Source organism: Lonchura striata, chromosome 3, assembly GCF_050655825.1.
Source record: "Lonchura striata isolate lonStrDom1 chromosome 3, ASM5065582v1, whole genome shotgun sequence".
NCBI classification, from domain to species: Eukaryota; Metazoa; Chordata; class Aves; order Passeriformes; family Estrildidae; genus Lonchura; species Lonchura striata.
In genome coordinates, this window is record NC_140705.1 from 110131207 (window position 1) to 110203295 (window position 72089).

Genomic DNA, 72089 nt, shown 5'->3' on the forward strand with positions numbered 1-72089 from the left:
ATATTCATATTTTGATGACAGCCTGTCATGTAGATCAGAACAAAAATGGTGTTTCGTCCCATATATGGTAAATGCTGAGATCTAAAGTGAAACATGATTCAGATCAGCAATTTTTATTTGGTTTAGGACTTTATCCCGCAAAGGGCAGTAGTATTACATTTTAAATGAAGAACAAAATAAAACATTACAAATCCAGGCTTCAAAAGGAAGCATTTCTTTTGCATACTCTTGATAGAAAAATAAAAATAATAAATAATAAATAATAAAAATAATGATGGTGTTTTCCCCATAGCTTGATATTTCCTGGTGAACCCATTAGATCTGATGTCAAAATTATATTACAGAAAATTCTCATTGTTTCCAGTAAGATGGTAAAGGGAGGAGAATACTGGATTCTTGCAAGAGCTCCTTGCAGTTTAAGAGCTTCTCATGCTGAGCAAAATAAGAAGGTGATTTCTAAAGAAGTCCACGATGTATTGTGTCAAATTATAAAAATACATTAAGGAAGTCAGCATTATGGTTACTGAGCAAAGACTGCAAAACTAAAAACATCTTCTTTTGGCATTGCAGTTGCCAGAATCTTAGGAAGACAGATCTTTACAGGCCCCATGCTCCAGAGACCCCTGTGTATGAGCATCCTCTGTTAACTCCAGCTTCTCCCCACTCCTGCTGCTTTTGGAGCCCTACCAAGAGGGTGCTGCTCTCTTTGATTTTGCACAACTCTGTCCTTCGTAACCCTCTTGGAAGCATAGAGAAAATCAATTGAATTATACCTGTTGTGGAGGGATTGGAGAATAATGGAAGCAGCTCCTATGGATGTGGCACACAGACTGCATCCATTCATCCCTGAGGCACGATGAATGGAGGTGCAAATTGATTTTGACTGCACTACCTTGAGAGCCAGGACTTCAGCAGGAACCTAACAAAATAAGACAAATGGCCTTCTGTATTGTGTAGAATTATATCCTTTGTTCTTTAAACAGCTTTTATGCTGAATAGCACCCAGGCATGTTACATGATTAGAGAACTCCTTGGGAATCATGGTAATTTCTGATGCTCTGAAAGGGAAACTGTAGTCTGATGCACACAGCTAAATTTGCCTGCTGGAGAGGTTTAGCAATGATTCCAACAAGGAATTTCCAGCCTTTTAAATTTGTTAACTGTGTGGCATAATGTTTCTGTCTTTGTGACTTATCTTTATTTCTTCTTCCTAAATCATAATTTAATTTTCATTTGACTGTACCAGGACACTTTTGCCATCACATACAAGAATAAAACTGACACAAGCATCATATCTAACCACACAGTTGTGCTGAAGGCTAGGAGGCAATTCATCTGTACAATGATGCTCTGAGTTCTCCTGCAATGATCAGTTCTTTCCTAACTTTGTGATTGACTATTGAGTGTATATTGTAAATATTAACCTACTTTGACTGAAGTTTTTGGTTGGTTTCCATCAATAATTTTATAGTCTGTAACCTATCACTTTTTTCTCAGAGTTTTATAAACATCATATAGGAACATAAATATATATTGATTGACTTTTATACTGAGTGCATACCCCATTTACAAGCATTCATTGTCCACATTTTACTGAAGTGATTAAAAAACATCTGGGTTAAAATATCCAGGTTCCCCAAACTATATCATACCAGAAAGGGGGGAGAAAACTCAATCCAGAAAAATATTAATGAGCTCCTAGTGTGCTATGGAGTTTATTGGGAAGTACATGTAATTTTTTATTAACTTGTTTCATTAAAGAATGACAAATCAAAACTTATTTTAAAAGTAAATATTTACACATTCATCAATTTATTCATTCATAAATTGTTGAGGTGCAATTTTTAGGTCCTTGAAATGATATTTAGAGTGTAACAGTAAGTGCTGAAATCTTTTATAACCACAAGTGAGCAAAGCTTAGTGAAAGAGTTCATCCACAGTGTGTGTATTCTTTATATATTTATAAAAAAATTTTGAGGCAATGGAAAGAAAGAGGAGCTAAGGCCCCAAGTCCTGTGAGCACTTCCAGCTCCTAGAAACACATGCACATTTTAGAAAAAAACAGCCTTTTTCCCCTCCAGCTAAAACTTAGTCTTGCTAATCTAGCACTGGACCTCGTAATTTGTTCATTCATAACTAGAAATTAATTGCTATCACAGTACAAATACTAATAAAATTATTCTACTGTAATAATCATGTTATAAACTCCAAGAGAAGGAAGCACTTGGAAATGAATAGCAGTGTATGACCTCACACTAATCAAAATTGCTGTTGAATTTGGTGAGTCTGTGGCATTGTTAATAATAAACGCAAGCGATGGATACCTCTGGGAGGTAATTACACTTGGCCACACTGAATTGATTTGCTTTGTGTTCACTTGAGCTGAACAGACATACAAGTAAGTTTATGGCACTCATCCTTGAATAAATGACCTTTTCAGAGATACAGAATTAATTTTCTGAAATGCTTCTGATATTGAAGGAACTTACCCTATTCACATTAGCTTAGGAAATGCAGCATTTCTTCCCTTGATTAGAAGGCCCAAGGAATGCATAAATAATAATATTTAATATATAATATATACTGAATCTTTGAAAATTTGAATTAATCTTGGAGAAAGCCTGTCCTCATAATTGTGATTCATGTGATACTTTTATTTGTTCTTATCTTTGATACTGAATTTCTCAGTAATTTAATGCTTCCCTCAAGGCTCCTCGATTTGTATCATCTCACAAAAATTTTCAAACACCGACTTGTTGTTATGATGTGTCTAAACATCCGTTTTATCACCCTCAGCCTCTGGCTGGGAAGGCAACACTTGCTTTAGTGGCAATCTGTTCAGTTCATTTTCTGCCCAAGTGCAGGCAGCATTTTCTTTTGGTTTAAAGAGAGGCCTTGCAAGAGTCAATCATTTGCCAATCATTTCAGGTAGCTTAAATGTATTCAGCCAGATCATTTCTATGCTCTGTGTTTAGTGAATGCCTTTAAAAGTTATCCTGCAAGTTCCAGGGCATTAGCTGCTCTAGAGGATGTCTGTCTATCCTCACTGTGCATGCAGTAGATACTTTGTGCTGTAACATTCCACTAATAACAAAATCAATATTTTAAGTCCCATCCTGTTATGGTCTTCAAATTCACTCTGTTTAGATGTATTTTTTTTAATCTTCTCTGGAGCTAAGAGCAAAGGAAGAAACCTTAGCAATTCTGCAAATGGATTTATATCTCAAAGGCTGTGACCTACAGGACAACATATCTTGCCTCTTAGGTTTAATGCTGAAGATATGTATACACAATCTTTGGGATGGAAGTGACAGAGGCAGCAAGGACAGACTGTCACAAACTCTGGTCCCATCTTCTCAGTGTGTAAGCAGACAGGGAAGGAGACAGTCCCTTTGGACTCTGTAACAATGCAGATTTCTGCTGCAATATGGTTTTCTTTCTGCACAGAAGAAATCAATAGACACTGAGGAAGGAGAGTGGAAAATATTTGGGTACCTTTAGTAGGCAGCAATTCATTCAGCTTGTTTCATCGTGGCAATCAAAAGAAAGAGTGTAAATGTTTCTAACTCTTTGTTTTTGGTGCCAGAGCTCTCAGATAGGGGATTACAGTGCAATTGCAAGGAGTATAGCATTGATTTATTGCCTTCCTGTTTTCTTCCTTCCTTCTCCTCACACCACAGTTATGGTCCATGTGGAGTGAGGAAACTCTATGGGCTGATGGAGTAATACTCTGGCACAGCAAGGACTGCTGTCATTTATCCACCATTATAAAAAAAATTGAGAAAAAAAAATAGTGATGCTGGAAAGCATTATGTTTCTCTGGGGAAAAGTAGACCAGGATGTGGGACACAAAGCTTGGAAAAGTGTGAGCAGCAGGCACATCTGCTATGCAACATAGCTGTTTTGGGAGAGTGTCACTATTCTGACAAAATCCATCCTATCCTGACCTGGCTGTGTGACTTGAGCTATACGGTAAGGCTCCTCTCTCCTCTCTTGACTCCAGAAAAGGTGTTAAAAGCTTTGCTAGCAAAAGGCAGTGCTGTCAGGTGCCCATCCATCACTTGCTTGTTCTTTTTCCCCAACCAGAACAAGTTTTCTCCAGACGTTGGCAGAAGTGTCAGTAATTTAAATAGGTTTTGCTGGTGAACCGTGCTCCTGTCAAAGCCTTGCTGCTCAGATCCTCTCCTCAGCCCACAGGGTGTCCCTTGGGAAGCCTGGGGTGCCCTTGGAGGTCACTGTGGTGTATCTCTCCTGACACGGAGTGGGCAAAAGGATGTGACCCTACCTTGAACACAGCTTGAATTACAAGCTGGTTTCCTTCTCTGCCACTGTTTGTTTGCAATGGGGAGTTGATAATTTCTTTTTCCCCTTTCTTCAAGCACTTTTGGAATTTTTGAGCATGGTTTTGAAAACCCTGATGATGATGAAAATACAACTTGTGTTTGTAGTTGCAAACATAATGCATTATTAAGACCAATGTAATATATTGATTATTCCATATGCTTCCAATCTTATGTCTTCCTTCAGTTAGTTCTTGATGCTCTAATCTATATAATTAATAATCAATTGTCACATATTGCAGCAACTATCCATTTTAAGGTTATCTGAAATTTTCTCAGGGAAGCAATTCAAACAATGTTGCAAAGAAATCGCAAAAATGTTAAATTCATGTTGAATTCAAAGTAACCTTGGTTACGTGATTTAACCCTTCTGGGGTGGGAGGCCTGAAAAATGTTTCAGCCAAAAACCTGAGTGAAGCCTGGATTACCCAAAAGTGCTGCTGTAGCTGCTCACCCTCACAATCCAAACAAGACCCTGGAACAATTGTTTTTATCAGTGTTAAGCTTCCAAATTGCGTGAACTAGATAATCATTGGGAGGAAAGTAATTTAGTAGCAATTTCTAGCAAGCCAGTAGTCCCTGCCTCAATGCCCATTTAATTTAGCACACTAGGGAGCCTGAGACTGTAGACAGTAAAATTCTCCTTTCATAATATATGAATTAATTTAACCAGCTAGTAAATTCAAGAGCAAATTATGTGTTGAAAGTGTCCATTATTTATTGCTTCATCTAAGACTGTTTCTCTGTTTCTCTCTTTAATTTCTGAAGTGCAGCAGAGAAGTGCTGAGACACTAAATGCTCTCTCAGACACCAGCCAATTTTAGTACGCTTTTAAATTACATTTGATTTTTATTCTCTGATTTAAACCTAATTTTGGGGTTGCTTATTTGTTTTGACTTGTTCATGTTTTTCAGCTGTGGCACATTTCTACTGCCAAGCTTTTCATTTTAAGCCAGCAGTTGGATACCAGCAGGAGGAATGCCTCATCCCAGCTGGATGACCACTGCCAATTGCATCCTCAATTATCCTTAAGGTTATTCTGGAAACCAGTGTGTGGTCCTGTTCTGTGTATTAGCGCATGTATCCACATAAACGTGTCCAAACACATGTAGTGGTGTATGCAGGAGTCCTCCTAAATATTTTCCTCTGGTCACCAGTTTGGTGTTCCTCCCCCCACTCTTCCCAGCTAATTTCATAACATGGGAAACATTTGTGGCTGTATTTTGAGGAAGGACAACCATCACTTGAGATTTCTTAGCTTCAAAGAAGGATGATATCCTCTCCTGGGGGTCCAGCAACTCATCAGAGGCCCAGAAGTCTTTCAGTGCCAGTGGTATGGTGACCTCTGGCACTGTCCATCCCAGACCATCCAGGGAAATAAACATTTTATATGAGAAAAACATAAGAAAATGACAGTAGGGACAGAACAAAAGAAAATAATGGAATATATGGAAGCTGTGGTATTTCTAGGACTTCGTTTATTAACATTCAATATCTCTCTCTGAGAGTATTACACCATAATTACAGAATAATTTAGGTTGGAAAATACCTCTAAGATCATTGTGTCCAACCATAAACCCACCACTTGTTCTCTTAAATTAATTGATAGTTATATTCATACAATGCACATAAAGAAAGGTGATCCCAAGTGTTCATAATATTTTTTCTGCATTCCAAATGATCTTGTTTATAAAAATGCTAAGAAAATATTTTTGTGTTTTTAGAAATGTTTCAGTCTGGGTTTACGTTCTCTTATTTAGGCTTTGTGCTGTAATAGCAGCCTTGCATATGCACTACAGGTCTATACAAATTTGATAAATATATCAATTTAGCATATAGGTTGCAGCCATGCATCATCTGTTGCTTGCAGCCTTACCTCAGCTGATGTTGCACAAGGCAGAGAGAGGCATTCAGGAAGGAAAGTGCCGTGGATGAGCTATCCTAAGTCTTGTCTGTGCATGGGGATACTTAGCAAGAGGTATCCCTGAATCCTTCCTTATACACAAATGTCTTGGTTCAGGTTAAGGCAAGGAAGCAAATGCTCAGTTTCAATTTGAGCCAAGTTCTGAGGAACCCTGCCTACAAAATAGATATCCTAATTTAGGTAGTATAGCTGCTGCAAATTAAATGTATACGCTACCTCAAATTGAATTAATTTTCAAGTTTAGACAAGCTTTAAGCACTTGGAGGCTGACTTTTAATTAGTGAAGCTCTGACAGCACTACCACAGAGCTGGTTTATCTTAATGACAGAAGATAAACTTCATTAAGTTTTCCAAGCAACATAAGAAAATGCAAATAAGGCAGAACCCCTTAAAGGGCTTGTGACTCCTTCTGTCATTTTGTTACTGTTGTGATTTTCAGTCATAATCCCATCAGCTTCCCCTCATTATTGTCTGTGTCAGCTGTATTCCCAGCTTGGCACTGTACTGAGATATTTGGTATGGCAGTGGCTCTCTGTGAGAATGGCTGGTTTGGGGAATGATGTACAGCCACAGCCCCAACAGTTCTGTATGGTTTTGCTCCATGTCCATGTGAGATGGCACAGGCAGAGTCTGGCTTTCCTGCTTCCTGAGACACAGACCGTGCTGTGCAACCATACCCCAAGAAGCAGAGTAGCTGCAGCTGGTGTGGCCCCATCCTTCAGAAAACATGTATTTCCCAAAGATAAGTTACCTTGGAGGGTCTGTGTTGTATTAACATGCCACTCTCCCTCGTCTAGGATTATGAGCAAAATTAGGTTGGTTTTGCTTGCAATTGGCCAATGTGCTCTCAGAGGCTTCTACTTTCTGTGTATATCACTAACCAGGAGCTGTTTTATTCCACAGCCCAAAAACTGGAGTAGCTGCAGTGACCCAAGGAAGGATGAGTTTGCAAAGCACAGATGCAGCAAAAAGCAGGGCATCACCCAGCCTGGAGATTAAATGCTGCAGGCAACTTCCTGCAGCTCAGAGACAGCTTTTATTTTCAATTCCATATCTAGATCTGGGTGGTGACTTAATTCTCTTCTGCTCATAGAAAGCAGGGTTTGCTTTCAAACAAAAGAAAACAAGAGAAAAAGGAAAAAAAAAAAAAAGATCCCATCAAGAAATACAGTGGCAAATCTGTTTTGATTTAGTAGGAAGGAGCAGATTCTTACTGACATTTCTCCACCTCCCCTGTACTCTCAGGACTGCTATAAAAGCTGACATCAAACTTCTGGACTTGGTCCAGGTCCAAATAAAACTAGAGCCAAAAGAAAAATCTATTCTGGGAAGTGAGAAGGAAGAATATGGAGAGAACATAAAGTCAGTTTGTTATTAGGAAAATAAAAGGGGGAGGAGAGTAGAAGGGAATAATATGTTTGTTTAACAATGATTTTACTACAAATGTGATGTACAGTGACAGTATGTTAAATTTCCTAGTCAACAGGGATCTATACAAAACAATTTGTGGTAAAAAGGAAACAGATGCAGCTCTATCTGCAGCTTCACACATCTGCTCTTGTAAGCCACTGCTCTGCCTATAATTCTCTAGGAGGGATGCAATAAAAATGATATAAAATTTTATTGTGTTAGTGGCACTAGTTATTACAGTGAGAAGCCAGAAAACTTACCCAGGGCTGAACTTTTTCCATCTTTCAGTGCAGCTTAAATGATGAGACTGCTGCTGGTACCACCAATACTAGTGTGAGACAGGTAAAGAACATTTTGGAGCATTGATCATGTGGGGTGGATGCGGGGGACAAAACCAGAGTTACAAAGCTAAGTAGTAGAGTAATAGGAAATTGGGGAGCATGGAAATGAAATGTTGAACTGGTGTTTAAAATAAAATTTTACAAGAAAAAAAATATGTCCCTGCTCCATTGTTTAATGCCATCAATAATAATTTGCCATACTTTTATTCTGCATTTCAATGGCTGTAGCTTGGGAAATGAATTGGAATGGAATGACATAAAATAAATAATGGTAGCTTTCAATCTGGATCAGAAAATATAGAAAAGAATTGAAATGAAATCAAACGGACCTCCCATAAAATCAAAACTTTGTCTCTTTTGGATTAAATCAAATAGATTTCCCTTTGTGGGCAGCTGGGCAGCCCAGCCCAGTATTCTGTGGTACTCTTGGACTGGATAAGACATCCATGGAGGGACATGTTTCTTGGGATGCTGAGCCTCAGCAGCTGTTTCTTTCCCATTTTTTTTCCTTGTGTTTGCCTAAAATTCAAAGACTCTGATCCAAGAGGGTGTTTATAAAGCCATTTCTTCAAGGTATGGCTGCACTGCACTTTCAGGATGCTCCAGGCCAGACAACTAAATCTCCTCACCATCTTTTGCAGCCCTGGCATTGCTACCTCAGCCTGAGGAGAGGCAGCCAGCCCCCATGGCTGCCCTGGTCCTGCCCTGGCAGGAGAGTTTTGTCTGAAGTTTCCTCCTGGCATTTCCCCATGGCTATTGGAGCTGGCAGTGGGACTGAAGCAGGGACAGCAGAGGGAGGGATAGGGGAGGAGAGAGAGGCCCTGGGAGGCCTCCAGAAAATGGCCACCACCTCCCCTCTTGATGCCTCAGGGTGCCTTGCCCTCTCCAGATCCTTTTCCATGCATTTGGGTCATATTGTCACATGCTACAGCAGCAGGGTTTTTGATTTTTGTGTGCTGTGGCTTTTTCTAGATTTCAATAACTAAGAGTCCCAGGTGATGGCACCAGGTTTACTGAGTTGTTTGGTGTGTCAGTTTGGAGTGACCGGTGTTATTCCCTCCCCCTGCTTTCCCTGGGTATTCATAGTGCTCAATAAAAACTTCTCACACAGTCTAAGCACAGGCTTCAAGCATATCTTTTGTGATAGATGAGTAATGCGATGATTGACTCTCACAATTATCATGTATATAAGTAAAGAAAAGTTTTATAGATTTATAGTTATGTTTCACCCCCTTGCATTGGTGTCCAGAGACAGCCAGGGTTGGGACAACTGGGAAGGTTGGTTTGTCACTGTGGTGACATCTGACTGAAGCAATACGTGGGATAAATAAATAGACTCCACAAGCTGGGGTAGTTCTGAAGTGGGTATGTACTGTCAGCACCCAGCACAAGTGAGATATCTCTCCAAAAACTTGTGCACCGAGCCTCGGTCTGACCCACACCTTTACTGAGAAAGGTGTTCCATATTCCATACATTACACAACTTTTCCATGCATATTCAACCCCTGGCCCCGCCTGTCCTCGCCTCTCATGCTAAATAGGTCCACACCCTTCTAGGCATGCATGGTTTACCGTGGTGGTCCTGTGGGGGTCTCTGGTGGTCTCTTGAGGCTGAAGATTGTGGTCTTCCTCATGACTGAACTTTTGAACTTTTCTCCTTTGCGCATGTGCTTTTGGTCCTTTGGTGCTTATCTGAGTACATCTGTCAGTTTTGATGGGCTTGGAGACAGTGGAGCTTCTTTATCTGGGTTCTTTGCATCCCTAGGCATTGTTCTTTATGCAAGAAATTTCAAAAATTTGCATTTTCTTATGCCCTTTGTACTATGGCAGAGGTTTTTAAGTAAAAGGTTAAAATTCAACACGTAACTCTACAAGCTAAAATATAAATGCTTAATTCATTTCGTTAACTTAAGTGAACTCCAAAAATCTCTATTTCATTACCTCCAATCAGGATTTGAGGAAGTGATGTCCACCACTGAACAGCAAAGAGGTCGATTGACAGAGCTTTGGGAGGGGTTAAAGGGTAAAAAGGCAAAACCTCCATTGTGTGGGTGAGCACATGGAAAATCTGTTCCTCCCAGCACCGTAACATTTTCTCTACTCAGTCTTCTGTTGTATTTTTGGTACGGTTTAATAAACCTTTCTACAAGTGAGTAATAATTTCTCACACTTTGGACATGCTATTTTTTTAGCAGGGTCTGTTACCTGCCAAACAGGAAGTTCAAAGGGCTGACGGAACAATCCCTCTCACCTCAGCAGCAGGGAGAGCAACACATTCATCTTTCTCTCATGTATCTTTCAAGAATTGGAAATAAATACTAGGCTATTAGGCTTCTGCAGAATACAATGTTATTTAGACACTGGAAGACTCTTGCGAAGTAAAACAATGGGCAGGCTTTTCTTTCCTGTAATTACAAAATATTGCCCTTCATCCCTTAAGTCTTGTTAAAGCCATGTGAATATGTATTTGGGACAGACAAATGGGCTTACTTTATGTTTAAGGTAATTTAGTTTCTTGGATTATGATAAACATAATCAGATGCTAGAAATCCTAAAAATTTAGAATTTATTTTACTGTGGAAGATTATAAAATAAATAATAATATTGACAATAAATTCACATAAAACATAACAAAAGTTAAATCTGGAACCAAAGTCCAAAGAAACTCTTCAAATTGTAATGTCCAAACACAACCCTTCAGGTCTTTAAGCTGAAGTGAAGTAATTTAAACTTTTTCACATAAAATTTAATTTCTGTTTGTGGAGCCACAGTGAAACACTTTATCCTACCTTATGTTACTGAATCTTGCAGTGACCTGTAGGAAATTTCTCTGCAGGCTGAGGGATTTTGTCAGAATTGCATGTTATCACTGTAATGATGCTAATATTTTGACTCTGTCTCACAACCAAATATTGCAATACCAGATTACTTATCCTGAAGCAAAATATTTTTATCTCACTTCCTAAATGAAATCCAAACATTTTTGAAAGAGCATAGCTTTTCATTCCAATAATTTCTTTTCCATCATAAATATATTTCAGTGGAACAGTCCTGTGCCATTACAACTTCCAGCTATAATTTCAAAAAGCATGATCTTTTAGAATCTCACTTGCTAGATAAGACCATACTTTTCTGTGTGGTTTTTTTTTTTTTTTTCCTGAATAAACAAAGCATAATTTAGAATTGTAATTAAGAAAACAATTTTTTCAACATTGGTCTTATACTGGCTGGTTAGAAAATGCTTGAGGAAATGTTTTGCCAGGTTATTATTGATTATTTTAGAATAAATGAACCAAGCTGGTAACTAGGCAAATAAAATGGGTCAATATTTAAGAACAGTTTTATGAGTTCTACACCACTGCATAGGAAAAGCCGATAGCAATGAGATTGTGGTGACAAATATGCTTAAACAAATGTGATGTTTCTGATGATGTTCGTGACCCATTCCCTTATCTCCTCAGCATACTGAACAATAAAAGAAAGAAAAACTAGCATGGCCCCTGAAGTAGCTGTCTTGACCTGAAGAAATTCAGAACTTAACCTGAGAATGACAGAGTAAGGAGGCAAATTCCTTACTTCTTAGGGTTTTGAGGCATAAACAAACAAAAAAGGGATATTGGAATCTTAAATTTGTAAACTTTGCACTTCAGCTCAACATTTCAGACATCTCGTGTGTCAGAAACATGGTAACCTGAAACTACACTTGGCCTATGCTGACAAAAGGATCTATTTGCTGATCACTGAGGATGATCCAACTGGAGCATTTGGATGCCCTCAGCACATCAGGGTGCATGGTCTATTCAGAAATCTGGAACAGACTTCTGGAAGGCTGCAGATCCAGATGAACCCAACAGGCATATATTTCTGGGAGCATAAACTTCTGCAACCCTACCTAAGTGAGAATAACTGAGTCCACAGATTATTATGAGGTGATGATTACATGTTTTTACTTTGTGCTAAAAATTAAGCTGGAAAATTAGGTTAATAATTCTGAATTTCTTTTTTCCCTTTCAGCTCCTTTTCATTCAGTCCTGGCTGAGCAAATGAGCAAATGAAAGGGGCATCTTGCAGAAATGCAGTTAGCAGAAAGCAATGTAATGAACCAGCTTGTTTTTCAAACCATGAAGTGCTATCATCCCTAGGAATAATTCTGAATAAACTCTCTGATACCCTCAAGCTCCGTCTGTTCTTTGTGGACTTGTGGGTAATTGCCATGGTGAAGAACATGCATATATTAAATTACAGGTATTATTTTAATTTTTTTTTTACTTTGTTAAATGCATTAAATTCCACGCTTGTTTCACTTAATGTCAGCATAAGGCTCCAGGCATCCTTGTAATGTAATTACCATTGGAGTCATACACACAGCTGCTGTTCTGTGGCAGGTGACAGCACAGCTTTGCATTAATGTGAGGCTATTATTAATAATGCTAATATTTTCACTTGTAGAGATAGTGCATATTGCAAAAAGGTTATTATTTTTGAATCATTTAGTCTGACTGTTTTCTGTATTCCATTGAATAATGCCACATTTCCAAACAGCCAGCCATAGGTGTGTCACCTGTAAAAACAAACACCTTGCATGACTGTATTAAGTTCAAACCTTGTTTTCCTTTGCTTTGGTTCTGAGCCACGGCTGCTCCACAAGATAGATTAATAACCATAGGATTAGCAGAAAATATATCATGTCTGTCTGCTGCAAAGAGTATGGCTGATCTTTAGAGGGTGAGAAAATAAACTCATTTATGCTTCAAGAGAAGCAAAATAGCCTCACAGACCAGCAGAAATTTCCTTCCTATTTCACAGAACCATTCTGTAATCAGCATCTTAAATTGTATTATCTATAACATAAGGTCACAATGCAGCAGCCTGGTGGCCTGTGTGAACTGCAAATCACTGCCCTGGTAAAAGAGCTTTGCAAAGAGACACCAGAGAAGTCACCCAAAATGAGACAAGCGTGGGAGAAAGCTATGCTTTTAAATACAAAGCAGCTTATATCACACACACAAGCCAGCTGGCTGAGAAGAAATAGTTTACAGCTCTAAATCAGTGGCAATTCCTAGGTGTTATTTCTCTTTTTATTATGCAACGCTATGAGGGAGAAAGCATTAATTCTCAGAATATTTATACATTAAATACACAAAAATCTCAGAATATTTATACATTAAATACACAAAATATACTGCAGACCAGAAGAGGAGTTTTCAAAAGCAGCAGACTGACCTAAGCTACCTCCCAGTCACAAGCCTTTTCAGGAGGTTTGGAAAGGTCTCAGCCAAAGGTTTTGGTTTTGTTTTGCTCCAAGTACAGGCAGGAGCAGGGACCTGCTGGGGCGTGCAGAAGGTGTCTCCTGGAAATTTATTGGAGTGAATATCAGAGGAGGCCAAGGTGGCTGCCAGGTTTTGGAAATAAGTTGTCCTGCCCTGCCAAGGGCTAAGTCTCTGGTCACTTTGTGTGACCTGGAGGCAGCCCCAGGCCTTCCCTCCCTGTGGCTGATCCATCTGTCTCTGGAATTGGTTCTCAGTCAGTGCAGTCATGGTTATTAGTGTGCACTACGATGGACATGTAGGCAAGCAGAGAGACTGGGAGGCATTTTGTGTAGCACATTGGAGAAGGAAACACAAGTAGCTGGTGCTGCTGGGGGCATATGGTTTAGAGACAGGACATTTTGTTCATCCAAACAATTTGCCAAATGTTTCTTATAAATCCCCTACCTAAAATAGTAAGATCTGTTGAGGTTCCCTGGGATTTATAACAGCCTAATAACCATAATAAATGATGTTGTTAGTATGGGGTGATCAATACAGTTTTCTTGAAGTTGAAGATAAAAATTAACAGCAGAGGAAAGGAAACCTTTCATATTTACACTGTGGGAGCTCTTGTATTAATTGGCACATAATCAGGTGCAGCTGCTAAGAATCAGGCAGCTCTTAAAACTGACACACAGAATACTGCCAATGCAGCCTGAAGAGCTAGAGAATATGTAAATATTCTGTTTGCTTCTAAGCTTACAGATTGCTGGTCCTGGGTTCTACTGACATCAGGATGAGACACTGTGGGATTCCCTCATGTCATAAACCATCTCTTCCCCTACTTGCAGGTCAGTGAAAAGTATCTGTCAAAATATACCTTTTTTTTTTGTGTGTGTGTCCTGTATCTTCATCACACCAGTCTTCACAGCACTCAGTTTTCTTGATGGGACACATGCACATTCTTTGTGGGATCTTCTTTTATTTCTTTTATTGTTGTCCTCGGGAGAAATTATGCACCTCAGGTTGCCAGAGCTACACAACAGCAGGCAAGTTCAAACAAGAATATAAACTCAGGAAAGCAAATTGTGTAGTAACAAAGGATTGAGCTCTTGATTACAACCTTGGAAGCTCTTACAGGCACAGCAAAAAATCCCAAAACATTTAGGAAACCTGCAGTGACTCTAATAACACCCTCTTGTTCTAGCTGTCACTTAGGGTTTTCTCTCTCAGCTATCTGTCAAGGGGCCAATTCAGCCAAATTCCCCCTCCATGGGGCTGGATTTCTGAGTAGGTTTTCATCCTGGTGTTTCCATTCACTTTAATCTGCAATGGTTTTCTTGTTGCTATTGAATGCAACCAAAGCTTGGAGGATGTCTGTTTATTTGCTCACTTAGGGTCTCCTGCTCCCCTGTGGCCTTTGTGTGGGTGTTTCATGGACACATAAGCCAATGAGATATCTTTAACATGAAACATGACAGCTCTGCTTTGTGAATAAGGTTGCTGAAGGGCTGAGCTTTTCCTGTTCTCTTTAGAAAGTGAGCTGAACTGAGTTTAGAAGCCTGTATGTGATGTTTTATTAATCCCATGAGTCTACTCGTGCAACAGTTATGTCCTTTGGCTTCATGGCACTTTTATAGTGACCATGCAAGTGGCCATGTTGCTACACACTAGGCATTTCAGGGTTTGTTCTGCCAAACAGGTTTGTATTGCATTGCTTTAAGAATGGTTTTTGGGACACATGAAACACCTTTTCTTGCCATCAGTAACAGCTTTTTTGTGTGCCTTTACAAAGCTAATCAGCAGCTGCATTTGTTTCTTCTCTCCAAAACACCCTTCTCCATCTTGGCCTAGGTGTTCCTTGCATTAATATTCATAAATTTGATATTAATTAAGCGTAAGAGATGTGGTTTCTTCTATCATCTGAGGTTCTTTCTTCTCTTCATGTCTGCAGCATGCTGATTTTATGATCTTCCCCCCAAAGAAGTGAAAGAACAAATGTGTAAATACAGACACTTGTGTAAAAGCTGGTGCCACGTGTTGTCTGGCAACTAATAGTTGTCAGATCTAAATTAGCCAACCTGCTCTGGAGACAGGTGATAAACAAATAGGGACCTCAGGAACAGGAAAAAGCACATCGGGGAGGAGATAAACAGAGTTCACAAGAGGGGGCAAGGGTTAAACACTTAGAGAGGTGTAGGCTGAAGTCCCTGCAGTAATCATTGTTTTTATTTATTGCTGCCTCTTTTGGCTATTTATTGCTATGCTGATGAAAGAGTTTCTTATTTATCTGGTTTTTGTTAATTCCCTTGTTTTCTTCCTGGACTGACCCTCTGGTTTGTTTTTTCTGTTAGAACTGCAAAAAAGTTTGGATGAGGGTTTTATAATTCTGTTCCAAATGTGTTATTTTCTTGAGTAGACCTTGTTCTGTTTTGTGCACTTGAAAGGCACAAGAACAATAAAGTGTATGCAGAGTGAAATCAAAAGTGGTGCAAAGAAGGTCTTGGAGAACATCACACTGATGTTACTTACCAGTTATGGTGGTTGTTATTTTGTAGTTTGGTTTTTGGTTTTGTTTTTTTTTTTTTTACAAGCTCATCGGATCAACTAGGTACTAGACAAATCCTTACAGCTTGAAAAATTTGCTTGGAAGCATCTTTTGCTTTTTCCAGAACTGGTGTGTACATTTTATTCCATTTTTCAATATACTGAGTGTGAAACGTTCTCTTTGAAATATGCAGTAGTTTCTTATGTGTCTACAAAGTGATTCTACAGAATTTATTTATTTATTCAATTTTCAAATAAAAAAACAAGAAAGTGGCTTTTGATTGAAATAAAAAATAAATATGAGGAAAATAATATAAAGCTAGAGAGAATGGGAATAGAGTGTAAGAGATTTATTGAAAACTTTGAAGAGAGGAGCATGTGTGGGAAACTGTCCTAAATTTGTGGTTAGTCTTTAAATTCTGCCTCAACTGTACATCAACTATTCAGTATTTTATGAATTGGTTTTGCCTAGATTATATTTTAAGATTGTAGATTTTATGTTTATTTATTGGTTTTAAAGAATGCTATGCTAAAGAAATAAGAAGTACCAAAAATAGGACACAAATCCACTCTGGGGTACTGAAAGCCCAACACTGGGTTATTTTGGATATACCCTATGTGAATCTCTCTTTATTTAGCGTGTAGTCAGCATTAAAAATAACATTTCACCATATGTGAAGAACAAGAAGCAATCAATACAAAGTCAGGCTACCTGCCAAGAAGGTTTTTTTTTTTTTTAATTTAGTTTTATTTGTTTGGGGTTTTTTTTCCCCAAATATTAAAAACATAAAAACATGAAAGAATAATACTATTAAGAACTTTATTCTGTGTTGTTTGACAAAGAAAAAAATTAATCCTTAAATATTACGTTTGTGCTATTCTATAATTCACAAGGGTGTAAATCCTGACAGCTTTGGAGCCTTTTGATACTTCCAAAGATATGCATTAAGAGCTGTCATGCCTTTCCTGAAGGTAAGAATAGATACCATGCTTTATTTTGGAGTAAAGGGAGAACCAGTAAGCTTTACTTTCCTTAAATCCATGGTTTGTAGGTATCCAAGTTTTCCTATATGAAAAAGTGCTCTAATCAATCAAAAGATTAGATCTGATGGCCCCCTGAAGCAAATAAACCTTTTTACCTCCTTGAACTGCAAGAGCAGTTTTGGAAGTATCTTAATATTGCTATGATGAAATATACTGCAATCAAAGTAGAACCATTTGGGCTAAGAGTGAAAAGGCTTTTTTCCATTAACTTAATATATTTTTAGTTGCTATAAGTTTGTGCAGTGGTTAAGATATAGACAATGCTATGAAGGGATGAGGAGCTTGGTGCATTTAAGATCATCATGATTCATCTCTCTCTCAAGAGAGTGCTCAGAAATAGAAAGCTCACTGAAGACAGTTAATTCTTGTCCTGCCAGAGGATCTTGGGACAGCAATATCGAATATTAAAGCAGCAAATATGAAATAAACCCAAAACTTCATTGGGAACAACTGAAATAGATGAGTTTGCTATTATGCTTTTCCTATCAGATATTAGAACAAGTTCCCTGTTGGAATGTGTATATCTGTTGGTCAGCCCCCAGCCTCCTTGGTATTTCTGGTGTCTTCAATTTCTGGAACTTCAGTAAGCTGTGCTTTATTTTTCTGGTGGAAAAATGTGTAAATTACAGTAATTTGCATAAACTGTACATAATACTTCACTCTGGCTATTTTGAAAATGTAAAAAAGCAAAGCTATTGTGTGTATCCATGGACAGTTTGGCTGGTTTATTCAGTCCCTTATACCTGCAAGGGAAAACTTGAATTATAATACTAGAGATGTGCTCTGGCTAATACTGTGGGACAGTTACATTTTTCCTTTAATTTTAAGCCTCCTTATCCTATTCTTGATATGGCTTTCCATCCAAAAGGGGTCTTGAAACACACCTTTCTGTGAGTCTTTCCATTTACTCTGTCCTCAACTTGCTGCTCACAAATTATATTTCTAATAAAGTTTTGACTCATCAAAAGAGAGAGATATAGATTGAATGTTTCTTATATCTGTCCATGAAAATCTCAGTATAAATCCACCTGGGACGCAAGGGGCAGGGGAGAAGAAAGTTTTGTCTTCGTTGCTGCAAGTTCTGGCTCTGATAGCAAGCAGACAAGGTTAGTGGTTGCTTACCATCCTAGAGGTTGTCCTTGCACAGGTCAGGCTGTGGCCACGCAGAGGCATGTGAGTGCATGAAGAGCTTGGGGAGAGCCTCAGGTGTCCCAGGGAAACCTGAAACTGGACTGTGGGCTCACCTCAGGTGAGAAGCAGAACTGGAACACTCATTCTAGGAATGAGGTGGTGAAGTAAGAAGAATGCTGCATGTCACATACTGAGAGAAAAACTTTGCATCTGCAGCTTCAGGATGGGAATGATGAAATGATGGTGATAAGGGTGCAGTTTGAGGGGAGGACCAAATAATATGAAGCAAGCTGAAATTAAACTGCTGGTCAGCTACCTATGCCATATGAAATAAGTATACATAGTTTTATGAGAGCTTCTGAAAGATGTGCTGCACTGAGAAATGTTCTTGATGGTATGAAGATGGCAATGCAATTTTATTCCCTTTGCTTCTGCCTTCCCCTTCTTGTCTCAGTTCCACCTCACTGAACACTTCCCTTTTGCGGATCATGTGAGAAGCACCATTTTCCTACCAGCATATAAGGTGCTCTCTCCTCTCTCATTTTCCACCTGCTTCCTTAAAGATTAGTTTCGTGTTATGATCCACCAAAGTAACCCACCTAACACCTTGCTGCAGAGATTGCAGGAGCAGTTTCACATCCCTGACAAAATCCCATCAAAGCCCCAAAATGATTTCTTTATGTGAGTGGCAAGGCAATTACTGAGCTGAGTGACATGGGTGAAGGAGTGCATTTATACAGAAACTATTGCTACAGCAGAAACTACTGGCAGGAAAGCAGTGACTGACATCCCTTGGCTTATTATTATGGGCCTTGTATAAATGGAATAGAAGCAATGACTGTAACTGCATTTCTAATCAACAAAGTGTTATGCCAGTAATTAAGTTTCAACTGACTCGCATCTCCTTTCTAGGCATTAATTGGAGGAAGATATGCAGATTGCTGGTTAATAGAATGTTTATAGTTCTGTGATAATTTTCTTCATTTTTATCTATTTGTTTGTTTGCTTGTATGGAAAATATTTGATCCTGTATGTGTCTGTTTAGCCATCAGACTGTTTATAATCATTGTTTATTGAGGTAGTTGACACCTTAAAGCTCTGCAACTTGCAGAGCCTAATAGCACCAAATGTAGAACTTTATTTTGCAAAATAGAGGAAGGCCTTTCAAAGAAGACTCCAGATTGTCCAAACCACATATGGATGTCAGAGATGGGAACAGTGTGAGCTGCATGCTGAACCTATTTTAAACTCCCACTCATGATTTCCAAATGCAGTACTCTGTCAGAGTGTAGGCATAGAGAATTTTGGGTGCTACAGCACTCATGTAAATAAAAGCTCCAGAAATCTGTTTTGTCAGAAGTGTTAATAATTTTGTTACAGTTTGTGGTGGTGCAACTAGAATTTGAACCTAATGTAAAGGTACAATTAGATTGTGACTAATTGTATAATATATTTACTGCCCAAAGAAACCAAAAAATTGACAAAAGCATTTACATTGTTTTGTACAGGGTGACAAAGGGCTTTGTGGGGAGGGGAAATACCCATGTATCACATAGTGGCAGACACATGCTTTATCCATTGACCCAAAAGCCAAATCCACATGCATGTTGCCATACCTTTCAGTAGGTGCTGTGTACAGGAGAGCAGCTCTGCACCAGCCCAGATTCAGTTTGTTCTGCACCCACTCATTTGCAGCTGTCTGGAATCTACCATTGCTGCAAATGAACAAATTAACTCTATTACTGAACTGGGAACAAACATCCATTCCCTCTGCCTGGGCTTTGTCAGTATATCAGCTTTCTATAGATGCAGTCCTGTCCTCAAGAATTCTCTAAAGTGTGCCCTATTCCCTCTGTTCTAGTAGAGCAAAGATAAAGTATTTGTCCAGAGAAATAGCTAGCCAGTCTTCTTATACAATGAACAGTGTTGTTTGGCTTAGCTAACCTACATTCTTGCACCTCCTGGGGAAAGAGAAAACTGCTTGGGAAAAATAATTTTTTATTTATACTGAAGGGAAATACTGTTTCCTGTAATAGCAGAGTTCAGGTTTTTACATTAAGTCTCTAGACAGTTCTTAATGCACAAGGTGACCATCATACACAGGAGTTAGCTGGTTGTGCCTTTGGGATTGCACAGGATGGCTGAGTGCTGCCCTCCAGCCTCTTTATCCATCAGGAAAAAATGAACTTGCTTAATTCTGATTTTCCCTCGTTGCATCTTTATACAAATGACTCTCCATAAACTTGCAGCTTGTTTTTAATTAGTTTCTGGAAATACTGCTTTGAAAAAACCATCAAAGAGCTCTGGAGATCAAGTAAAAAGCCTCATAGGTGTTTGTTGTTTCCTACTCCCCATTCTTTTGACATTTTAGCAAATAGATTAATTTTATATTTGAACAGCTGCTGCAATTTGCAGCATTGGGTAAAGTCTGGATATACCACATTAAGCAATAGATTGGGACTGTTGTCAGAGAAGGGCCTCTTCCTGGAAGACCATCTGCTTGCCAGTAGTTCACAGCTGAATTTACAACCAATATAAGTGCTTGTGACACTTCCTTTTGGAGGCACTCAGTGTGGACAGGATGGAGAAGTCTCAGGCAGCTGCTTCTGCACTCACGTGCAGCTTTCAGTCTGGGATTGCACGTGGTCACACAGACACGTGGGTTTTGTGCACATATTGCTCCAGGTGAGCACTGATGGAGGTGGTAAAAGAAAGCAGATGTATGGGGAAAAAATCTGAACTACAAACAGTAGCTTAGGCTCCCACAGAGAAGTGTCTAGGAAGGAAACACTGTCAATATCCTTCAAATACTTTAGAGGTTATCTTACTTTTTCAGTCTTGTTTAATCTTTTCCTGAATTAAGAAAAGTTATGAGAACCTCCAAACTACCTTTGTAAAGACCTTCTAAATTTGGTTTGAAATTGGTTCTTGGTCTCTAGGAAAATTTTATTTCTCAGTGTTCTTACTGAACACAAAGGTTTGAGTTTGTAACTATCTCTCTGAAATCCCATCCATGCCAAATAAAAATAATTTCAGTAAAATACAAAAGCTAAACTAATGAAAGATCTATGTAATTTTATAGTGGTTGAATAGTGGAAGAATGAGGAAGAAGAAGAATGTGTTTCTGAATAAATTAATAGGAGGAATGTTCTCTTGGATTTTGGACAGGAATAGTCTCTGCTACAATTCAAATATCTTCCTTCTGTGATACACCAGTCTGGATTCCTGTCCTATGAATGCTTTGGAAGTACTAACCTTTTTTTTTTTTTTTTTTTTTTTTGAGAGTTATTAAGTCCAGTTTTGTAGCATGTGTTTTCTAGGTCTATGATTGTTTTCTTGACTTTCCTCTACTCTATCAAGCTGAGCTATAGAAATCTACACATAAACCCACAACTGTGAAATTTGAAGTTGAAGCTGCTAAGATGCTCTAAGAGATAGGCTGCAAAAACGTCTTTAAATGAGAATTCTCTCTGCAGAGGTTTAAATCACTGCAGGGGTAAAACTGATATATTTGTCCAACAGCTTTCAGTAAGAAGGAGCTACATTTTTCCAGGTGGTTCAAAAATATTTCCAAACTAGCACACCTGCAATTAAGCACAGACTTTCATGTAGATCTTAATGATACTGAATGGTGTTTATAAGGCTTGTTATAAAATTATCAACATTCCTGTAAGACCATGGGGTTGTGGTCTCTAAAGTAATATTCTCAAGGATAGGAAAGTACTATTATACCCTGGGAGCTGAAGCATCAGCTGCTCATTGCACTTTAAAGATACCAGTCACTTTCCAGAATTATCAGGGAAGGGACCACTACCTTAAGACAGTTTATCCTGTTCTGTATTTCATATAAGGAGCCTTGAAGAATTAGAGACCTAGCTGAGGTATGCCTGTTGTTATCTTAAAGAAAAATCAAGAAAAATTAGGGCTTCAGACTCTAATTGCTGCAATCATATATGCATTTCTAGCCCAAGTCACTGGACTTTCTTGCTTCCACTTAATCAAAGTGAATTGTGATATGAGCACCACTACATGGTGGTGCTGCATAAAGAAACTATAGAAAATGAAAGGACAATCTACTGCTGGAAGAAAATGAGTGGTTGTTCTGCTGGGCATTGTGAGGCTTGTTAACCTCCATGGCGACCAATGTTTTAGGGGAGAAGAAACTGTTAACATGTTCTCTGTCTAGGACTGGGAATTTTCATTGTCATGAAAGGTGCTATACTGAATGCACTGGGTATTTAAGGCTTTTATTCACTGGACACAGAATTGCAGCAAATTTAGTGTTAAATAAATAAATAAACTGGCTGGTAATAGCTGGCCTTAACTTTTTGAGCCAACAGACCTGAGCATCTTCTCTGCTTCTTCTTCATTTGCCATTAGCGGAAAACATAAAAATTATTTGTCATGGAGCCAACCCAGCTCAACATATCTTTAAAAAAGTCATTTTTCCCACTCATCTCCCTGACTCAAGTACCAGCTGCTTGCGCCATGCTCTGGTAGAGGTAAAAAACACCCTCAGGAAATGCATGTGCAAAGACAGAACAGACTGTTGATTAAAATGCCTGTGATGATGTCAAAATGTTGGCCTGGATATTTCTGGTATCTCCAGAATATGCCAAAACACCTGCACATCCTTCCAGATGCAACATGCTCTGTAATGTTAACTGTGTGGTTTCTTTAGAAATAACTAAAAAGACTTAGCCTTCCTTTTCTCATATCTTCAAGCTTTCTACTCTCTTCCTGTTTATCTGGACTGCTTTCTTCTGCCCCTGCCACAGTTGTTTGGTGTCATGTAACTTCCTTGCAGTTCAGAAGAAAAAAAAAGGATAATTCAAACATTACACTTCTGCTGAGACCCGATAGCATTTTAGCTGAAACAGCAGCATGAAAATATTATCTTTATGGTACAAATCTATTTTAATACTAGTTTTTAAAGAAAATAAGCTTTCTTCTTCTACTGTGATGAAGACCTCAGAACCAGGGGAGGAAAAAAAAACCTACCCAGACCTTTGCCCTACTTTGCTTTTTTGTGTGCTGAGCTGCAAACACCAATAGATGTGTGAATATGTACCAGTCATTCTTTTTCCAAAAGAATATCTTGTTTCAGCAGATAATTGTTGTCTTCTGTTGTGTGTCATTTGCCACGTGCATATTCTCCTGTCACATTCCTTAGGTATTCCAGGTATGGTTTTGGTGGATGATGTGTTTTGGTCTAGACTTCCCCTTTGATTGAAATTGTAATTCTGATTTATACCAGCTGCTAAGCATCACAAAATTTTCTGAGTTTGGGCTGTCCCAGATTGAAAAGCAAGATGTATTATGTTTGCCATCTGTATGGCAGTTGTCTTGTGCTAAGTGATAACAGTTTTTCCCTTATCTATTCCACAACCAAACCTCCCTCAGGGAGACATCTGCTTATAATGGGCTGCTGAATGTCTCAGCATGACTCATAAAACTAGAACATCCCACTGTGAGATGCTCCACCCAGAGGGAGGAGCCAAGCATTCCTACCTGTACATATAGCCTTGAGATTCTGGCCCACGAGAACAGCTTTTTCTGTGCTGGATTTTCCCAGAGGAACAGCTGCATCTCCCACTGCCTCTTCAGAAGAAGATTAAACCCTTTTCTACAGCATCACTGCTCCAACAGGACCACACCTGACACTCCAGCAGTGCAGCCATTCCCGTTTGGACTGCTACCAACACCCTGTCCAACAGGGTGTCAGATTGTGTTCTGACTCTGTCAGTGTTGTTTTGGTTCACTGCATTGTTTATTTTATCTTTTTATTTTCTTCCCTAATAAAGAACTGTTATTCCTGCTGCCATATTTTTACCTCAGAGCCCCCTTTAATTTCAAATTTATAACATTTCGGAAGGAAGGGGTCTACAGTTTTCCATTTCAGGGGAGGTTTCCACCTTCCTTAGCAGACACCTGTCTTTCCAAACCAAGACAGGGTCATCTAAGCAATAGCAATTCAGAGGGTTTAGTAGTTTACAAAGACTATGCAGAGTCTCTGCAGAGGCATGAACAGGTTTATAGGAAGTGATTTTGTAGACAAGAGTCCATTTAAAAGTTATTACTCATAGACTGGGTATAAGGGTTTCTTGCTCTTTGCTGTATCTAAATGTTTCATATCTATTTGATGTTTCATCTCTTCAGATCTCTGGACAAAAAGCTGAAATCTCTTGCCATTTCTCTGGAGAGCAACTCGCTTTTCATGTACACTGAGGAGTTTCCTTAGGCTGTGGTTCGATAGAAATCTGCTTTTCAACTTCAAGACAGCTAAAAATGCCAGGGACTGGGGAGAAGCAAAATATTTCTGAAGAGCAAAGGAGAAAAATTGATTTACCCATTACACTTCTGTCGTCTGGTCATTGCCTACATCTCTCTGACTGGAAATCACAGAACGGAATAGTTTTCCTGATACCAAGAGAAAATGCAGTACCAAAGAAAATTATTTTGTGTTTTGATATTGTTACTTTAGTATAAATATATGGATTGGGATGGAAGGTGCTCAAAGGATTCGTTGTCCATAGCTAAGAGCAGTCTTAGTTATTGACAGACTGCATTTTGTTGATTCAGAACAGATACATTTCTATAATTTCAAAGAAGTTTAATCCCTTCTGCAAAAGGTTCTTCCCCAGCCTACTCAGCATCTTCAAGACCTCCAAGGATGAGGTATCCTTCTTTTTTAAGTCCCATAACTTAATAAAGGAAACTTGCTCTTACAACTTGTTTTTATAAAGGTTTTCACTCCTGTTGCAAAATTTACTGTAGCAGTTTCCTCTTCAGTCTGTTTTTCCCTTACATCCTTAAATAACTCTGCCATTCACATTGAAGTTTTGCAAACTTGGTAACTTTTAGCATATTTACTTTTCTGCCTTGAGAGGGGACACAGATTTCATTCAGCAAAAGTTTAGTGATATCGCCACAAAATGACATAGCAATTTCTAGCTGGCACTTTGTCTTTTTTCTAATACATATTTCTTTTATATAAGATATGTAAATGCTGACATAACCTTCAGGTTTTGGATAATTTGGATATGGGTACTGGTGGGGGTGTGAGGAGGAAGGGGTAGTAAAGTCAAAGGGAATGGTTTCCATTGATGTCAGAAGACCTTATTTTCATTAACTCTGCTTTCTGTTGAACCTTTTTTCCCAGAGGGGTGTATGATCTTCTGTGTGCTGCTAAGCATCTGCATTGCAGTGCCAGGTGCCAGGTCTGCCTTCCTTGAGATGGGCTGGCTGTGACCTCAGTCTCTCTTTCCTGGCTGTTCCATAACATTGTAATGCAAAAATGCCTTCAAGGCATCCTAAACTTAGCCAACACAAAGAGAAAGAGGAAGGAGAAATTTGGTTCCTCTAAAGAGAACTAAACAGTAAGAGATGTAGATGCTATCACAGTGTTTCTGGGTTACTGTTGTCTTAAGTACCTTCCTATACTTTAATGAATAGCAACACCTGGAATATTTTTTCCAGACTTGTAAATCTCCTTATAATTACTTCACCGACTTTTCTTTCCTATTTGATTTACCCATGACTTCCTGACAATATTTTTAGCTTGTAGCTTGTTCTCAAGCTCACATTGATGCCTCTATGTGAATTAACTGATTAAAGTCGGCCATTCAGAATAAATATTTGCTTTAGGCTTACCTTTTCCCATCCTGCCAGTTTTCACAAACAAATGCAGCTTGTGTTTTGCCAGCTAAAAAACATAACTCCAAAAGAAAAAAAAAAAAGGAAATTAAATTATACCTCCAGTTAAAAAAAAAAAAAAGATATTTCCTAAAGTTGTAGTTATCCTTCTGTGTGCATATTTGCAGTGTGTTTGAACAGTAGGAAAACCCAAGATCTGCAGATTAGCCAGCAACCACTGCTTACACCAGCAAGGCTGGTTTGTGGTAAGTTTGCTTGTCCTTGGCTGAGAGATGAATGACCACTGAATGGTTTGGGTTGGAAGGAACCTTAAAGATAATCTAATTCCAACCCCTCTAGCTTGGGCAGGGACACCTTCCACTAGAGCAGGTTGCTCAGAGCTCCATCCAGCCTGGCCTTGAACATTTCCAGAGATGGGACAGCCACATCTCTGGGCACCCAGTGCTGCATCACCCTCATAAGGAATATTTTTTTTTCCTAATATCCTATCTAAGCCTGCCTTCTGCCAGTTTAAAATCACCAGCTCTTGCCCTGTCACTGCAGACCCTTTTAAACAGTCCCTTCCCTCTGTCTCATTGTCCTCTCCTTGTACTGGAAGGCCACAACTGAGCCACCCCTCAGCCTCCTCCAGGCTGAACAACCCCAATAGCAGAGGCGCTCCTTCCCTCTGATTAATTTGGTGGCCTCCTTTGGACTCACCAAAGCTGATTCGTGTCCTTTTTGTTCTGGGACTTGCTGACAAGCTGACTTGTTTCCCTCTGGAGTGAATCCCGTGCTGCTCACTATTTCTATGTCCTCCTGACTCCCACTGGCCCTAGTGGTGTCCCCATCTTCAAGAGGGGATTCAGCTAGCTTTGTGGGGCAGCAACTCTAAATCTGATGCATTGAAATACCTTCTGCAGAATGAGACATAATTGCCTTCAATGACTACCTAAACAATTTATAGACCCGCTTTTTCTGTGGTGTGAACTGTAACAACAAAAAAAAAAAAAAAAAACAAAAAAAAAAAACCACAGAAAGGAGCTGAAACATATGAAAGACCTTATCTTATCACATTAAGGAAATGGTAGTGAAGTGCAAAAATATTATGTAGCACCTTGTTTGTCACTAAAGGGTATCCAAAGGACAGCTCTTTGTTTTTCATTCCTTCTCTGATCTCTCATTCCCACTAGGTGTTGAAGAGTCTGAATTAACTCTTCATAAACCTGTTTCCTTACCTGGATAAAAGTGGTTGGGCAGTCAGCAGGGAAAGGAGTGACTTCTGTTCCCCTTTGGAACAGAGATCCTTGATGTACCATCAACTTCCAAATCTCTTTTGGGTGTGTTTTTTTTTCCCCTGCAGGGCTTTAAAATGTTTCATGTTGGTGGGATTTTTTTTTTTTCCTCTCAAGTCCTTGAACTTGTAACTCACTATTTCAACAATCTTACTTTTGCCTACAATTTTACTTTTCTTACCTTGGACAGGTCTGCTCAACTTTTTTTCACAGCTTATTCTCACAACTCAGCAATTTTCTCAGAAGCTGGAGCCAAGGTTACACAGCTGTGCTGTATCAGCTGGCCTTGGATTACACACAGCTGAACCCTTGAGATTACTGCTAGCAAAATGAAGAAGTTAATTCAGCTTACTTCTAGTAAAAACCCCAAACAGTCTGGGATGAAGAATCAGTGATTGTTTCTTTCCTAGTCATGTAGCATCAAAATTCTAGTCTGATTAAGTCTAGGTAATTTGAAGAAGTATCTTTTAATAAATTAGTTTTGAAAAGCAAAAATAGGCCAAAAGTAATTGCTGTCTGAGTCTTGATCTAGTGCCTGTTGGTGATGCTTGAGAAAGATTCTCACCTTGCTCAGAGCTGAGGGGGGTGCATGATCCCAGTGTCATGGTTGTTTTCTCGAGGAACAATATCTCTTTAAAGAACTGAAATGGATTATGCTATTCTTTTTAACTCTCAAGCTGTTTGGTAAATATAGCCTAAGATGCAGATACAAAGGGACCTGCAGCAATGTTTAGGCACAGACACATCCTCAGATTAATTTACAGAATGTAGCTAATTACCATGACAGCTTTCTTGCTTGCTTTTTTCCCTGCAGCTTGTGTTTGCAGTAGTCTGTGGCTAATAAAACTGTCAATTTTCTTTTACCTCAATAAAAGGTCACCCCCTGACAACAGTCCTGTGCCTCCTAACAGCTACTGCCTTTATTAATATTTAAAATGTACAGAGTGATATTTCCAAAAGGTCAGACTTTTAAAAGACATAAAATGTCATCCCTAATTCTTTTGCCTCCCAACCTAATTTTCTGCCTCCTCTTCCCCATCCACCATTTATGTGCTCTATTTTAGGTACAGTATTTAGCATGGCTTGTGTTAAATCAGATAAACATCAAGTGTTTCCCTCTTGCAGTACTACAGAGAGGCAAAAGATAAATTTGTCACTGATTCACAGTCCAGCAAGTTGTGTACATGGATTCCAATTCTGGCTGTAGCATAGATTCCCTTGAGTTAAATGAGTAATTTGTTCTGTCAATTCCTGGTTTAAGAATGCATTTAAGGCAGTACCTCCCTTCAGGCAGGTAGGGTCAAGAGGGTATCAAGGCTTCAGCTGTGAATAAGAATTTAAACTTTTTCCTCCCCAAGGCTTCTCTTCTTCCCATCTAACAGGCAGTCTACAAAATGGAGAAAGTAATATTTCCTAACCACAGCTCTCTTTAGATAGCAATCTCTCTATTCAGGGTCAGTTTTTCCAAGTATACTTATCTAAACAGCAGCCTTCTCTGCCTGAAAGAGAATTGAGAAGGGAAAGCATTAACTTTGTCTACTGGCCAGGTCAGAAAATGGTCACTTTTTCAATGAGAAATAGGATTACTAGGGCCTCAAAATGTCATTTTTGCATCTTCTGCCCAGAGACAGGATTTAAAGTCTCTCATTCCTGGCAGAAGCTTGACCACGCTCTTACTTTTTAATTTTCTGCAAGGGTAAAGGGTGTTTTGTGATGAATCATGGATTCTTCACTCATATTGCCCAATAGACAAGCAATACCCAGGCTCACAGGAGTCTTGGTGAATGAGCTACCAGATTCCTTCTGAAATCCTTTCACAGAAGTCTGATCTGCAACTGGATGATCCTAATTAGATAGTGAGCCCTAAGTGTTTGTGGAGGTTCTGCTGACACAATCTTTCATCTTCTAGACTGTGACTGGTTATAACATCCACCTGAAAGCACTCAACAGCATTAATCTTCAGAACAGGATGAAACATTGAGGAGCAAGCTCTTGTTTGGTGTTAAGTTAGTTCCTCTGCTTTTTTCACAAATATGTTATGATTGCATATGAAGATACTTCAAGAGCTGATCCCTGACCAGTTACATCACATTTATCTCATCTCTGTTCCTCATTCAATCACATCCACTTTTTTGAAATGAGGTTTATTTGCATAGCTGATTATTTTGTCATAATTAACAGTGTCCTGGATCAGACAATCCAAAAATAGAAGTGAAGGGCTGCTAATACAGTCATCAGTCTCTAATAATAAATTATCCAGTGAAGATCTGTCAGTGCAGGTACTGGGGAAAAATGTGCAATGAACAGAGTTCAAGCACAAGAAGCAGCAACTGCTGTTCCTTAATGCCCATGACTGATTGACAGCAGATTATTAGTCAAGTTCTTCCTTCTTTCAAGGAATATGGGTAATTTTTCATGACAGTATGAGAAAAGTACTTTCTATGCTGAAAGGGACTAATGGCTAGTAACCATCAGCCTAATTTTCTATAAGATAATTTTAAGTCCAGCTGAGAGTCAGAAATAAGATTTTGTAGGCCTGCAATTTGGTTTTGGTTTGCTTGTTTGTTTTAAAGGATTAAGACAATGAAAAATAAGTGCATTGGTTTTGATAATGTAGTTTAGGTAAAAATAATATTTCCCACTGTGGCTTGTAGCTAACTTTGAAGCCTGAAAAAATGCACAGGCATCAAGGCATATTGCATTCTAACTATTTTGATAGCCTCAAAATTAATTGCTTTTCTGCCCTGAATGGTGGAATACTGATTCCATAAGGAGGGGAAAGACTGTTGAGGTAAGGGACAGGCTACCCACCTTGTGTGTAGTATCAGATCAGTCTGCTTGGTGATCATGAATTGAGAGTCCTGGATCAATAACCCCTTCAGGTGAAGGAGATTCAAACTTAAACATCTCTTGGTTCCCAAGGGTATGTCCAGCTTCAGGTCATAAGCAGGTCAGAGACAGATGTGGAGATGGAAGGGCTAGGAGTAAAGATAGCATTGCTCTCCCAAAATCTGAGTGCAGTGCAGTAAATGCTGCTTAAAAGAGAGAACAAGCTGTCAGGAGCCATCAAGTGCAAAAAGGATCTGTGGGCCCTTGTCCAACATGTGTCTTCTTCAGGCTACATGTAAGTATAGCAAGCTTGGGGTGTAGGGAGAAAAACGTCATTGAATTGTTAACACTTGCTTCATTTTCAGTTTATTAGAGGGCTTAGGCAGCTACCAGCGAGCCATTCCTCCTCCACTGTGCTGACTTATTAATGCATTTTTAGGTTTTAAAGCCTTACTGTCCTTTTTACAGGGTTATTAGACACCTAGCTTGAATTGTGAGTTTTCCTGGGTGTTCATCATGAGCCTGAGCCAAAGAACGTTTGCAGTAGTTCTGGCAGTTCAGTTGTGGATAGGTGTGGTGCAGGTTTACTTTGGAAGCAATACAGAAAATTATTGATCATGATCTAGGGTATTTGGAAGTGACACTTAGTGACTGGGAGCTCTGGAGCTTTGAAAATTATTTTGTGTTATCTTCAATAATGGATTAACGGCATAATGTGTGAGAAGAAATGCTTTGTCTATGTTAATTTTGGCCTAACAGTACTTGGGATCAAGTGTCAGGAAACTGTTCTTAGTATTCCTTGGGGGTGTTATAAATACCACTGTGAGAATTTCAGACCCTAAAATCTTCAAAAAAAGAAAGTGATGAATAGTGAGTAATGAGCACAGCTGGAACAGGAGTGTTTGAAATCAGGAGCACAGTGATGTTTGATTGTGATTTTGGGGAATGTAATCTATTTGTGAGCTTAGCAATTTTAACTCCCTTGGGTTTTATAGCTCTACTGATTTATCTTTAACTACTTTACTGGTAGTACGGTTGAAAATATATCTGTAGTGATAAATTCCTAATGAAAGCATAAATAGCTGAGTGAATGTGGCTGGCATGTTCCAGGCAGCAGGAATTTCTGAGCCTGGTGAAAGGTGACAGCAACTAGAACAAAGCAAATTAATGATTAGGGATATTTTTGATCAGAACTTCTTAAGGGGTATAATCTGGTGACAGCAGTACTTTTGGCAAATGTAATTGTTATTGAACTGGTCTCTATTTTAGGGAAGGAAGCAAGGAAATAGGAGTGCATAAATAGTCTGAATAGCCTATGCTTTATTTTTTGTTTTCAAAATAGTGCTTGAGTTTATTTTACCTGGACTGGCTTTTTCAAATACTTTTTTTAGCAAAGTAAGTAGTTTAGAATTGTAATGAAGTGCTCCATTTAGAACTAATATTTACTTAAGTCTAATTTTGCAAATTTTACTTTTGCTTATCACTGTAACAGGGATTTGCTTTGTGTTAGGTAAAATGGATTTTGTCTGTCTATCTGTGCTCAGTAAGCTGAAGTATTTTTTGACAGATCAATTAATTCCTCATTGCAAAATTCTATCCACCTGCTCATCAAAGCCCAGACATTGTCAGGTAGGCTCATCAATCAGTACTGCAGAACTGTTCAGGATTAACAATTAATTGTGATTAATTCTGTAATCATGTACCAAGGAGGTGACAAATATATTCATAGCACTTCCCAGCCTGATCCAGAGTTGCAACACAGCTTGCCTTTGTCCCAGCTAAATACCTTTTACACTATTGTAGAAGGCCTTTGAGTTTAGCCTAATTGTCTTTCTGTTTACGAAATCAACTGCACTGAAGGCTCTAAGAAGCCTTTAACCAGTGCCAGCTTCAGTGTAAATTATCTCTGTGCACAGGCACAGACGTGTTCTTCTGTCTCCCTTCTTAATATTCAGAGAGTCTTTCATTCATAATGTATGGGACAATAGACTAATGAACACTATCAGAAAAAAAAGGCAAGTGCTTCCTTTTCAATTTGTGGAAGAGTAATATCTGTGTAGGCATTATTTTACTTGAGTTTTTTCCCCTCCCATACTGCTACTTCTAAACAAACACACAGCTCACAACAAAAATGCACTATCTTTCAATTCAAGCTACCAAGCAATGACCCACCTTAAGTGATTTTTATTTGCAAAAATGAAGTTCAGTGAAAGCTAAGGCCACCTGTCTGAATAGAACGCCTGAGCCCTGGGGCTCATGAAAACCATACTTGTGGTTTGATTCCCTTTGCATCGCTTGCTGAAAAATATCCAAAATAATGATCTGATGTATAAGGTTTTGGGTTGGGTTTTTCTTTTTACTTTTGGGGCTTTTTACATTTTTGTGTATTTCCAGATTTTCAAAGTGCTGCAAACTCATGGATGATGATGAATTGTGGTTTTATTTATGCAGCTAAACTGGCAAGTTTATCTAGGACTAATTCAGTTGCTCTGAAATTGAGAAGTTGAGTTGGGTAGAGCTGTAGTGTGATCCTACAGAGCTCTTTGACAAAAGATATTTGACCAAATTTATGAGATATTACTGTGGCATTTCCCCCATTTATAATACTTTGATTTAGTTATTAACTAATGTCTCATTTTCAGTGATTCAATCTAAATTTTATTGGCAAGAATTACAATGTAGTTGCTAGATTGGGATGCACTTCATAGTAAATGTAATTATATTCAGTTACAGTACAGTTCTGAGTCTCTGATATATTTTGCATTTCCTAGTACATGTATATTTTGACTCCTATCAGAATCTTCTATTTTATTACTCATCTGCCTCACTTTTTTTTATTTCATGCATTTGTTATGCTCAACAATTTAGTTGTGTGTCTGTAGTGTGGCCACTGGCTCCCAGATTTACTTTTCTATCCCATGATATATCAGCATACTTACTTTCCTGAAAGGAGTTCAGCTTCTCTCCTTAGTATATCATGAAAAATCACAGTGAAAGAATGACATTTTAGTGAAACTTACCCAGTCTATACATATCAAGTAGAATAACAAGAATTCACCAGCTACTCTGCTCCCTTTAGCTTCAAAACCACTTCACCTTCATTTTCCTAAATATGATCAACTTGTATACACATGCTGTTGAATGATGGAATCCAGAGCATAGATCAGTCTCCCACTGTCATTTGTCACAGATTCCAGTTTCAGGTCGATTAAAAACTTCTTCTAATGGCTGTAGCAGTGTGGGGTTTAGATGGTGGATGCTGCTACCTATTTCCCAATAAGCATCTCCTGTGGAAAAGCTGCTTGGGTAGGCATTCAGACAAAGCAGTTGAGTCCACACTAGCTCAGCAAAGAGAGGCAGAAGGGCCTTTTGTATGATAAATTCCAGCAAAGCTTTGTTCCAGCACACCAAGGGGAAATCAGGGACAAACGACGTGGCCAGTTGGTCTGCACAAGGTTAAGGATGGGGTCAGTGGCCAATGGTCTGAGGGTGTGGGGCCAGCAAAAAGGGCAGGAAAGGGCATTGGCCTACAGGGAAAATGGGGCTGGCCACCAGGGATACCACAAACAATGAGAAAACAAGGAAAGGAGAAACTACAAGAATTTGGGACATATTGGAAAAGGAGCTGTTGCAAGGCTCCATGGGGGATGTCTTCTCTTTCAGTCTGGGTGGAGACTCTATGGTGTATTCTTCCAGTCCCTGGGGATTTCCCTGAAGGGCTCAAATGATTCCACAACTAGCCACTAGATAAACACAGAGCTAGAATGAGGACAATAAATGGTCTCCCTAATTGCTTCTGACACTGGTCATTGCAGACCTGAGTCTATAGAAGTGGGTCCTTGAACAATTTTCTGTCTGGAGACTGAGCTGCTTTCAGCCTGTCTGCTGAGCCCTTGCTGATCTCTGTAATATTCCAGCAGCTTGGAGTTAGTGTTTCAGCAGTCAATCAGGATTGGTTCCATAAACAATCCAAACCAAGGAAGAAGCACAGAACCAAATTTATCTTTGGAAAGAGATATAATTAATTAACAACTACATTGGGAAAAATGCATATGTTATGATTGGCTTTTCGCAAATCTTACAATGAATATTATATGTGTAATGTTAGAAAGTTATGCTGTATTAATTCTCTTAAGTAGTGTATTAAAGATAGTTTTATCTTCTAACATAATGTTAAAATAGAGACTATGTATATAGGGAGAGTTTTTTTAGAAATGAGATACTCTCTTTGAGGAACACCTAAATCTTCCAAAGGAGAGGAATTTATGGCTTCTTATCAGAAGAAGCTAATTTCTTCAGGGCTTGCTCAGACTCAAAGATGCCATGGGAATTAAAGGAAACAGTTGACATACAACAGAGTTTCTTGTTTTAAATAGCATGTATGCATAACCATAAAGGATATATGAATATGCAAAAAGTGTATCGGTTTAAGGGTGATTCCTTTGTTTACAAGACATGCTTTTCATGACTTAGTGTTTGAGAGCATTCAGACGTCCGTAATTCTTTGCTTTTCATTGTCTTGTAATTGTCCTAACTCTAAACTTTATTACTTTAATTGTATTACTATTTTTATAACCATTTTATTATTATTAAACTTTTAAAATTTTAAAAACCAAGTGATTGGCGTTTTTCACATACATTATGGATAAACAAGTATGGATCTTCTTCCTTTTTAGGTTTTTGTTAATAGTCTATAATGGCAACAGAGCACATATGAATGGATTATAATCTTCAGATGAAATATAATGATGTGACATTAAGAAATCATTTTTCTTTCTGAAAAGATAGTAAGCTTCAATATGCTTGGTGGAATTCAGATAATACAAGTTTGATTTCTGTCACAGCCTTAAAATGTTGCCACATCTACTTCACTTTCTTCCTTTCCTCCTTTCCTGCATTTCCCACCTGACTTTCCTAAACAAAAATTTTTGTGGACATACCTGTAGGTTTTTTGTTCAGTCACAAAGCTGAAAGTTGGAAGAAAAAAAATTGTTCTGTCTCAATATTCACAGTGCTTTGCATTTTTAAGAGAACTAAAAATTTAACAGCAGAATTGCTATGTATTTGAAGATGACTAAGCTAATTTATCTAAAAAACAGCTACTGAAATTCTAAATTATAAGAATTTAAATTATATATTTAAAAATATTTCTAGTCATAATACTGAAAAGGGTTTTTTTATTACTTTTTTTTAACTTTCCTACTCACACCAAGTAGAAATAATAAGCCGCTTCAGATTTCCCAAAACTCTTTTCCACCCCATATGAAGAAATCTCAAATCATTGTTCCCATTTTAAAAAAAAAATCATATATTTTTTCCACATTGTTGCTGTTATCCAGAGCCATAAACCCACTTTACTTGGTTCACTGTGCTACTGGTAGGTTACAAGTAACTGAGTTTTGTGTGGTTGGGAACTTTGGGAAGTGAGATTGAGCTTGGTGGGTGTTCTTTCTCCTTTTCTTTGTTTTCAGTTAAGCATTTTTAATCATTTGTCGAAGTGTAGTGCTCAGAAAAGTAGTGGATCATCAGCTTGTGCTGGAAACTGGCAAAATTAGTTTAATTGTTGTTTCATTATCTGTGTGTAGCTCTGCTGGGGCTTTCACGGGCTGACCTATGAAAAGATTTTCTTCTACCCTGACCTTTTCTAAACAGATGATGTTGGCACACATAAATAATAAACTGTGCAGATGGGTTTGGTTTTTCTTGAATAGACTGAGAGCAGCAAGTCTAGTAAGTGGTACCTTGAATTTTGATTTGAAACTGAATCCCCAGGAGTAGGAAGGTTATTTGACTGTTCCAAACCCACTGAAATGCCAGCCTACACAAGAAGATTAATTTGATGGAGGAAAAAAATCAAGAGTTTGCTATTATAGCTTGAAGATTGAACTGAGACAGGCCTTGTCATTTGTAGCTGGCTAGGTTTCTTTCATGTTTGAATTTCACTCCCTGAAAATGCTGAATTAGCCCATCTGTTCACATTTAATTTTCTCTTTCTGCTGGGACTTGACTTGGTCTTCTTGTGTGTCACTCAGGCACATTTCCAAAGTGCCTGCATGTAAAGTATTCATTGCTTTCTCCTGAAACAGTAAAAATTATGCCTGCTCTCCGTAGCTAACAGCCTCCAGGATACTCTGCAGTACAGGGAACATCTGTCCCTGGAATGTGTGCGTGCTTCATCTGTGCCATTTCTTTAGAGGTGTTAACTGATTTTTTTCCTAAAGTATTAGCTTTAAACTCTGGGCAGTGTTGCTATCCCAAATTTTTTAGCAACACTGAAAATATTCTCACTTCGTGTATTTCCTTTAAACAAAGAGCAATAAGGATAATCAAGTGGAGCTTCCATGCACCTTAAAATAGGAGAAATTTTAAGTAGCTTACAGAGGATTGGATGAACATAAAAAACCCCTAACCAACAACCAACAATAACAAAAAACCCAAACCAACCAAACAAAACCAAATAAACCAACCAAAACCCCCCAGCATTTTACAAGGATTATTTAAATTACCTTAAATTTATACCTACAAGAATCAATATCTCACTGAGTGTTTATTTGAAATTCTCTTAATCTGCTCACCCATAAGAAACTTTCCTTAACATGTATTTTAAGACTGAGATATTTAGCAGTCATGACCAATGATCTGATGTTTTCTCATCACATTACGTGATTTTAGCTGTTAATTTTCCAGCAAAGTATGGTCTTTATATGGAGTATGAAAACATAGTATGATATTCATTTTACTTTGTTTTTGCAACCCCAAAGTCAGGAGCTAGTTTAAACTGATTTACACAGAAGGGTAAACACTCCTAGACAATGATGCCCTCCACCCTACTATAGTAAAATCCCTCTGGAAGTGCTCGCCTCTGTAAATAAAGGCAAAAGGGTCCTTAGAAGTTCAGGTTGTGTTTGACCATGAGAAATACAATAAAGCTGAATCCTTTTTCCCTTAACAGTCATAATAAGTCTTTCAAGACAAGGGTTAAAACTGAGTTTCTTCACCTACATCCTGTCACAGTCGTGATAGGAAACAGAGGTTTTGGCCAGGATATTTTTTTATTGCAAGTTAAATTCACAATGATTCTCTTCACAGCAATTAGAGCAGCCAGCTAGAGGTTGGCTTTGGCCCCTTTCTCAAGTTAAAGTCAACTTCTCCCCTCTTTCCAAGAAAAAAGTCAAGAGGTTGTCATGCATGTAAACATAAAAATGAACATTTGAAATACCTGCGGTCTCAAAATCTTATAGAGCATTCCTTATTTTTACAAAGAATAATTCAATGCTTTGCAAAACAATACAAGAAACCAACCGAAACGTAGAAAAATATTTCACCAAATGGGGCTCTGTTAGCTTCAGAGTAGTAACAGAGTTTAAAATCAGTATGTAAGAACTAGCTCTGTTCCTGGATGCTGTTTCAAACTGTGGGTTAAGAAGTCACTGCTGTTGGGACATAACACTGTCAGGCATTGAACTTTTCCAGCTGCCACTTCGAAGTTTCTTCCATGAACATGATTGTCTCCATGGTGATGGCCAAGAAATTTCAGCAGCAACCTGTTTCACAGTTCTTGGAAAGAGCACAGAATTGGTGGCAGAAAGACACAGCACAGGCTCTTTAGCACATAGGCTAATACTTTATAGCATTAAAAATAGAAATCAAATTACCTGAATAGCTCAATTACCCATTAAATTGCTGCTGACTAAATGCTGTTCTCCACTGTTTTGATGCTTCTGCTTGACAAGAGCAATAAGTCCCCAAAGTCACATGTAGTAAAGCAGGTGTCAAGCAGGTGACATATACTCTGTATATCTCTGTGCTCTGAAAGAGGTACCTGAGCACACAGATGTGAGGAAGACTTGACTGTTCAAATGTTATAGGTGTGCAAATAGGCTGATGCACCCTTTAGTACATACTTTTCTTCCAGGAGAGAGCAGTCAGAATTTGTGCATTTGTACACCCTGAAAAGCAACAGGTAAGTACATAATTTCTTTAGCCTCATATGCTGAAAACTCCTAATTTCTTTTATATTTTATGCCATCCTCCCTGTGCTCTGCATTCCCTACAAAATTCAGCCTAATGTTTCTTCTACCCAGAAAATGGGTATTTGGCAGAGATTGCAGAAAAACAATCTGACAATTGCATAATTATTTAAATTATCAAATAGCTCTGACTCCTGTCATTATTATGGGCTCTTCCTTTCAATGGATGAGAACATGAACCTGTCCCTTTCTTGCAAGCTCGACCTCTCCTTGAGAGTAGCATTTATTCTACAAAGCTTATGTTTGGCTACACAGCACAGTGGAAATTCACATAAACATAAATAAGTTATCCTTTCCACCATCTGCCTCTCTGTGCTGGTTAAGTGTGGTGCTACTGCCTTTATGGAAGTGGAATTTAAAAAAAACCAGACTGTTGCTGTGTAAGGTGCAGCCACAGATCCTCAGGTGCAGTGCTTCTTCCCAGCTAAATGCTGGGTGACATGGGCTGCTTCTTAGGGTCACGCAGTCAAGCAGCACCAGCAACTGTCTGGGCTGCTTTTCCTTTTTCCTCAAAGCTGGTTCTGGCTGTGGTCTGGTGCTGTTAAACCCTCAACAGCTGAATTCTCAGGTCCTGACTTGGCTTCAAGGGATGCCTCAGTTGTGGAACAAGAACTGCTTGTTCCCCTATATTTGCAGCCTGTTGATTCCTCTCCTTCAGCAGTGAGTGCTGGTCCCCCACCAACTGCAGTGTCTCCAGCACAGCCTATTTGCAAGCAAGGACTCCTAACATTTTGGTTGGAAATCTTGTCTGCCTTTGCCCGTTGCTGTCTGCCTTGCTGGATTGACTTCATTTCTTGTCTGTCAGCTGCAGTGTGAGAACCCCGGGCTTGGTTCGGGGTCTCGTGTGGTGGAAAAGTCTCTCCTCCGACCCGTGCTCCCAAAGAAAATCTCTGCAGCCTCTTGCTGTTTGGTCTCAAGGCAGTTTATTGTTAGTTATCTAAAAGATTGTCTTCTCTGGCTGTGGCTGTTTGGTCAGCGGCCCAGGCAGAGGCACACACACACCCTGACACCCTCTCTGTCTGCTGTCTTCTTCTTCTCCCTCCCTGCCCAGGGCTGCTGCTATCTTTTATATGATATATTATGTATAACATGTTTATAGTTTTCCCCCAATACCTACTACCTATATTACAAGGTACTTTTCTACTCTAAACCAATCCATAAGTGCCAGCATCACCAAGAACATGGAGGCAAGGAAGAAGAAGGAGGAAGAACAGGATCAGCCCACTTTCCTCCATCTTAGAACTTCTGACCCCCATGTACAAAGTGAAAACCTCCCTGCACAGGTGCTAAAACCCCCCTGTACAATACTAAAAAATTTTCCCCTCTACTTTGTAACTACTTCTACTACACTATCTTACCCTTTGTGACTGCTTGTTTCACCTCCAAAGTTGGTAACTCATTCCATGGCTCAAACTCAAAATCACAGCTGTTTCCAGCTGTCTGTCAGGGTCTAAAATGCTTCTGACCAAGGCCTGGAACCTCTAAGAATGTCTGAGAGACATTTTGAGTTCCAACACTGCAGGACTGCTTTGCATCACCACCTGGTATAGGGAGAGAGAAAAGCAGTGTCCTTTACCTTAGGAAAGGAACTGTGAGCTCCAGCACCTGAGCTCAGCAGCAGCAGGGAGCTTGGAGAAGGGAGGAGGCAGGAATTACTACCTCAGGCTTAAGATAAGACATCTCCACTTGGCAATGACACTGCTGAGGTGTCTGGGCCAAGTGTTGTCACAGTCCTGCCTTGGGCTGCTTTCAGCCTGCTTTCAGAACTCGATTTGACCTGCTCTCTTTGGTCTTATTTAGCCATATGCTTCTCTAGGAATCCATAGGTTATCTGTGGGTAACTCTTTACCCTCTGTCACCTTACATCCAGTCTCCCAGGAGCAAGTCAACTGTTGCTATCAAGGCAGGACAGGAATGAAGAGACTCTGGCTCAGAAGGCTGCTGAGAGTAAAACTGTGACTTATTTAAAATACATTGTTCTTTTATATAGAGCTTTGTGAGGACCAACTCCATTGGTCCTGAAGTAAAAACAGCCCTCACTATTGGTGCAGAGTGCTTGACACACAGTGATAGAACTTAACTATAAACAATGTGAAAAACAAGAAAGATAAAGAATTATTTACATTCTTTTTTAACTCTTTCCCAGGCTTCTTCCTGGATAGAAACTCACGTTTCTCTCTTTGACTGAATCTGAGACCCACAGTCAACAGCTTCAGTAAGCCAGAACTGACACACTTGACCAAAAGTTCTTCCACACTTCATGAAAAGTGTGGATTGAGAACTCTGTGTGTATACTCTGGCATGGAGATACTCTGCTATCACATATGCTTCCATGACAGTATGACAATGCATATATGTTGTTCACTAGGTTAACAAAATAAGTCTGGGTACTCTCTTCACTTAAATAACTGTACTTTTAATTGTCCCATGAAAATTTTCACCGGTTCTTGTGACTGGGAACTACCTACCTCTACACTACTTTGGTCCTGGTAATTAGAATGCCCTTGTCAGAGCAAATGCTCTTTTTCTGCTGCTTATTTTTTCTATGCTCAGGTAGATTCTTGAAGCCTGGGGAATGTCATCCAGGTTTCCAGAGCTGTGCTGTTAGGAGGCTCTGTGTTGTGCAGGCTCCTGTGCAGCCTGACTGCACATTGGCACTGAACCAAGACCTTCCAGAACTGACAGCCATAGTAGAAGATGATGTATTATACCTACTAATTTCTGGATTACTGCACAGCAGTTTACCTATTTAAATTCTTCTATGGGACTAGGGACTGCCGTGGATTTCAAACAGCTGTTCCCATCCATTGACACTTTCAGAAGGTAATAAAGCTAGATGCAAATTGACCATTGAATAGCAGGAGGAAAAAAAAAGTAGAAAATCAGCTGTCACCATTGCACAGAAGGAAACCCAGCATCCTCTGCCCTTAGTGTGAAACAACAGAAGTTTGATTTCCTCCCTCTTTCTAGTGAGTTTGAATTTCTAAACTTCTCATGAGAGTCATAAGTTGTAAATCAAATTTTAACTTCTTAACTACAGATCTCCAAAGTATGTGAAGCAGAGAAGAAATCTTTAAGCATAGACAGGTTCTCTTTCCTGGCACAAAGCACAGTTGAGTAAGTTATGAATAGGAAGCAGAAAAATTTTGCTTTTAAAACCAGACAAGTACTTACTATCTGGGCTTTAGCTGTGTATTGCTTCCCAATTGCATTGTCATGGACAAAATGGGTCATTAGGTTTCCTTCTGCATTTTTTTCCCTGGGAAATTTTTTATTTCTCATTCTGCCTTTTTACTTACATGAACTAAGCAAAGATTTTTGTGCCTTTTCTTCTCTGTATGGCACTGAGGAGAGATGGATTTTATGTACCTCTTTATATATTTTGAATAGACCCTATCCCTCTCATATAAATTACAAAACTGTTTTGTTGCAGCTTCTGACAACCTCATTAGTTTGTTACCAGAGGCAATTAATTGCAAACCTCACAAGAAAAGCAGCCCAAATATCCCTGTGTTGGTGCACCACTGAGAGCCAAAGTAAATGGGAAGAAACTAATCTCCTTAGTTTTTGGGTTTGGTTGGTTCTGGGTTTTTTAATTAGGAATTATTGAGATAATGGGAAAGGTTATATAAGAATTTGAAGAACATATGCATCTTCTGTTCATCCTGGCTTTGTACATTACTTTTAGCTGCATCAGTGCATCCAGTTCTTGAAGACTGCAGGATCTTGTGGCCTGTAAGGAAAATATTTCCCTACACATGCAAGTTTTCTTTGTGAATTCTTTCTGTGAGGGGGGAAAAAAGTGGAGCAAAGGCCTGAGATATGTCTTTTAACAGTTGCTGTCATTTTAAAAGCCACTTCTTGAGGAAGCCTTGTTAGTAGGATGAATGGGAGTTTAAAAAGCAAGCATGTGCTAATCAAACAGAAGCATGGTGGATAACTGCCTGTTTTTACCAGAAATTGTAAGCAAAACATCCAGTTAGGATTTACTGGAATATTTGATGAGTGATAAAGTCCATACTGCTGTGCTAATGTGTTTTTGATCCCAGTTTGTGGTCTGACACCTTTTCTGACAATTTAGCCTAATACTTGCAGTATGTTTGCAGGGACATGAGAGAGAAGGTTACAAAAGCAAATTCTACCCTTCTAAAGGTTACGTGCCCAAGGCAGTCTCTCCATCACTGCAGAAAGATAATCCAAATTCCCTCAGTAAGGTTCTGTACAGAATAATGCAGGATGAGCATCTCCTTCCCTCTCTTCTTTCTCTTTTCCACTTGCCCTGGGACAATAGATGAAGCTTAAAGAGATTAACCTTCTTAGTCTAAAGCACAGCATGGCAAACAGTTCCCAGAACATTAAAGTGACAGAATCTGGGGGAAAAAACCATGAAACCTTCATAAATAATCATGAAAAATATGAATTTATAATAAAGGCTTCATGCTTATGACTCTGAAGGCTGCCTTCAGCCCTAATGGGAAAGAAAATTTGCAGAAGTTAATTTTCTGGGTCTATTTCCAAAAAAAAACCTATAAGACCACCAATTATTTTTGCTGGTAATCTGTCAGACCAGGACTGGAGTGAAGTAATTACTTTATTTGATGTAGGCCATCAAATAGTTTTCTCCACATTAATTCTCAGCCACCAGTGATGCTGGTTACATCTGAATCACTGACCTGGAAAAGCTCTGAAAGTTGCCACCAATTCCCCAGAGCCACCCAGATTCCTTCCCAGTGAGAGACAATTGCATGGGAGACCAATTAAAATAGCATCTGTGAATTAAAAAATCTATAAGAAGCATATATTTTTATCTGCAATGTGCATGGAAATTAACAGAGTATTTTTAAATAAAGGCCTGATGAACAAATAAGCCTCTCTGGGGAAGAGGGGAGTAGATCAATTTCCTGTATAAGCTTGGAATAATGAAAGTAAATTATTAATTGTTGAAGGTTCCACTTGGTATAATTTGGAATTTTTGTGGTTAAGATTAGTTTCAAATATTTTACATAGTAAAAAAATAAAAATAAAAATAATCTGAATGTCTGAAGAACTAAACTGGCTTTTTTTAATGTCCCCGTTAAATACTTTTGGTATAATTTTTGCATTTTCTACTCCAATTTGGGAAATCCAAATTCTGTATCTTTTGGGGAACAAAAATTCCTGTTTCCCCACACAGCATTAGAGATCTTGTCATTACTTCTAGTTAAAAGAATGATGAATGGTGTCATTATTGTTTGATAGTAGTTTAGGATGGATTAACCTGCAGTACTAAATCAAAATTCTGCAGACAACTTCAGATATATAGATTCTTTCTTTTTCTTGTGATGATGCCTTTTGATTGTTTCTTAGACTATGAGAACTTTCCTAGCTTTCATGTAGAATGATAAATATATGGGTTTGATAATTTAGCATAATTTTACTGCTGTTATATTTTATCATCACTAGCCTTGTGTTTAATAGATTTGATCAACTGCTATCCAGAGGTAGTTTTTATGTAGTTTCTACACAAAATTGATTGGCACAGGAAAAAAGGGAGCTTTGACAGGAAAACTAAGCCTGTTCATACTCCAGTTTATTTTCAAATTAAAATAGGCCTACTTTTACATAATTAAGTTATACAATTCGACTTTCTATCTCGTAGCTCATATCAATAATAATACAGGAGGAACAAATGCTCAGTATATCAAAGAATAAGCTTTGAATTTTCTGATGCAGAACTGCAGGCATGGAAATGGACAGTTTGTAGTGATTGGCAAGTCAGTTGGTGAACACGGGTGCTTCTGAAGCTCCCGCCTCTCTGTAGTTATTTGTCTTCCATCAGGCACTTGCCAATAAATCCACTTTGATGGTGATCCTCAATTTTCTTCCCTGCTCTCTTGCCATTTGCCAAAGATGCTTGGCCACTGCTTGCCAAGAGAGAACAATGCCCCACAATATGGCCATGTGTGTTATTCACCTACAGCTAAGGCCCAGGCAGGTCTGTAGCAGATTGTCCTACTGCTTTTGAGGACCTCCAGAGCCTGCTGCCTGACAGGTTTTCTAGAAGTTTGTCAGTGAACAGATTTGCCACCCACAAAAGTACAGGCTGCTTCATGCATGTCAGGTTACTTAAGGTCAGATTTTTTGCTAGACAAGATGAAGGATAAATTAATAGGTTTACCTTGAAAACATAGCTTTGCAAATGTGGAAAACATTATTTTTAAACAACATGCATGTTTCTTTTAATGTTAGATTGCATCTGCTCTAGACAGTCTTGTGCTTTTAAGCAGATAATTGCACTCTCCAAACTTGGCAAGTTTCAAGACATGGCACAGGCAACCTGTCCATTTTCAAGCTATTATTTAATTAACTCTTTTCCTCCCTTATTACATACTGGTTCTGGGAGTATTGTTCACCAGAAAATATCATTCAACCTTCTAGATAAGAACCATACTTAAACTATCATGTGGTCATTAATCTGTTAATGCTTATCCTTTTGGCAATATGTAGCATTATCTCTGTTCTTTGCTGTCACATCCCAGACTCTTTGCTTCCATCTAGCTATTTATGGCACTCTCTAACAAGTTCTTAACTTTAACAGACACTGGGTCTTTTTCATGGATCAAAGCCCAAAAACTTGGCACCTGTTTGTGGCCATTCTCTGGCTACAGAGAGCGGTATGCAACTTTCCCAGGCATTGTCCTAGGTAAGGCTGTGAGAAGATCAGAGAAAAGAATTAGAAACAATTATTATTTTCACTTGCTGCACCTGTAGTTGTGAAAATGTGGAATGTATTATGGAGATCTGCTTGCCAAAGGGTGATTTCTTAATTGGCCAATGGTGATGGTGTTTGGATATCAAGGACCAGTTAGGTCTGTCTGTATCGGACTGTCTGCAAGGGTGATGAGTTTCTTAATATAATTATAGTATAGCATAGTATAGTATAATAAAGCAATTGATCAGCCTTCTGGAATCCTGGAGTCAATGCTAATCATTGCTGGGCTAATGCAATACCTGTTTAGATACTGAACTGCACTCTTGGAAGGCTTTGCTCAAGTGGAGCACACTGAGCTGCTCACAGCCTGGCACTGCCGTGGTGCTCTCCGGAGGTGTGTGTTGGACTCTAAAGGTTGGCAGTGTAGACAGGGAATTGCTGTGTTAATCTCATAGACCTGCAAGTGCAAACTTGTGATTTTTTTTCTGTGTGATAAATTGCATCTCTCTCATTCCATCTACCTTGGATGGAATTATCCATGAAAGGCACAAAAATTTTATGTCTATCTGGTAGAAGATTACAGTATGCCTGATGCACTTGGGGTTAAACATAGAAGCAAAATTGTAATAAAGCTCTTTTCTCTTTTTCACTACAACCCTGTGTCTGCAGTGAGCTCTGGATCAGGCTCTGTATTGTTCTCCTTGTGTATTTGTACATAGAGAATACTAGTATTAGCTTCTTGGTTATTCTCATTTTTTTCCACAAGTTGGAGAGAACGGGAAATGTTCCAGTGCTTGCTCCCAACAATAACACCTTTAACCAGTCTCTATTTGAAGAGATTGTATTTCTAGAGTTTATTTGCTTTTTGGAGGCATATTCTCAGTTCTTTCCAGGTCTTCAAAGCTACCATTTGAGAAAGAGGAAAAAAAAGAAACATATTTTGATTACAGCTATTGATCTTCTACTTTAATCTTTGCTGCTCAGGTACAGATATGCCTTGCATGCTCCTTGACAGAAGCTGAAGATTTATGGAGCTTGAAAGAATTAACCCTAAATTCAAGCTCTTGGTTTTTTATTTTTCCTCCTCATTTAAGGTTTATTTTATTATTCAATGGATGGACTAAAACTAGCTCACTCAAAGTAGTTCTTAAGAGAACATGCATAGAAATAGACCTATTATCCTATTTACTCAGGGATGAAATCATATTAACATTAATACTTCATAAACAAAAACATATTCTGTGCATAGGTTACATGTTAGTGCCCCGAATGAAAGGTAATTTTTTTGTCCCAAGTTTCAGAGCAAATCAAAGCTTGTCCATGCTGACTGTTTTTAACTGATAGGAAGCCAATAGATAGATATTTCTGTAGTAATTCTGAAAGAGGTTTTTCATAAAGGATTACATATTCTGTAGGGGTTTGCTACTTATCCTGCAGTATTGCTTGTTATTCCTGACACTTTCTTCACCACATCATCTGCTTTTGCAGAGGGAAGGAGAAAACACTTTGTTTTGTGGAGAGCAGTGAGCAAGCAATGGGTGGCCAGGAAGAGGGAAAACACATTCATTTTGGCCCTCCATTCAGCCTTGTCTTTGTCCATTCCCCCTGCATCTTCTGAATCAATAGCAAGGCTCTTGGGTCAGAGCTATCACAAGATATCTACCTGTGTAGAGTTTTAATAAATTAGATTAATGGTGTGTCATTGTTTGGGCAATAGGGATACCACAGTACTACAAATGACTCCTGTTCATTGAACTGCTATCACCCTGAACGTGAGTCTTTTCTTTCACTTTATTCCTAGTTCTTCTCATGGGACACAGTGATCACTCACTGTTCCAATAATGCATGCATACAGTTAAAATCTAGACAGATAGATACCAGTATGGATTCAGCCCTCCAGTGACACAAATACCAATGTGCTTCCAGTAAAATTTTCTGAATAGAAAATCTTCACGAAGAATCTTCCCTCCATCAACCCTTCATGAATTCCTCAACCTGCATTCCTTCTGCCAGTGGACCTGCTTCTGTCCTTAAGGATCCATTTGTCTGGTTCTGACTGTTTTCAACAGATGTGATGAGGCTGTGTCACAGCTGGCCACAGAGAGCTGTGGGTTTCTGACTCACATACTATTTTGTCTGCTTCTTCATGCTTGCTTGGACTTAGATGAAGCAGTCTTAAGGGACACCTGATCCCAGCTGCTCCAAATCTTGAGACATACTTGAACTTTTCCTAGAGGCATCTGAAGGTTTCCATGTTAAAGGGAAGTTGTTATCCATGTTCAACAAACCTCATACCTTTGTCTGTATAGCAACATTGGAAATGTTCCTTGCTGTTCTTGCCAACATGGCCCTGGAACAGATTTTGGGTGATATTAATGAGGTATAAATGGCAAGAGTAAAATAAACCCTTGGTTACATGATAACAAAAACACTAAAGAGTCTGAACAGAATCACCAATTCTGTGACATCTTCCCATTCTGGCTTCCCCTTTTGAGTGTGTTTTGCACACCATCCATCACTGCTCACTCACAGTATTATTTTCAGCTTACCCAGGTTAAGGTAAACTCTGTCACCTCCATCCATTCTGTGGGGCTGTAATGATATTATGTTGCTTATACTTTTGCACTAGATCAATCTTGGGTGCTGTGTTTTACCCTGAGTACAGCACTGTACAGATTACCTCACTAAAAACCCCACTGAAAATCCTATATTCTGTAAAGGAAGAGTCAATCTGAACTAACCCCTACAAGAAAAAATGCAAAACAGCCCAAAATGAGTGGAGGCTACAGCTAATAAGTCTTTGCTGTTCCAGTCACCTGACCAGCATTTCCAAAGTTTGCATTCCTAATCTTTGGACCTCAATCTGCTATCACCTTGGATTTGGATTTGGAGTAGACATTAAGCAAGCACTATTTAGTAAAACCCATTGTAGGTGACTTGCTGAGCTGGGGCTCTGCTGCTTTCCATAATAGTCAGCACTGTGCTTCCAGAAGGCAGCACCAATTAATGTCTGATAGTATAATACACTTGCACATTGTTTTTTATAAGGCAGGAATGATATTACTTTCATTTTGATATACTAAGACTGCACGGGCTTACAGAAATTTAGTGCCAAACAGAAGCCAAACTAAGAACAAAATGTAGCTTGGGCTCTTCTTACTTTAAGGGACTGTATGTTCTGAGGTGGTTTCATGGCAGCTGTTATTTAACAGTGTGTTGATCAGAATTAGACATCTTATATTAGAACCAGTTATTTGTAAAATCATCATCAAGACTTTGATACACTTCTCGATTTCTTTCCTTATTTGGAGCATAAAATTTTCTTCAAAAAGGACTGCTGCATGGACTAGAGTCCTCATATGCATGTTGTGGAGTTCTAGTAAGAATTTATTTATGTTAGTAGTTCTCTCAGATAGTGGCCATTCTATGTAGGAGAAAATCAAGGGTGCTCCTGATGGGAATGAGAACTTTGCAAAAGGGGGAGGACACTTACTGGTGTGGATGTTACCAAAGATGCCTTAGAACGTTTACCCTGCAGTATCACAAGAGTCAGGATTACTCCAATTCCCACTCAACTCATGAGAAACTCATGAACACAGAAGTCATGCTGGTACTGTTAAAAAGGTGATTGTGATTCCCCCAAACTGGCATTTGCATTTCAGCACAACTCTCCTCGTGTTTGCAGTTTATTGGCTTTATCTACTCTTGTTTGAATAGTTCTCTTGGATATGCATTCTTGGGGATAGTGGTATTTTTACAAAACCTTTTGTGTGATTTACGAATTTAAATAAATGGGACTGGTATGAATGAACTTTCCAGTTTAGCAGAAGACATCTTAGTGTGGATTTTCAGTTCTCATTAATTGATCCAGCAAGGGAGCTTGTTTCCATGTGACCTATGTTGGACATTTTAGCCCAGGCATAGCTGGAAAAGTCCTTTTCATGTAGAAGAGTAGTTAAGATGCACATGCGTTTTTAGACATCCATGGGGCTTGATTAATTGATTCCCATACTATCTGCAAGCTCTCATTCCAGAAATAAATTTCACAATATCAGCTAAAGGATCCCAAAATAGCAGACAAAATGCTGAAAAATGAAGATAAGGAGAATCTTTCACTGATTCTCCTTATTTTTTGCTAAGTCAAGTAGTCTGCTGCGAGAAATGTATGTGGCAATTAAGAATTGAATGTTATACTGCCCAAAGAAAACTGTTTTTAATTAGCATTATTCTCCAGTATTTTTTGAAAAGGGCACATTTGAATATTCCAAAATATTCACACAGTTAAGTGCCTAGAGCCCTGACACGTTTAGAACTGATACTACATGCACATGCAATTTAATCTCTTTCATTTCAAGTTATCATTGAGGGATGTCATGCTTGTAAAGCCAGCAAAGTGCATCTGCTGTGGCCTGCGGGGTGTTGAGAAAAAATGTATAAATTTCATAAAAGTATGTGTGTGTGTTTGTATATATCTATGTATATGTGTGTGTATGTATATATATACATATACACATTTCATATATAGATATGTGTGTATATATATGTATATATTTTTATATTATTATATAGAAGAAATACATAAAATATTTAGCAGGAACAATAGGAAGCTGACAGTCACCTTCACAGATGTAATGACAATAAAAGGTTCTTTGCCAGATGTTGGAGTTACAACAATGGGTGAAGATATCTCAGTAGAACTTGGAAAATTCCAGATTTTCTGCTATTGTTCCTGTCTAAATTGTTGGAAGATATAGGTCTGTGTGCTAATTACATTTTTGTCTTTGTCATTCTTTAATAGTTTGGAAATTCCAATCAGTGATTGCTTTTCTCAGTTTTTCAACATCTGGTTTTTTAATTAAATCCCTGCATGATTTACAGCTCATTCCTCTTCAGCTTGTCCTCCAAATTGTTGTCAAAACCAGTTCATTTGTTGCTCTGTCTAAATAATTAAAAGGGAATACAAAAAGGCATAAAGCTTTCTTAATATTGTTTGGTATTAGCAGATCTAAAACAAAACAACACTACCAAATCTACAAACACTGGTGGTACTGCCTCTTTGCTTTTGATGGCTCTACATCTCAAACCCCTTGGTTATTCTTCTAAGCACTGTACCATGTAGGCTTAATTTCCTTGTATAACGTCAACCATTAATCTAAAAAATATTAAAATATTTCTTGCAAGATCATGTCTGAATGATAATGTTGGTCAGCAGAAACTCCAACACCCAGTCTGGTTCATTCCATTTCTTCTTCTCCAAACCTTTGTGACAGGTTTAAATAGCAAAGGTATCTTTTCCAGCACAGCAGAGGTAGATACCCATGCTCCAAAATCACAAAACTTTTTGTAACAAAAGTGTACAACTAGCTAGAGTTGAATATATACAAGTATGTAGAGAAATGTAGAAATGTCTTGCTTTCAAACACAAAGGCATTTCATCTTTAATCATTAAAACTAAAAATCATGGACAAACGCTCTAACTAGTTAAAGTTAGAAAATAGCAATTAGCTTTAGCTTAAGCATCTAATAATCATCAACTCATTGTTGGTGTATCTAACTTCAATATGAATTGGTTCTAACCCTCAGCTAAAAGCTTAAATTTTAAAAATCATGATTCAATCTCTTTGTCTTCTTTAATAGGAATGCTGTGTCTCAGCAAGATAATTTTTCTGTTTGTTTGTTTAACTTCTGCCTGTTGCCAGGGATTTTTTTCAATACCCATTATGTTTGTTTTCAGATTGTATAATATTTCTTTTTGCATTAGGCTGTTCAATTATGGCAGGGACACAACAGCATACAGGAAAACAATAAAGAGATTTTTACAATGTGAGTAAAATATATGAAAAGGAACACTATTTTTCTTTTTAGCAGCCTTTTATTAAGCCAGAATTTTCCTCCAGGGGACAGACAAAAGAGATCCTCACAGTCTATTGCAATGTGTATTATCTGGTTTGGTTCATCTTTCATTTTGAACTGGCTGTGGATACAAATTTAAACCTTTCCAAGCAGCCTGGAATCTTTCAAGCCTCCCAAGACCTGAGCCTCCATCTGCAGCTAATTTTGCAGATGATTCATCTCTTGTCTTCAGAGATGATATGGGTGCAAATTATAATCACATTAAGTCATCTCAGCTTTTGAGATGTTCAGCTGAATACATATATGCATCTGTTTTCTTTTCAACAGAATGAACCAAAACTTTAACACGTAACCCCCTGAGCTCTTAGAATACTAGGTGCTCTGTAGTTGTGAAAAACAGCCCAGTCATTTCTGTGCTTTTCCATGACTCTTGATGTCTATATTGAGTGCCAAGTCCGTCACAATCACAATTTGTCCAAGGGTAGAGCATTGAAATTGCATGTTATAATGCAAAAGAGCATTTCAAAAGATGTCCAAATTACAGCCAGGACTGAAACACAGCCTGGCTGAATAATACTGAACCTAGTCTGTGTGCTAGGTGGTAAATCTTTGTCTAACATTGGGTAACAGCTGGCTGTTCCATTGGACCCAGAGAAAGTTCCTTTCATATGCAGAGGAAAAAGGTGTTTGCAGCTTGGTCCGCAGTGCACTGCCTTTCCTAACCTTGCTTTTCTACCACCTCTCCAGGTGGTAATTATTTGGTATTTAGTGTTCCTGCTGCCCCTGTCTCACCTGTGCTCTCAGACATTGTCTAGGCAGAAATATCAGAACAATGCTTATGCAGTTTTAATGCCAAGTTTAGGTTCCGTGTCCACACTTTTAAGCAAGGTGAATCTCCACTGATTTACTGCATTGTCGACAGTGCCTGATCAGACCATTTAAAATGTTATTTTTGTTTTCAGTCTCTATTTGTGTCACCTTCCTGTGTCAACTCTATTACATACCACAGAAGGTCTGAACCCTTACCCTTTGATTGTCACTTCTTGCATGTGCTTTTCTCTGCTTTTGAGCTGCTCTTTCCTACAAAATCTGTGGCCCCTCCTCAAAGGTGTGTCATGAACTGGCTCTCAGGGGATGGACTCACATGGGTCACCACTCCAACCTTCACCAGGATGCAGCCTGGTGCATCTGACATCTCTCTGATTCTGGCAAAGAGCAGCTGCTGGTGGTTCACTTTTCATATGGCTCTGTTGAGAAACTCTGAGAGCTGTTTAGATTCTAGTGCATGGTAGCTTTGGACTCTTTGTGTTAGCTTTCAGAAACAGAATGTTTTCAGCTTCTTCATGATCCTATGTAATCTTACTTTTACACACTGTTCTTTTTTGAAAATGCTGTAGATTCCTTCTCTGTCACTTCTAGTTTAGGCAGCCCTGTCTAAACCACAGTAGATATTATCTGCTTCCTTGATGTTTGCTTTTGTGTTCTATATACTAAATTCACAGTAAGCAGTGATGGACCCAAGCTGGTCTGGGATGTGCAGTGAAACAGCTGATGCTGAGGTTGTTCTCTCTCAAAGGATGTGTTGCACTGGAGTTGAATATTGCTTTTTTTCTGGTTGTAGCACAACTCTAAACTGGCCACCACTGTTACCTGGAGTGTATTGGACATTTTCTCAGGTAACATCTTCTGGTCCAGTACATCCCAAAGGAATGCAATTTGTGCACTTTGAGAAAATCCTGTGTTGGAGGGGTGAATTAAAACATGTAAGGACAATTGGGGGATTAGTTTCAGTACCCAGATCCCAACTGACAGAGGTAGAGGACTGTCATGGTTTTCCATGGGAGATATTTAGGGGAGTGATGCACAGCTTTTAGCCGCTAGAAAAGCTGTACACACCTCTGTGAAAAGCACGTCAAAGATGAAAGAAACCCAGGAACTTCATCCTTTTTGTTTCCAACACTGTCACAGGAGTCATCCTGCTTCTTTTATGCCACCTGAGGTAGATGAGCTACCAAGGGTATAATGCTTATCTCTGAGAGCTTGTAAGACCAGGCTTAAAGAGAAAAGGCATTACATGTGTTAGTATGTGTGTGTGTGTTGGTGTGTGTGTGTGTTGGTGTGTGTGTGTGTTTTCCATCAACAGACTTTTATCCTGTTCAGCCAGAGAGGAAAACAAGAGGAAGCTGTTGCTGTTTGTGTGAGTGCTTGGTGTTTCTGTGTGCTGTGAGCTGTATAGCTGGCCATGTGCCTACACATCTATTGGTCATATTACTTGTGTTTTATGGGCGCTTAACCTATTTGGGATAGACACTCAGCCTCAATACTTATGGAACCTGGGAACATGGAGCACAGCAGCCTTGCCTCTGTCTGGCTAGTGTGTTTGACAGCTCCTAACATGTTTGTCACAAATTCTATGAATGCTAAAAAGCAATATGGTATTCAATATATATTTTTCTATTGTGACTGCTGAGAAATAATGGTAGGTCTTCACAAAAAAAAAATTGTATAAACTGCTTCAGAACTCCTGCAGCAATAATTTGCTGCACTGTTTGATGATCACTGAAAGGCTAAGCCAGAAAACAATGTTCTGTACAGACAAGAACAGACTGGATTTTTTTTGTGTCATAACATCCATTCTGTCACAGGCTGGAAAAATCTGCTGGAAAAAAATTCTGATGAGGAAGAAAAGTTTGTTGGCTGAAAAAATGTTACCGAACAAACACACATTGCATTTCAAAGCAAGTTCTTGTGCAGATGATAGACTGCCCTCAATTGGTACACTTAACTTCTGCTGACAGAAGTCCTGCTGCAGCTTGCCTATAAAACAGAGTGCCAGAAGGCTCAGAACAATCTTCCATGTTAACACTAGTGAGTACGAGATGTCACCTTACCAAACCAGCATGATGTCATTTGTTCTGCATTCTCTATTCATCTGTACGTTCGTTCACACAGAGCTTATTTGAGGGAAAAGCTCAAAACCTCTTACAAAAATCTAGACAGCAACTCTTGAAATATGGTTGTGAAGGTACTTTACAGGGCTTCATTCCATTCGCTGGCTTAGTTTGAGATCTTGTTTGGTTCTCAATAGCCATGGGATGGAGGTTGGCTGGCAGCTGTCCCACGAGTGGCCAGAGGACAAACACACGAGTGGCCACCCCGAGTCTGTGCCAAGACCACTGCAGGTGGCGGTGATTGCTGTGGTGTGGGGAGCACAGCAGAGCACAGAGCACGGGGAAACTGAGGCAGAGGAATGAGGGAAGGACACTTGTCTGAGTCTCCAAAGATTTAATCCTGATGCAGGGCAGAGCAAGTGACAAATGTGAACCTGAGCAGACTGCTTCTATAGGGTAGAGGGACCACTGGAGGACACAACCTTTGAGCAACAGGAGGCATTAGGGGAGGGGTGCAGGGTAAGAACTCCCCAATAGAAGCCAAAATGGGGAGGGAGCAAACCTTACAACCTAATTCTGCTTTGAGGAAGGGATGAAAGACAGGAAACACTCCAGAACCAAAGGAGTCTGCTATCTTTGATAGACAGGGGTAAGCCAAGCTAACAAGGGAGGTATACAGGTGGATTGACATGTGGATTGACATATATTTTAGTGAGGAAAACTGTGGTAAACAACTCAGGACTGAACCCTTGCAAACTTATAACAAAACCTACTACAGAAAAACCAACTGTAAAATAACAGACTACCACAGGTTCCCTTTTGAATAAAAAGAAAAAAAAAATGATATTTCCAAACCACTATAAGGTTTAGTCACACGAGCAAAAGTATGTTGTCATCAGAGGATGAACACCTCACAGAGCTCACTTCAGGACTTGACATCTCCTAGACAAGCAGCTGAAACCTATGAGATAAGCTGCTTTCCATGCCTGATCTGAAGCTTCTCCTCCCTGCTGTCAGTCTGATCAGGAATAAGTAATGTTGCATCATGTCTTCTGCAGAGGGTGGGTGGTCAGTAAATTGGCTCTTCTTGCACTGGAATACCTTTGCTTGTGATCTGTTTCGAGCCTTACTCATTTTTGGGAATGGGCCATGAGTAGCTGTAGGTTAGGCAATAATTTTCTGACAGACTGGCTGTCAGAATAATCCATAATTATGGTTTCCTTGGTCTGACTCTGATATCTCAGCAGCTGCTGTCAAGACCAGCCTTAGGTAGACAAATCACTGCTGTTGCACCATTGCAACCATTTCAAGTAACACCACTATTACACCCACAGCCTCCAAATGATGATATTGAGTGTCAGCAGGGAGGGTGGCTGAGGAGTCAATTTGCATTTAGGAGCATTTGGTTGCTGCTTTTCAGGATAGTTCATTGCTATATAGACTCATGCTCCTTCTGTAACCTAAATTCAGTATGTTCAGATGAAAATGTTTGTTTAGGAACATTTCAATGGTCAGATAACAGCAGCTGGGTTTCTTTTCTATGTTTCCAGTATGTTGTCTCGTCTGACATTTCTCACAAAAAAATATTTTTCACTCATCCAAATCAAATCTAGAATGAGACAAAATACACATCTGTCACAACCTGAAATCCCAATGTAACCTCCTTACTCCCCCTGTCTCAGAATAGGAAGAGTTACCCTATGGATATGGCAGACCATTATTCCAGATATCACCATTGAAGAGGGTGCCACGGAGAGTTGGCTGGAGTAATGACACTCAAACCAGTATGGCTAGATGTCATGCTCCTTTATTGTCTAATTTATCCATGTTTTATACCTTATTGCCTTACATAATACAATAGCTAATTAACATTCATTGGCTAATGTAATATAATTACATATGCAAGTCACTTATTGATTGGCTGATCAGGTTATAGTACATGACAGTTTTCAGCATCCAGAATTGACTGTTGTATCTGTATAAAGCTTATTATCTTTTCAAGGATGTCCTAAATACTTCTAAAGTAACTAAAGTAACTGTAATCTGCAAAGAAATACCATCAAGGATATCGTGCCCTTGTTCCATGAGAAATTCCCCTACACCAAATCATTCCCACTGTGAGAGCTTATAACATGAACTCAAGAGTTCGTCACTGAGCTTTCTTTCTCTTCTTCTGTCCAGAAGTGTATGTAGTTTTTATTTTTGCTGTAGTATTTAATAATCCCCATTAAGGATTAGAGCTGTGTTGTTTGGCACAGCACACAATGCCCCCTGAAAACCTACGGCCCAGGAAATTGAACAGCATATACCAAAGAAGAAAATCAGTCAACGTGAATAAAAAATTATAAGTGTCTCTTCATTCATTACCACAGTAGAAATCAAAGGCCAATGTTTTAGCTTATCATGCCTTCTACTGATTTTTGTCATCCAACAATAGTGGCAGAAATCAGGTTATGGAACCCTGGAACAGTTTCTTAATAGTATGACACACAAGACTAACTGTAAGGTGACCAGATCAGTCTTAGGAGTTTTTGGATGCAGCTCTGTCCCCCAGGATCTGTCATGGGGAAACCTGTTGCCCACATCTCCCATTCCTTAGCTGGGCTGGAACTGCATCAGATGCAGTAATTACCAGATTTAATGAAGCAGGCAGTGATCAAGACTCATGCTAAAGTTGCTTTCTGCCATTTCAGCATTAAGACATATTGAAACCTGCTATCTGTGGGTAGATCTGTAAGTGTCTGAGAAACCTACTGTTAAGAGAAAGTAATTATAAATATTATTCTTCTCAAATTGATGAAAATGGACATACTTAAATCTAGTACTTGCTAAATAATAGCTGGTCTAATAGGATAGTTTCAGCGCAACACAAGCACCCTGAGCAGTGTCAGCCAAGGAAAGCAGGGAAATGCATTAGCTGGGAGAAGTGCTGAATTCCTCATTCCCAGCATGACCCCTCCAAAAAGGCATCAGGGTGTGTCCATGGTCACTGCAGGAAAGCTTGCCCAGATATCACATAAGATCCAGCTACATTGTGCTAAAGAATATTTATTTCCCTTGCTTGAGGTGTCCCTTCAGACTGTGGTTTATTATTATTATTATTACTGCAACATCTGCAAGCCTGGCTGTGCTGGGAATTGTAGTAACAAGAGTGGTGGCTCTCACCCTTCTAATCTACTGTCAGAGACAAGATAGAGCACACAGGCAGGAAAAACAAAAGCCTGGGGTTAAGGTGGGAGAAGAAGCAAAAATTATGTGTTTGACTATGCAGTACTTGGGCTGTTTATTTAAAGCTAAGTTTTATTAAACCTAAGCATTAATACATTTAATACACATCAACATACATATCATGTTATGAAGACATGGGAAATAAAGGCAATTCACTCAACTGTTATATCAATTAATTTCTGGTAATGTTTCAGAACTGTAAGGATTTTGTGATGTTTGTTTGATCAGTATTGCCTGAATTTTTTCCACCTGTCTCTAATAGGCATTTGCCAAATGATTTTTATGAAGACACTTGTATAATTCAGCTCAGCCATATTTTTATGCTGCTGTTAATCAGATATATATAAAATTTTAAAAAGAGCATACTTTAAAAAGAGTATTGATTACTTCTAGAATAAATTTAAAGCTTTCTGAATGCCCGGATCACAAATGTTCCATATCTAATATCCCAATGCCCTCTTTCTGTGTGTCATTGTATTACTTTTTTTTCCTCTTTTTAATATTATGGAAATGTAAAATAACTTGACCTTGAGTAGATACCTTGTGGGGTTTCCTTTAATATATGCAGTGAATTAGATGAATGCCCTTTGATAGCTGAAAGAATTTTAGTTCTTCTCTTTCATAAGAGAGCTTTTCACTTCAGAAGCAGCAAAGTTTCTGGTGCTCATTCATTGAATTTTTATTAATTTGTAATATGTCAAATGAATAAGTGATCTCTCTTCTGCTGATTAAAAAGTTCCATTAAGAACATAGATGATAAATATACCTTATATGAAATGAACTGGATTATAAATCCAAAATGTAGATATAATGTAATAAATCCACCTTTTCTTCAACATCATACTCCATTTTTCTAATGTGTAGACACCTATTGTCAGCTTAATTATTGTAAGGTAAGATCATCCTTAATTAATCAAAGGAGAGCAAGACTGTCTTTGTAATAGTTAATTTTTAAAAAGAAGGGGAAGAGATGTATCTGTAGTTAACACAGTACAGATAAATTCAGATATAAAACAAGAAATACTAATAAACTGAGTCAGAGTAACCACGTATGTAGCTGGGGTTTCTGGTTCACTGACACAAAGAGGGATAACTTGCTGTCTTCATCACAGAAATAAATATCGGTGCCAGATGCACCGAGCAGAAATCTGATTTAATTACTAGTGTGCTAGGGAGAAAGAGGAGAGGGATGCACTCTAAGATTTCAGAAAAATGGGCTGTTGTCAAGATTATTGCCCATTTTTTGATTTGTCTAATTCCTGTGTAAAATAATTCTAAAATCATAAGCCAAGCCCAGCCACCATATTAATCAGTTCAAGCAGTCAAGCATCATCAGGGTGTTTGAAGAAATCCAAAAGTTGCTTTTAAACAGCTCAGGTTTTGTTTGAAGTGTGGTGTCTGGGGTATGGTGTTTTTTTTAATGGATTCAGACTATGTTGATCCAGGGTCTGTTTCCTGTGAGTGAGCACTTTTAGGAAGTCATTAATTAATCTACAAGCTGAGTTCCATTCCTCCTTGTACAGGCATATTGGCTGCTGCTTGGGATTTTGTGAGATCCATTGGGATCTGAAGTCTTGCACTCCATGCATTTGAAGTTCCTGCTTATCCCCATATGAATTCTCCACATCAGGAGAAGCAGGACCCACAAGCCCAGGAAGAGAAGGGCAGTGCTGGCAGCACCTTCATCCAAAAGCCAAAGAAAGTCCTTTAGCTGATTGATTTGAGAGCCTGGGCAAGGGAAAACCAAATTCTGCAAAGGGCCCCAGCATTGACTCTGCTCACATCTCATCAGTTCCCATGTGTGGGGAGATGAGGTAGGACTGGCAATGTCACCTTTGTGTCCCCCCCTCACTCAAGCATAGTGTGCTATATAAGAACTTTGGAAATTACGTTCCACACCTAGGAAAAAATCAGTTTAAAATCCAGGATTGGTGGGAAAGATCTAATTTTCTCTTTTTCAGAGTGTGTGAATGTATATTTGGGGGAAAGGGCTAAGGAGAAGAGTTGAATAAATTCAGTCCTCAATGTGGTGGGGATTTTTGGGTTGCAGGTATTTGTATGTTGGTGGTGAAGCCCACATTTACTCTCACCACAAATCTGGCTGATTCTCTTTTCCTCAGAGTGGATCTTGATTTATTTTATTTATTATTTTTCCACACAGCTTTAGTGCAGTGTTTTTGTGGCAGTTATGCAAATTATATGTCACACCACCACATATTTTCCACATAATTTGATTTGACCTTTAAAACTAATAAGAGAATTATCATTTTTATGGGTAATTTGTGTTTCATGGTACGAGACAGCAGGACAGGGACTGATGGGAAGAACATCAGAACGTAGGAGTCATATTGCAGGATAGTGCTGGAGGGCCATAAATAGGTATTCAGTATACAACTGTGGCTGCTGTGAACTCCTAAAGAGTAGATTAGAAGATACATTGTGGAATAAACTTCCCAGAGGGGAATTTTCTTTCCAATAACCTTCAGTGAGCTCTGGGCTAGCCATTGTTCTTGTGGCTCATAATTGTTTCTAATATGTGCATTGATATCTTCTAAAATATATATATGGATGTGAATATGTATGTATGTATTTCAGGTAATGTGATACAGGATGTTAATCTTTCCATACAAATGTTGATGGGTTATATGTCATGATACATGTGCATGTCTAATCCCACTTAATCACAACAAACCTCTTGCTATATTTTCCTTAGTTAATCAATTCTGCTGGTTAAACATACACTGTGTAATTTTTCATTTATTTTTGAAGCTGCTATAGTCAACTTTTCTATGCATCCATCTGCTAAACTACTTTGAAAGGAAAAATGCTAAAAGCAAACACAATTATCTATATATTGTCTTTCCTGAGAAGCACAGAACAAGCGTGATTGTTAATAGGTCCATTAACAGCACTGTAATAGAACACTCTCTCCTTTCAGCCTCTCCTTTCAGCCTCCTTCTCCCTCAGAAAGATCTCTGGAAAGTTCAAAGTGTCAAGAAAATTGTTGCAGAACTGTGATAAGACACGACATTCAAGCAGTGAAGACTTCCATAACACTGGCTAAAATGCCTTATTAATCTAACATGTGTCAGTAAGATTTTCCCTGTGTTTAGGATGATGCCTGGCAGGAGCATAGGATCTTCTGTGTGGGCTGTAGTTTGGGAAGAGGGAGGCAGAGTATTCTTCTTCTGCCAGAAAATTAGTATTTCATAAGCACTCACCTCTATACAGAGCCCTAGGATGTGATGGCAGGGCTCCCAAATGGAATAATGTACACCAGTATTTTGACCACACTTATCACTTCCCAGCTTCCCTCATGACTAACTTTTATATTGTATTTTCTCCTCTTATTGTTTGCTTAATCATCAACAATTTTGTTGTATTTTATTCCCTTTTTGCTCCTTCCCTGTCCTTCAGCTCCTCTCTAGACTTCTTTCTAACAGATGTTTGCTAGTACTGCCACATTTTGGGTGGGTGGTTCTGTGTCCCACCACAGCAGAGCCATGTGGAACTTCAAGTACTTGAACATGAGGTTCTGCTTTAAGCTTATCACACAGTGAAAACCAGCCTTACAGTGTTAGTGTCAGATCAGAAATCAAACTAAAGTAAAAAATCACAAGGCATTTTTGGCATAACCTTACTGATTTTGCAGTTACATAAGACCTGTGAGTATCCTGTAAATACTCTTCTCACCTTGAAAAGAAGATTGCACCTGTTCCTCCTCATCTTGCAATGCATTTGGTTCTTTTCCCATCTGCTTCTTTCCTTATCTGAGCATGCTTTTTTCTTTTCCTTGACACAGCATTATCTTGAGGCTTTTCTTCATGTAAGAAATGTTACAAAAAATATTAATACCATCTGACTTGAACATGGAGGTACCCAGAAACTTCATGCCAAATTCAATTTTTTTGAGACAAATTACAAAAATGCTAAAATCTTGGTAACTATAGCAGCACAAACACCACCACTACAATATGCCACAACAGATTGTTCATATATCATTATTTTTCCAAAGTTCCTTGGCCAAATGTTTCCATCAGTAAACAAGTCAAGTGAAAGAATTGTAAAATGGCCAGTAAAACCCCTCAGATCTTCTCTAGGTAGTGAAATAAACTTCTGCTATTTATCATTATTATTGTGCTCCTCAGCCCCTCTTCTTTCACCTGTGCTGACAGACTCCAGTTGTCTTTGTTTCTGCCTTCCCAATGAGGCTTTTGCTTGTCATGTCAACATTTTCTTTATACTGCAAAATTATCAAAGCAATGTCATGTCTAAACATTGGGTCACATTCATTGGGGAGAAAATGTACATAGATCCATTAACTCAGAAAAATTACAAATTACATGTACTGCTGAGCTGGCACTGCATGTTATATCCAGCATGGCAAGCATCAGTGGAACTGAAAAAAAAATTAATAGTGCCAGCTCACTCACAAAATGATAATTCATATTTTTCCTATTATCTATTTTGCTTTGCTGCTTAATGTGCTGGTATCATCAGAATTTATTGTTGAATTAAATGCCTGGGGAATAGGCCAATTTATGCTGCATCTCAATGATGGGCAAATGCTAAAGGTTTGGGAGTTCTTAACTGATTATTACTGGAACAATCTCTTGAAGCTGAAAAATATATATATTTTTACCATGCTAGTACATATGGAATTTGTAAAACTGGAATTAGAATATTGGTGAGTTTATGGAAAAAGTAATATGATTCACCAACATTTGAAACTGTCCTCCTGGGCTAGAAATGGAGGGGGTTTTGCCTGACTTTTATAACTACCTGAAATTTGAATGTTCCTTAAAGCTATTTAAAATTACAGTATATTGCACTGTAACATTTGTCTCTTCATATATTGAAATAACCTGGAAAACTGTTATATTCACTGAAACCAGCAGAAGCTTTCTCAAAAGCTTTGAAAAGAATGAATTAAACTTCCAACTCTTAACGGTTTCACTTAGCACATAAAAAGATGTTCTGGCTGTGCTTTGACTTTGGCATTGTCTGGAGTTCAAAGGGGCAGGGATGAGTGAAAAATATAAGAAAAAGAAATATTTCATCAAACACTGAATCTGATTTAAAAAACCCTAGGGATAAATGTCTAAATGTGTCTTTTATTAATGAAAAGAAAAGGAGATATAACTGGGCACAGATGCAAAATATTGTGAATGTATCAATTGCATGTATCTTTAATAATAGAAAAAATATAATTTTTAAGAATATCAGGATTAGGGAGGTCATCCAGAACAAAGGAAGGATGAATGGTTTTTTTCTGGGCATGTGAGAAAATGAGAAAAGTCCAAGATACTTAGTTGTGTTTAATCAAAATGTATAAGCATGACTTAGAACAGGGACTGGAGAACAACAGCCCTTGCTTCCTCTTTCTGGCCTCCTGAATTCTCCTTTCATGCACCCTTGGGGTGGGGCAGTTGACTGCCAGTTGAGAAAAGCTTTTAGATTTGGGAGGGTTGCATTCCTTTCCCTCCTATCTCAAAGTGGGAATTGATTTCATGTTCCATTGCTCAAGAGGTGGTTTTATGGCTATACTGCAGTGTTAAAGAAATGGGCAGTCTTGCTAAGAAACAGATCTTCTTGTGAAGCCCAGCTGTAGTTTGTACAGGGCATGGGTAACTGGACATTCTCATAAGCCATGGTGTTTATCAAGTTGTGTGCTAAAATAAAATGTATTTTCTTTTATTTCACCTCTGTAAAAGAAATGTTCTTTACTCCAGAGTTTACTTTAGTTCTGTCCCCTGAATTAAAAGAGTGAGGGGACTTGAGGGAGCTCTGTTGTTCCCACTTGGCTGGCCACAGTGTTTTACCATAGCAGTAGCATAAGCAAAAGAAATCACTTAAGTCCAAGCCCTAAGCTGTCCCTCGATCCATTCTTAGCAATTTAACACATCCATTACTTGCTCTTATGCCACCCATCTTTGACTTAGCAAATGTGATGGACTGCACAGCCAGGCCTTTTTATCAAAGCTTTGGGAAAGCTGCATCCATCCATCACCCTCCGTGTTTATTTCTCTGAGTGCCCTTCCCCAGTGCTCGTTTCTCTGGGCAGCATCACAAAAGCTGTGCTAGGTGAGCTGAACTGTGGATTACTTAACCAGTGTCATGACCTGAAACTCCTGCCCTTACTAGCCTAGTTAATTATGACAACATAATTAACATAATTAATAACATAATTAACTAGTGTTGTCTATTTCTTGTTCAGTTTTTGTAGATATTAGCAGGCCGTGCTTCCTTCAAAGGAAGCACAACAGGACTTTAACCCTAACTTTTCTTTAAGGAGTCTATACAATTTACACATAATTCCCATAATGAAATAGAGTTGAACAGCCTGGTTTGCCCTCTTTCCAGCATTTCTTCCTTTATATGAAAGCAGTGAGTTCCCAACAGGCCTAAAAAGGTAAGAGTACAAGACCAACCCATGTCTGACCTTCTGTTGATTTATTCTTATCACCCAACAGGTGCCTCATGCAGAGTTCAAACTAATAAATGCTGAAAGACAAAGCTAACAACCTTACAGTGAAATGTTATCAGGGACAACTTCTAATCTTCTCTGTTTTTATAGCAGTGAAAAGATGAGAGGGGGAAAAAAGAATAGGAAAAAGGGGAGGACGGGAGACAAAGAAGAAAATTCTGAAAAAGTTAGTGCCTCAGGGAGCTGCATAATGATTAACAATTCTTTTTTTAAATTATAAGTGATTTCTTTTCAGTCCTGGATGACAATAGAATCATAACTTCATCAAAATTACTTTGAATAGCCTAATTAATTACACAGTCTTGGTTTGTCCCTGCTTCAATGTCTGATAATATTTCCATACTTCCTGTTGAATGTATGTTTAGCTTTGTCCTCCTCATTTGAGCGTTGCATTCATACATATCAGATAACCTTCTTTCATTCTTGGATGTTCAACAATTCAATCAGATTTTAGCAATAAAAGGGCGGTAAAAAAGCAGGAAATGGAGATGAAGATGAAGATTTATTTTCAGTTCAAGCCAACTAAACAATGGAAAGAAAAATGTATTATATCATCTATAGAAAGCAGTCTAGTTCATCCAATTCTAGTTGCAGAGAGTATTTAGAAAGCACAGGCCTTAAATATGATTTATTGAAGTACAATATTGCCTTCATTGCATAGACTGGAGGCATTTTCTTCTAGAATAGCTGATTAATAGAAGAAGCTCCCTTAAGAAGAGCTGCTCAGAGTATTCCTGTCAAGCCTCTACCTTGCACAAATATTTTTAATTAATAGATGCCTTCATCAAATACAAGAAAAAATTAAGCACTAACACTCACCAGAGACCCTGCTATTAGAGTGATTATTTTAGATTTAGTTTCATTTGCAGATGTCATTAATTTATTTTTAATAGATTGCTAATTTAGTTTTGTCTATTTCTTGTTCAATTTTTGTAGATATTAGCAGGCTGTGCTTCCTTCAAAGCTTTCCCCTCCCTCTTCCTCCAGGCTTTGTACTCTCCACAGTGCATCTGTGTTTAAATTAGCTGGACTGCTGCAGGCTGAGATAGTGATTAATCTGCACATCTGCCACAAGAGAGAAGTTAACAGTCTAGCTGAGGGACTCAGAGCAAAAAACAGCATTACCACTGCAAGTCATCTGTTCTGTTTGGCAAAGCAGTTGTTGTGTCACCCAGGAGCAGGCTGCCCTTGGAGTATCTTCTGTTGGAGTGAGTGGCAGTGGTATTGCTGTGCAGTACATAAACCTCCTTTTGTCAGCTTGTATTAACCACAGAATTGACTTGTAAGACATTTGTACTTGGGGAGAGAGAAATGAGCAATGTGCTGCCCGTAACAAAGGAAACATCAGTGCCACAGAGGAGAGATACCAGAGCTGGCTTATTGGAAAACTACAGCAGCTTGTTCCAACTTCTCTGTTTTCACAGCTCAGCTGCTTCTGCTTCATAGGTGTTTAAATTCAGGGTGTTTGTGCAAATGGACAGGATGAGATGAGTCCCAGAGCAACGTGTCCAGCAGCTGTTCCCAGGTGTAGAAGATTGCAGCCAGCTCCAGGATGGTGTAGATGGATTGAGGCAAGAGATCTCTGAAGTTTGCTCTTGGGGAAAGAGGTTCATTGGGGGTGCAGAAAGGTTCTGCCTCGTGCTCCCAGATGCAGCACGTGGCGAGGCTTAAGGAGGTGGGGGAGAGGAGAGACAAAAGGATGCTCAAGGAGAGGGGAAGCTCCAAGAGAGGGGAGGAAGTTCCAAGAGAGGGGAGGAAGTTCCCAGAGGCCACGTGGCCCCTCGAAGCCCCCTTTTCAAGGAGATTCAAGGTGGGTTGGAACAAGGCTTGGGCCAATGGGGTTACAGGCACTTGATGTTTTAGGGGAGGGTACAGGTGCGGGGTGAGCCATACATCTTTTGAGGATGAGATGGAACAATCCACTTGAATCCAGGACCCATCCATAGGCAGGGGCGTTGTCCGGCTAGCTGGGAGAACTGTTCTCATCCTGGCTGTATTATTTATGGATAATCATATTTATCTATCTGCAACACCCAGGCACTCACACAACCCTTTGCTTGGTGTCAGTCTCAGCAGTTTTAGACTTTGCACACAGGGCTGGGTGCACACAAGAGCACTTCATTGCTATGGACAGACTAAGCTGGGGCTGTACAGCCCCGAGAAGAGAGTTGTGTGGAGACCTCAGAGTAGCCTTTGAGTATCTGAAGGAGGTCTACAAATCAGCCAGAGAGTGATGCCACAGGAACTGTAATGATGGGACAAGAACTAATGGGTTCAAGCTGAAAGGGGAGATACAGGTTAGATAAACAGCAGGAATTCTTTACTGTAAGGGTGTTGAGACACTGGAACAGATTTTCAGTGTTCAAGGCCAGGTTGGATGGAGCTCTGAGCTACCTCACCTAGTGGAAAGTGTCCCTGCTCACAGCAAGGGATTGGAACTAGATGACCTTTAGGGTACCTTCCAACCTAAACCATTCTATGATTCTATTTTTCTACAAATATGGTGTTCAGGATAGTAAGAGATGGAGATAAATCTTCTTTGCCCCTTTTAGACTAATAAGAGAAGTGAAGAAATACCAAGTTTCTTTGGTTTTGATCTGACAACCCTGATACAAAGGGATGGCATGCCTTTTGGTTTCTTTTCACCCACACAGGAAATTCAAGATCTATGAGATTAATATAGACTTTCTTTGTCCTAATGCTTTGTTGTTTTATTACATGAGTGGTATTTCCTAAAGGGCAGTGCCATAGTCTGGTCAGCTCTGCTCCATTGTAGTCAATATGTACTTTACCACTGACTTTAGAACAAGCAGAGTGCACAAATACACTGACTTTATGTTGATTGAGTGAATAGGCTTCTCCAGCAGTGTGTCTCAGTTTCTAGCTGGGGATATCTCTAGATTTAATTTTAATCAGATCTCTTCTAAAAGGGATTAAAGTGTGCTGGTTGTAGTGGGAACCAGAGAATTTCTATCTTCTGGAAACATTTTCGTTTTACTTCTGTGGGGACAATTTTGACTGTTACCATTCCTAGGCTGAATATGCACCAGCACCTGTTAGAATTAAGTGTTTTTCATTGTCAGTTTGCTGTCTCAGTCAGGAAACAGAATGTTCATTCATAAACTTTTCCAGTAAGTGACTGGATGGAGACAGGTATTCAGAATCATTTTTAGACATGCAATTAGTAAGCACATCATAGTAAAAGAAGACAAATATTAATGAAAAAGAAGAAGGAAATTATTATTATTGTCTCCAACCTGAACATAATACTGGAATTCCTTTCTGTCATGTGTGTGATTTATTTTTTACTTCCATGCATTTTTCTCTTTTTCTTTTAAGTGTATGAAAGTTTTGGGTTTTTTTATTAGTATCATTACACAAAGTATGACTTGCTTAAAGATATTTATATGAACATACTCCGTTTAGAAAAACAGGGTGTTTTATCCAGCTGCGTTGTTACTTCTGTAAATGATTCCTCCACAATAAATATTTTCCTCTCCTGAAGAGTATGCAAGCAGAGATCCAGAATGATTCCCCTGTTTAAGAAAGGATATGTGTTTTATGAGATTAACCTAACTGGGTGTAGATATGTGTGAACTTCCTGCACCTCTAAATTACTTCTTTTCTGTGACAGCTGTTATCATCTCTTTCACACAGACCCTCTGCTACACAATTTCTGTAATAACCTGTGCAATCCTCATCCATTTAGGTATTGCCAAAGACCTACTGGGTTGTGGGCGCCATGAGAATCTTCCAAGGCCATTTGTTAATCTAGGAATGAGATTCCTGTGGTTTGCTCATTAATCTCAAATTAGGCCAAGCATAAGTACATATAGAGAAAAATCTATTCATAGCAACCTAATCTTACCAACACTCCTAAAATGAGCATAGGGGTAAGTGTGCAGACATGAAGCCAAAGCATAGTTGCCCCTTTTGTGTCTTTTAAGTTAGCTCAAATGCCATTGGGATGCTGATCATGAAGATAAATCCTGATGAGGAGGTTAAGGAGTGCAGTCTGTGCATCCCCTACATCAGCAACTGTGAAAAATTTCCCAATAGAGAACTTATTCCTGGGCAGGGCTGTGAGTGACTGCAGAAACTCAAGAGCTGTAGGTGTGAGGAGCACTGTCTTAAAGACTTTGATACAGGATGAGATGTTCAGTCCATGTCTAGAAATGTGGTGCCAGTCTGCTCACTTGCAGGCCAACAGGTCTCACTAGCTTCAACTCAGAAACATCAAAAGTTACAATATTCTGAAGTGGATGGGAATTTGGTAAAAAGGGATGGAGACTCCAGGGAAGAATTGAAAGTTCTAGTTAAAGTGATGTGAAAGCAAATTAAAGTAAAAAGAAAAGGTTTGACAGCTCCATTATGAATGCATTAGCATTCAAAGTATGCACGTGCATTCAAAGTAAATATGAAATGCAGCCTGCTTAGCAGAAGCTGTGAACAGTGTCCATCAAGACTGGAATGAAAAGATACAAATATTGATAGGGATCTTGGTAATATTTCACAGTAACCTTTCCAATAGTCGTATAAGAACGATGTTACTTTTCTCAACTGCTAATGCCACAAGTTATTTTTGGCTGCTAAGGATTTTAAGTTTCATCTAGATGCCAAGGTAACCTTGGAGTATGTTAAGGAGACATGGCTGTAGTTGTTCCTCTGTGGATGATAACTCAGCTTCTGAGGAGACACTGTCAGTCTCTCTCAGCCACATGTGGAGATGAGTGTCTGTGAAGAAGTTGTGCTGCTTCAGCAGAACCCAGCAATCTGGACAATTCCCATCATCCTGTCTACAGAAAACTTTTCTGTTTGAATAAATAACATCCTACAAGAAAGAGCACACTGTATGCAAGGTAACCTATCTTCTGTATGCAAGATAATGAGACCATAGTTTAAGAGTCTGAAAAGAACTTGGTTCTTAGAGATGGTCTTGGTGTTTGCTTGCTAAGTCCCCACAGTGTAAACAATAAAATTTGCCTTAGGCTGTGAGCTGTGTCAAGTACTAGGCCAGGAACAATTTACCTGTGGTTGTTCACTTCACAGATTGTATTGATTTGAGGAAGAAATATGAGTTTCTTATTCATTCTCCTGTGCCCAAGTGTTTTTGCAGGCTGAAGTGTCAGGGTGGATGGAACCAAAAAGACCTCAGGAGTGCTGTGACTGTAATCAGTGTCACATCCCTGGTGTTCTGCCTGTTCTTGCTCTCCAGCATGTGAATGTACTCATTATAATCCTCATAGTCTTTGGCAACTTTGGGAGGTTGGACTTTGGTGAGACTCCACACAAAGTCATTCTACAAAATCATCATCCGTCTCTTCCTCTGATGCTGAACTCATGCTCATGTTTGACCTCTACCACGTCAAAAAAAATTCTTCCCAAGACTGAGGGAAAAGACAAGATGAGGATTTGATACCATGAGAACTCTCTCCAAAGTAAGTAACTGTAGATTTTTATTTTCTGTCTTAACAGAACCTTTTGCTTAACCACCACTGCTCTCTTTCCTCTGGAAGCACAGTTTTGTAAGCCTAGCAACTGCATATTGACAAATAGTGTGTTAAGGGAAGTAAGGAACAGCAGAAAATACATTTGATAGATTTAACTTTTCCTTTCTCTTTTGACTTTAGCAGTGGTGTTTTCCCAAGCATATTTGTTTAGAATGATTACCTAGGCAACTTTGAGCTATAAATTCCTTTCAACATCTCTTCAGAGGAGTTAATAATTTATTTGATGTGTTAGTTGTGTGACAGTGTTTCTGTTCTCTTAATGGCTGAGCCACAAACATTTTTATCAGGATTCTTGATTTTATCCTAGAATAGTTAATTTGAAACTATTTTTCTATGTAGATTGGGAATTTCATTCTGAAAATGGTGATTTATTGTAAATCTTTAAGTCAATTATAGACTAGAAGTGTTCAAAGTTATTCTAAAACAACTACTGAACTAATTGTTTTTTTCTTCTGTTCCTGAACTGATCAGGTTTTTTATGAATATGTTAATTTCTCAAAAATTCTAATATTTTCCACTTAAGAAAAAAAAGGACTTGTTATAAAGGTTTTTTATAAATCTCCTGCTGCTGGTTCTTTAAGAATCTGGCAATTTTTTTCAGGCATTTGATTTGTCTGCTTACTCAAGTCTTCTGTTTCTACACTATGATTAGATAATTTGGTCTTAAAATGAGAAAATCACCAAAAATATCTAACCCATAATGACTTGCAATATTACTTTTCAACATGAATAATTATTCACTAACTATTTGCAAAGTATTCAGGATTCATAAACATCTTCAGGGCAAAAAAACATTTGTCATGCAGATACGCATATGCAGTCGTTAATAACAAGCCACAATTAATAACTGAAAGAGCTGACAGTGCTTATGACAAAATTATTCATTATTTTTTGTGGTATTCAGCCAAGTCTGCCTAGGCTCTATAAATAACTGCTGACTTAGAGATTGTGAAGGCCAGGCAGAATTATTGGGTCATTTTTTTATTTCCTAGGTAGTATTGATCAGTTATTCTTCCCTAGTTGTGCTGGATGATTATTATATCCATGTGCAATTATTGTTTTAATTTTGCTGAATATAGATAGACTGAAAAGTTTAAATTAAATTTTTAAAAAATAATCTGGCATAGTAGTTTATGAAGCCTAATAATAAAAATGGAATGTTTAGTACAGCAGTCACATATTTAAATAGTGCAGCACTCAAGTCATAGTTAGGATTTTTTCCATATGCAAGGAAGAATGGTTTAGAGACTTTCTTATTCCTTCTTTTTGCAAAATCATGTAGAATCCTGATGGGAAATAGATTGCAGAGAACAGTGGCAGTTGTTTCTCTGTAGCAAATGTGTTTTTTAATGGAAAGAAATGCAAGACAGCCATCTGTTGGCTTGTGCAGAAACCTGTTTGGTTCCAGTCCCAGGGCAGGAAGGAGTACTGTGCTCCCTGTGGGGGCAGATGGTGTTTGTTTGTGCACTGTCAAAATTCAGGCTGAGCACCAGTCCACTAAAGAGGGAAGTGTGTGGTTTCCCTGGGAAAATGGGTCCTGGGAGTGCTGCAGACACCTGGGACACCTGCAGGGCTCTGCCATCAGCACCTTTCTGGTTGGACAGAGCATTTCTGCATCTTTTCCCAAGAAGCAATTCTGGGCTGCAGGAGTATGTAGCCAGGTGCTACCCAAAGGGATGGATTCAGCACTGATGCACTTCCTGGGTGTCAGAATCTGAGGTATTGATGATCCCGAGACTGTAAAAAGTCTCTGTCTCTCAGCCCCGCTGCCAAAGCAGAAGCCATAATTGGTCTGTGCTGGTTTCCAGGTTGTTTATTCTGTTTATCTCTCACATGTTCTGCTGCCCTGCCCAGCTCTGTCCTGCAGGGCAGCGTGTGGGGCTCTGCCCTCAGTGGGATGTTACAAACATTAAATACCAGAAACTCCCTGGGCTGGATTTACAATAATGGGCCAATATCTGTCACCGACGTTGGACAGTGTGTCCCCAGCCTGAACCAACAGAAAAATGCCAACACCACAGTGAAACATGGAGGGCATGAAGAAGGAGAAAAAGGACAAGGCACACCCAATTTCCTCCATCTTGTCCCCTTTGGACCCCTAATCTAGAATCCTAAAATTTTACTTTTGCACCTGTGCCACACTTAATTATTACTGATATCAAACACTCAGAGCTGGTAATTCATCCTGTAAGATTGAAAACTCTTTTCCATGGACAGAGATCACAGACAGTGTCTCTGGGGGCTCTGTCCAGGAGGGTTCCTGACCCCTGCCAGGGTCCCAGACCTGCCAGGGCAGCCAGAGGGAAGCCCTGGATTCCCACACCTGCACAGCTGATCTCTAAATGTGTGCCAGTGTAGTACAGGAGACTTGCTTGTCCCTGGGCTTGTGTGACACCTTCAGGTCTTCACTGTAAAGTGAAGGTATAATTTATCTTTAAATACTCTGTTTTATGGTAAAGTTTGAATTAGGTATCTTGGATCTTTATGGTTTGTAGGCTATCGGCTTTTCCTAAAAACCTTTTTCATCATACAGATCATTAAATGAAACAGTCAATAATTGGGTCTTTGACTGCCCCAGATCTCCTGACACAGATTTATGCTGTGATAAACAGGACTAGTCACATATCATTGCCATTTGTGCTGAGGGGCTGACCAGCACTTCTTTCCCATCTAAGATACTCTGCCAGGCTTCTATTTTGAACTGGGACTCTTTTGAATTATTCCAGGATCTGGGAGCATTTAGATAGGTTCAATTCCCAATAAAAAATCGGTAACTTTACTCTGCTGTCTGTCTCCAGATTTTTTATTAGATACAGACAAAATAGTGGATATACTGGCTCTCCCTCTTACCAGAGTCTAATGATTGAGCAGATTATATCTCTTTCAAGTGATAACATGAAGGAGTGCTCTTGATATAGTACTGTGGTGCTGTGTATTTGAGCAGGGATTTTGTGAGCCTCTCACATGTTGCTGCTGTCAATAGCCAATACAGCTGCATGCTGGTACTTAGGATTGAGCTCCAAAACACAGCAATTTCAATGGAAATTTTATCAGATTTTATCTGTGCTCTTAACTGGCGCAAACTACAATTTTCAATTTTCTAGAGGTCTCTGGGTTTTTGGTTTGTTTTGTTGTTGTTGTTGTTGCTTGTGGTTTTTTTTGTCCCTGCTGTGGCAAATTACAGTTAAAGCTAGGAAAAATTGAGCCACTGTTGAAAATCACATCATATACATTTCTGAGAACAGACAGATTGAATTTCAATTAAAATTAGAGTGAAATAAATGGTCCCCTGTTAATTCTAATGTAATTTTAAATGGATGTTAATTATTTTGGGGGTTTTTCTCTAAGTTCTTCACATATCCTTTTATAGATCAGTGAAATCACAAGAAGGGAATACAACCACTGGTTCTAAAAGATAAAGGCCAGGGGGCAAGGGTGTCTGAACCACAATAACTGGTTATGCTAAATAATGGGGCAGAAGGCTATAGTGGTTGAAGTGCACTGATGATCTGTTAGCTTTTGTGGCACACATCCTTTGTGAACATTTGACACCTGTGATTGTTTTGGTGGGGATCTGCAAACTGCTTGCAAACACCAAGGATTTGACCACTACTGTAGATCCTTGTGCTCTTTCCCACCCCACACGTCCCCGCT

At 38.9% G+C, this 72089-nt stretch overlaps 1 long non-coding RNA gene across 2 annotated transcripts; it reads left to right on the forward strand.

The window, feature by feature from the left end:
- Positions 1-3011: 3011 nt before the first annotated feature.
- On the forward strand, positions 3012-24231 carry LOC146768062 (uncharacterized). Of its 2 annotated transcripts, XR_014954050.1 has the most exons (3): positions 3012-12260; positions 14023-14115; positions 24146-24231. It is a non-coding gene; the product is annotated as an uncharacterized LOC146768062 (long non-coding RNA). The 2 variants fall into 2 exon arrangements; XR_014954049.1 differs by lacking the exon at positions 24146-24231 and having other exon boundaries at positions 14023-23812.
- The last annotated feature ends 47858 nt before the right edge of the window (positions 24232-72089 follow it).